At 42.6% G+C, this 65,166-nt stretch overlaps 1 protein-coding gene across 1 annotated transcript; it reads right to left on the reverse strand.

The window, feature by feature from the left end:
- Positions 1–26,601: 26,601 nt before the first annotated feature.
- LOC147880520 (uncharacterized) lies at positions 26,602–43,413 on the reverse strand. The gene is made up of 14 exons (XM_087371349.1): positions 43,290–43,413; positions 42,239–42,340; positions 42,089–42,145; positions 41,882–41,974; positions 41,652–41,721; positions 41,413–41,541; positions 41,166–41,305; positions 40,798–40,968; positions 40,598–40,654; positions 40,393–40,471; positions 40,161–40,232; positions 39,098–40,059; positions 38,589–38,982; positions 26,602–27,686 (listed from the first exon to the last, which is right to left on the reverse strand). The coding sequence occupies exons 1-14, from the start codon at positions 43,338–43,340 to the stop codon at positions 26,674–26,676; spliced, it is 3,390 nt and encodes a 1,129-aa protein (XP_087227475.1). The 5' UTR covers positions 43,341–43,413; the 3' UTR covers positions 26,602–26,673.
- Between the last annotated feature and the right edge of the window lie 21,753 nt (positions 43,414–65,166).

Raw genomic sequence — 65,166 nt, forward strand, 5'->3', positions numbered from 1 at the left:
GATTTTATCTCAATATATATAACTGTTGTTGTAGCTAATTGAATTTGTCTTTTGTGATGTAGATAGATATACATTCAAATCAAGCTTGAGTAGGTACATACCAGAACGAGATCCATTTGAACCACCAAAGTTACCTGTCCCTATCAACGAAGTGTTCTAGATAAAAAATGTGGCTTTCGAGGTGCATGAGTCAACCATTACAGGTGCTGGGCTTGGGCTTGTTTGTGCATGGCTCCATCAAGAGAGGGACGACTATTCTCCATTATGGAGGTGACAAGTACTCCTACAGAGAGTGGAAGGAATTATGTAGAGTTCATCCAAGGCTAAAGAAGTACTCTATCCAAGAGGACCCTACTGTCCCTATGAAGGATATGGTGCATATTGTTGGTGATGTTCAATATGGCAATGTGGCAAGATTTATTAACAGCAATAGAAATACCAATGTAAAGCCAAATGTTTGTTATGTATTTTCCCCTGATGTTCCACCTTGGTATGACCCCATGATGAACATAGATATTGCAGAATATGGTCACATTTGTATTGAATCCATAGATGATATACATGCAGGAGAGGAGCTATTTGCAGACTGTGAGTTTTGAATAACAACATTGTATTTCTTTATACAATCATTACTTATGGGAATTACTACTTTCTTGCCAACTATGTAAATTGGTGCGTAATTGTTGTGTGTGAATAATATGCAAACATGTTCATAACTACATTCATAATGTATTTAGAAGGAGTGTCTCTTGTGCTATTCTTTCCGGTGCCATTCTCTTTGGGGCTAGAAATTGAGAGTTTCTTTGGAATCATGATTTATTTCAGGGATTTCAATGGTGTATCAACAAGTTGTTATGTTTTCATCCTAAAGTGTACTTTTTTACTTTGCAATGAGTAATCAACATGACATGTAAAGTTATCGTGTTACAATAATGCTAGTCAGTCCAAACATTGAAAGTGCACAATAAATGATTGTCATTGCCACCTAAATTACATCAAATGCTTGTCATTGCCCATTGATTTTCCATCAACTACATATCTTGCATTCATTCTCCTCAACTACATATCTTGATTTTCCATCAACTACATATCTTACTAAGTTAAAGAGCCTGTGCGTTTTCATTGCAATACTCATGGTTATTAATTACACTCTACATTTTTTAAATGGTGTTTTGGAGATTTTCAAATGAGAATGCTCACAACAAATGCGAGTCTCAATATCAATGGAAATTCCAGAGACTCGCTATTATGAAGGTGTTTTTGAACATCACTATGGCTCACGAGATGAATCTAACTCAAATGGGTTTCAAAGTTTATTATTTTTTTGATGATAACGTAGTTTAGACACTGATATTCTATTTATTATTTGAGAATGTAGTTGATATTTCACACTTCATGAATGGCTATCTAGTCTATTTTCACATATTTCTCCTGTTTTTTCATTGAGGGAAGCTACAATTTCTTCCAAAACTGCCATTCTGGGAATTGGGTTTTTCCCGAATTATCTAATACGGTCTTAAATGCCATCAATTATATATATGAAATTATGCTTAAGTACATGTATCAATGGATCTTTAAAAACGAAAGCTTTGATTAATTAAATCATTAGTATGCACTTGCTCACAATGCTCGAGAAGAACAAAAGTATCACTTTCATTGGTCCAATGTTTGGTGGAGTCTATTGAAAGGAAACCGCTACTGTCTTTTCTCACTGTCGCATGGGGAGCGTTGTAAATAGTTCTAAACCATTTTACATCAAGAATGAAAATACTAAATCGTCTAAAATCAATTTCATAGATTTCGCGTATGGTTCCACAATAATCCAACTGTGAGGAGAGAAGATTGGTATCCGAAGCACTTGCTCAGCTATCTTTTGTGAAGTTAGCCATGACTCCACAATCATACATGACTCTCTTTGAATCGATGCATTCCACGTGAAAATGTCATCCATGTGACCATAATGCACTGTACTTTTTATATTACAAAAGAGCATCATTTAAACAATGAAGATGCATCTATTTTATAGCGTATATTGCAACAAATAATTACTTAATTACATCAAGAGGTAAGAAACTTACATGCATCATACTATCTAGATGATAACTCTCACTCGTGCTCGTTTATTGTCTCTCCATCGCATTCGGCTTTATATAGAGCCAATTGTAGCCAATTAAGTGACAAGTGAGTGGGGAGAAGGGCGAGATCCTGTGGATATGGTTGCGATCGCCTGTAAATTACTTTGAATCTCTTCCTTGCAACTATTCTTTCTGCTTTAGCCGCTTCATGTCTCTCAATCCACTTCTACATCTCCTTGCTATTGAGGATACAAAACTTATTGAATTTCTCCATTTGCCCTTCGCTCATCTTTCTTTCAATCCCTTTTCCTTGGGGAACCTCGCCAACAATGCGATCATCATCCTTGTTATGCCAAGCTTGCGGCATATTAGGATCTGTGGATGCAAGAAACTCCATGATATATACTAATGACTCTTGCACAAGCCATTCCTCTGCCATGCTTGGCTTCCGGTCTTGCTCTTTGTCTTACAAATCCCTTCAAATTTTTCATAAACCACTTGAGAAAAAACATCCACTGACTATGAACGGTACCTGCAATGGCCACCTCATCAACTATGTGCACAAGCAAGTGCACTTGAGTTGTCATAATGCTCGATGGAAAGTGCTTCTCAAGCAAGCATACGACTTCGATGGAGTCCACCCTAGCCTTCTTGATGCTCGATATGGAGATCTCTTTTTGAGATATCCACCTATTTCACATGCCCATGTAAGATATATTCATAATCAGTCTTCAGATTATTCAGCTTAAATTGAAGAAAATGCAATCAATGCGATTTGATAGTAGCATACCTGACAATACCACTAATCTTGAATATAGCATTTCTAACATCTTCTTGTAAGCACCCTTTTACTGTAGTTGGAAGGATGAACTATCAAAGCAACAAAGAAGTCATGTCAATAATATAACATAATCATAATTACACTAACGCATTACGATTATTAGTACACTAATCCTACAGCTTAGAATACCTGTAAGACCTTGTGCCAATCATGGGACTTGAGCACACTAAGCTTATTGTCCTTTAAAAATGCTCCTTTTAAGCAACGCATGTACCCTGTGGGTGTTTGAAAAGAGGCAATGTCCGCCTTGACCGCCGCTGCCTCCTCTCTCATGCAGAGGATCCATGTTGCTGTCGAGAGGATAACTTTTCTCGAAGCACGCACTTGCGGCCACAAATGAGACATCCTATTCATAGCACGCAAGTCTTCTCACTCCTCTCGAGTCTTTGGAACCAACCAAGTGTGCCCAAATAGTAACCCCCACATTCTTGAAGATATGCATGGGATCCAAGAGATGATTGATTTGTAACTAACCCCAATAAGGAAGCTCATGAAAGATCGATTGCCTCTTTATACCATGAGGAGGTTCCTCTCCATTCACCCTCCAAGCCTGAATCCAGTCACTTGCCTTCAAATATGGTGGTGGTGGATCAAGCTGACCTCCACGCGCGAGATGGTCTAGCGGAAGGTATCGAGCATGACCTTCATAAACATTTTTCCTCATATGTTTGGAGTATCGTGCAAGCGATTTCAAACCCGGTCCACAAATAGACAATCATGGTACCCACTTGTAACAAGTCTTGCATGCGTGCATGAATGTGTTAGTATAAGACGTGTGTGCGAAAGAGAGTCATAAAAGCACAATCCTATATTATACATGTAAAGACACAATCACGTACCTGTGCACTCTCCATATCCTGGGTAGTCATGCATGGTCCACATCAAGATACCCCTAACCAAAATATCATTGGTATGTCAAGGAGCTCTAGAAATATCAAAGACCTGCACTCCTCTCCATAAGATCTATAACTCCTATATCAAAGGTGCAATGTACACGTCCATATTTTTGGCCTTGTACTTCCCTGGCACAAGTAGTGCAAGCATGAGGTGTCCCTTCTTTATTGTTAGCCATGGTGGGATATTGTAATTCACCAAGACTATGGGCCATGTCAAGCGTAACCCAAAAGGATTCACGCCATCCATGGCAAACCCAAGATGTAAGTTGTGTGGCTCCCTCGCAAAGTCCGACCACTGATTGTCTATGTGCTTCCAAGCTGTGCTTCCAAGCTGCACAATTTGCGAGAATCCTCAATGTGTCATCAGTGGACCGATGTAATGCATGCCAAGTCATCAACTCAAGACGAGGTCACTCCTCCAACCTATTTGCATGTATACGCAATGTTTTCATGGTGCTAGTTGGTCCCTTATTTTTGAAAATTTGGTTGAGGATCACATTGTGCAAGCTTTTGAACAAGGGGTTATGCATAATAAGTTGGTCTTGGTATACTAAAGGCTATGTGAACACTTGTTTGGATCTTTCTTGGGATGTTATTTGGATCTTGGTGCTTCCTTTTTGTGTTTCATCATGGTGATGATTCCAGTGTTTCGAGGGACCCAAGGGGAAGACCCGGAGCCTTATCTTCAAGATTTTGTTTAAGGATGCCAGCTTTTTGGATGGTCCATGAAGGATTAGGCAGAGATTTTGCCTGATTTTCTTGAAGGTGTAGCCTTGAGTTGGCATGAGACCTTGCTGGACTCTACTAAGGAGGACTAGGACCAAGTTGTGAGGCTACAATGAAGCAGAGATTTTGGGTAGTGGAGTCGCCAAATGCTTTGATGTTGTAGTTGGAATGGTTCTATCAAGGAGAGGGTGAGATAGTCTCTGCATTGGCAATCTGATATGAAGCTTTATGGACAAAGTATGAAAGGGCAGTTCTACAAGCTGACATCTGCATCATCAACCCCTCAAAGTCTCTCAGGGATGGAGCACTTAAAGATGAGCATGGCTTTTGAGCCTCCACTTTGCTCAAAAGTAATGAGTAAAGATCCAACAACATATATGGAGGCACTCCGCATTGCGATCAAGAAGGAAGCTTCTCTACATATCAAATCCTCTTTTGTGTCTTCACCAGCTTCACAACTTTTAAGGTGGAGGTAATGGGAACTCTTCAGGTGGAGGTAATGGGAACTTCTAAGGTGGTGGTATTGGGAACTCCTCAGGTACCAAAGTCCTCTGAGTTAGATCATAATATCTCCCAATTGATGCTTTTGCTGATTTGAAATTACATTTGGTTAATGCATGACAACAGAGAGCACCCAAGAGTGAGGATAGGCCTTGAGATAAGAGTGAGGTAATTTGCTATGAATGTAATGAAAAAGTTCACTATCACCTTAAGTGTCTTGGATTGAGAAATAAATAAGAAGGTGTTAAACTGACTAAGATAGGGTGATGGAGAAGGAGGATGATGGTGATAGTGATAGAGATGAAGCTTTCAAGGGTAACGTCCAGATTGGCCACCCTCATTCAGCATCTCCTATCAACCCCCTCGATATCTCTTTCAATGTCCCTCGCCATCTGCATGTGTCACCTGAATTCCTATGTGAGTTCTCTCGCACCTTTGTGGATCATGCTCCTTTTCATCTATCAAAAGGTTTAGATATTGCTGATGAACTGTGTTTCCCTGCTTTGTTGCCAAGCTTCTTAGAAGAACGTGCTATACCTCCATCGAGATATGGAGATTATCCCATAGAGGAGGAACAAGAGGAGGCGATGTACGCCCCTCTTATGTGCATGCAGCTTAGAAGCCACAGGGGGGATTCTTTAGCTTCCCCCCAGGGTCACGTTTTTCTCCTAGCCCTTTTGGTTCAGATGGGCCCGTGGCCTCTAGAGAGAGACACAAAGCTACCGCATCTCCTCCTCCCTAGCATTGGAGGAAGCTACAAAAATTGACCTCCCTCAAGAGCCATTGGTGGAACAGCTACTTTGCATGCAGCCACTACAAGCAGTGAAGGAGGAAGCAAATGTGGTGATAAAGACAGAGTCCATGAGCAGATGCATTTAGAACCGAGCTGCCTTCAGCCAGCGGAAATACCTCAAACAGAAATGAAAGAACATATCGAGTCCCAAAATAGGCCACCGACCATACGATAGAACCGATGCGCAAAATAGAGCAACTGACCTACAGACACCGTTTGGCCCAGAGCCATCCAGGATCATCTGAGGCTCCAAATGGGCCCCACAACCTGAGAGTGGGTTGCCTTGAGAAATGCTCCGTCTACCCTCAGTGCGGTCAGTCAAGAGGTGCCTTCCCACACTTACATATAGCCTAGTTGGTGGTGTGCCAACTCTATCTCAAGCCGTCCAACCATCAGGCCACACATGGCCCCCATCTGGTGTCCAAACCAGGACCTATCAGATAACCGAGCTACTCAAATGCCTTTTCCTCATATGGGGGGCTTACAAGTAGAGTTAGCTGGTTCCTGCATAGTTACACGAGAGTGGAGCATTGATATCTAACACCCCCCCTCAATGTCCACCTACAAGTGAACTTACTTTTTCAGTCCCAATGCCAAGTCGATGAAGATGCCTCTCCAGTAAGTCTCTTACAAGAGCCTTTGCAAAGATGTCCGCAGCATTCTCTGTAGTCAGACAATACACCAAGTTGACCTCTCGATCCATGAGGAGCTCACGTACAAAGTGATATTGAATCTCTATGTGTTTTGTGCAAGCGTGGAACACTGAGTTCTTTGCAATCACCATGCAACTCTGATTGTCACATGATAACTACGTAGGCTTGTTCTGCACTGCACCCATGTCCCCCAAAATCCTCCTCAACCACACTGCCTTGCAAGAAGCAAAGCATGTAGATTTGTACTCAGCCTCGATAGAAGAAACAGCAACTGTGGGTTGCTGCTTGCTGACCCATGACACAACTCCAGGTCCAAGTGAGAAATAGTACCCTGTCACTGATCTCCTGCTATCCACGTCTCCTGCCCAATCCGAGTCACAGAATCCAGTCAAGATGTTGCCTTTGGTATAGGTGATGCCATAATCAAGTGTGCCTTTGATGTATTTCAACACCCACATCCCTGCCCTCCAATGGTTCTCTCGGGGCTTATTGGAAAACCTGCTTAGTACACCAGTCGCAAAACTGATGTGCGGCCATGTGTTGCACAAGTAAATCAAGCTATGCACAAGCCTTCTGTACTTCCTTCATCCACCAGTGGTGATGAATCCTCGTTTGAGAGCTTCGTGTCAACCTCCATAGGGGTATCAACTGTCTTGCACATAGCCATGCCAAATGCCCTCAGTATCTCCCCAGCATACTTCAGCTGTGAAATGAAGATCTGTTTCGGCTCCTGCCAAACTTCATTTCAGTCCCCAAATAGAAATGCATCAGACCGAGGTTTGTCATTTCAAACTCCGATTCCCTGTTATGACAAGGTCGCCCACATAAAGGACCATGATCATACACCTACCTCCTTCTTTGAAGATATACAAATTTGCATCAGATGGGCTCCTCCTGAACACGTTTTGCAGAAAGTAGGCATCAATTCACTGGTACCATGCTCGTGGGGCCTGTTTCAGCCCGTAAAGTGCCTTCTTTAGTTTGCAGACTTTACCTTCTGAACTGGGGATCTCAAAACCTGGTGGTTGTTCCACGTATACCTCCTTCTTGAGATCTCGATTTAGAAAGGCGGATTTCACATCCATCTGAAACATGGGCCAACTTCCCTGGGTAGCTAAAGTCAAAACACTGCGAATTGTGGTTAGTTGAGCTGTGGGAGCAAAAGTATCTTGATAATCAAAACCATGTACCTGTGCAAATCCTTTTGCCATGAGCCGAGCCTTGTACTTATCCAATGTGCCGTCAGACTTGTACTTGGTCTTGTACACCCACTTGGTTCCGATTACCTTGCATTTTGGTGGTCGATCCACAAGGTCCCAACTGTTGTTCTTCATTATGGAGCCATACTCCGACTACATAGCCTCCATCCACCTATCATCGCCCTGTGCCTCTTCAAGACACTTGGATTCATCAACACGGATCATTTCTGTCATCAAAGTATAGTTGACCAAGTGTTCCTACGCCCTTCTTTGCTCCTCTAATCTCTTGGACCGCCGGTGGTGTTCGGATGGTTCCTCCTCAATGGCTGGAGGTTCTCTGCCGTCCAAAAGCTGCTTTACCCACTTCGAGAATGGCCGTTGCCGTTGTGGCTCTACAGGCTCTTCTTCATCTTCTTTGTCTTGAATCCTCCCAAGCATCATTGGGGGAGTTCGATCTGCTATTGGTGGCAGTACTAGATGGATATCCTGGTCCTAGTTGTCTAGGAAGGAAGTATCCTCCTCCAATTGATGTGGCTATTCTAAGAAGACCACATCGTGACTTACAATTACCTTCTTGGTAACAGGGTTATAGAGACGGTAACCCTTCGCCTCTTCACTGTAGCCCAAGAAAATACACTTTTGACTCTTCAGTTCCCATTTGAACCTGGTAGCATCAGGGACATGCACAAAACAGTCACATCCAAAAACTTTGAAATGTGCAGCTGAAGGTTTCTTACCAGAAAAGGCTTGCAGTGGAGTCATCCCGTTCACAACCTTCGTGTAGCTACGATTCAGGATGTAAACTGCAGTGTTACATGCTTCAGCCCAGAAAGCCTTTGGCAAATCTTTCCCTTTCATCATACTCCGGCCCATTTCACAGATGACGTGCATCTTGCGTTCTGCTACTCCATTTTGCTATGATGTATGTGGCGGGGGTTTCTGCCTCTTGATTCTGTGACTTTTGCAGTAACTTTCGAATTCAGTTGATGTGAACTCTCCACCTCTGTCTGATCTCAACTTCTTCACCTTCCTCCCTGTTTCTTTCTCGACCATTACATGCCATTCCTTGAACTTACTAAAAGCCTCATCTTTAGTCTTCAGGAAGTATATCCATATCCTTCTACTATAGTCGTCGATCAGCATCATGAAGTAGTAGGAACCACCCAAAGCTTCCATCTCCATCTTTCCGCAGAGGTCCATGTGAATGAGCTCTAGAGGAGCCTTTGCCCTGCTGGCCTCTTTAGGAAAGGGATGCTGATGCTACTTGCCCATCATGCAAGCTTCACATACATCGGGCAGATCTGAAATTTCTGGTAGGTCTGCAATCATTCCACTTTTATGCATCTCCTTCAAAGAACTAAGGTTTAGATGACCAAACCTCTCATGCCACAGCTTAGTGTTCTTCACATCTACTCGAGCACTGAAAGCTGAGAGTTCGTAAATGTTGTTGCGCCGTGTACCTTTACCAATGACCTTCCCTTGAAGATCCAAAATCTGTGCACCATTCTTATCGAATTGAACTTTGAGGTCCCGATCCATGATCGCGGAAATGGACAACAAGTTCCTCTTGATATCTGGCACATAAAGGACATCGGACAACTATTTTACAACTCCATTTGACTTGAGAGCAATCATACCTCTTCCTTTTGCTAGACATTTTGCATCATTGCCGACTACTACCAGGATGTCATTCCCTACCGGCTGTAGAGAGGTATACCAATCCTTCTGACTGGTCATGTGGTGCGATGCACCACTGTCAATGATCCACGGTTCATCCGCAGGTACATGAACTGCCTCCATGCAAATCTCCTCAATTGCGACGAACAGCTCTACTGGTACTGCTTGCGTGCTATTGCTGGACTCTTTCTTTACTCCGTTCTTCTCATCTGCAATCTTCTTTCAGCACTCATTCTGCTTGTGCCTTGCCTTGTTGCAATAGAAGCACTTGATCTTCTTCTTTCTCTTTTTATCATCAGAAGAAGATGGGTTACCAGAGTCCTTATCCTTACCTTTCCCAGTCCAGAAAGCCGAATCTTCTCTAGTCCTCATCTTTTGACGCATCTCCTCCTCCAGAAGCATCACGCTAAAATCCTCAAAGTTGAGGGGCAGATTTTTGTTCTGCGTATTCAGCGTCATAACAATACCGTCGTACTTTGGTGGGAGAATCCATATGCACCTTCGTGCTAGATTCTCGCTGGTGATGGTGATGCCAATTACAGTCATCTGATCGCGCAGATTCTTCACCCTGGTGCTGAACTTCTCTGCCGCTTCAGACTCAGACAACTCATTCGCGAGTTGAGTCTCCAGATTCTGAAACCACGTCTAATTCATGGTCTCGTACTGATTTTTCAAGACCGTCCATGCCTCCTCTGCTGTGGTGACATGTTGAATTAATGCCATGATGGAATCACTAACACTCTAGACAATAGAACACAGTGCATCTGCATTTCTTCTTGTCCACGCAAGAATCTCATCTGCAGTTGGTACTATCTGTTGTCCTGCATTGGTTGGATCTGCCGGTCTCGCAACCGGCCTCATGTCCACCCTAGTAGCAGTGTCCCAAAGCTCATATGCGCTTAGGATGGTCTTTATCTTGAACTTCCAGAGTGGATACTTAGAGCCGTCCAACTTTCCGCTTTCGTCGAACTGACTCTTGAAGCTCTGTGACCCTACCAAAATCCCTCCTACTCCAATCCATGCATAAAATTAAAAGCAATATAAGGCAGTCTTGTGGGCTGGGCCATCGCTCACAATTTGCTCGCAAACAGAAATGCACTACCAAATCTTCTTGCTAGAGTCCAAGCTCTGATACCATGTAAGAAAATAATATAATGACTGTGCTCAACACATAACAGGATCTCGTACACAAGAGAGAAAACAAGATAGTATAGAGAATCAAAAATTTGATTACTGTAGAACTGATACAATAGATGGTGCTGCCTCCCAACCGTGCGCTCCTGTGAAAGAAGCTTCGATGGCATGCTGGAAATAGTAGAAGATGGAGGCTGGATGCTAAGGAATCAGGGTTGTTGTAGCCAATGATGAAATGGGCTTCACGGGCTTGCTCTTATATAGCCACCAGTCATAGTCAGTTAGGCTCAATTGGGTGACCGACCCAGTCCACCCAAAACGGTCGACTGGGGGTCGATCCCAAAATAGGCCACGGACCATACGATAGAACCGGTGTGCAAAATAGAGCAACTGACCTACGGACATCATTCAGCCCAGAGCCATCCGGAGGCTCCAAACGGGCCCTGCAACCTGAGAGTGGGCTGCCCCAGAAAATGCTCCATCTACCCTCAGTGTGGTCAGTCAAGGGATGCCTTCCCACACTTGCATATAGCCTAGTTGGCGATGTGCCAACTCTATCTGAAGCCGTCCAGCCATCAGGCCACCCATGGCCCCCATCTGGTGTCCAAACCAGGACCTACCGGATAACTGAGCTACTCAAATGCCTTCTCCTCATATGGGGGGCTTACAAGTAGAGTTAGTTGGTTCCCACGTAGTTACACGAGAGTGGAGCATTGATATCTAACAAAGGCATGGAGGCAGACTACCATGCCAAGGGGAAGTTATGAGTGTAAGGATAGATGAGGAGGACTGTTTCTCATCATTGCCAAAGACAATTGATTCATTAATATTATTCTTTTAGAGGTGGTAAAGCTTTTTTGAGTGACAACATTGTGGAACCAAGAAAAAAGGGTAGATCTTTGCAATCTCTTAATCACATTACTTAAGGACTGAATGTGTTTGGAGATATGTTTTTTAGGATATGATCACTAGTGGAAGTTATATATTATATTTAAGCATTGAAAGGGCAATGGCTATCTCTTGTAAAGGGATCAATATTGTGGTTAGTTGAGATTGTTGTGTGAATCAATTTGAGTATAGAACTTGAAGATCATATAAAGGATTCTGAAAGAAATGATGCAATTGCATGCGATAAGACTATTGTTGCTCTGCTACCACATGAATCCAATGTGGTGGGATATAATAGAGAAATATAGTGCCATTAAGAGGAGCACAAAATGGTAATTTCCCTCTAACTCTTATCCTTATAAAGGACATCCCCTACTACTTTCCCCATGAAACTACCTCAGAGATAGCCCTTCTATCTCTTACATCAACCTCTCTCCAAAGGGCCTCCCACCCTACTTTCTCTAGCTAAAGTGCCGAGGAAGAGGCCTCCCTGCTTACTTTCTCTAGCAAAAGTACCTAGGAAGTGTCCTCCTTGTATATTGTAAGCCCATGTTAGAGATCCTCTCCTAATGTAGAGGAGATAATTCTCAAATACTTAGAATGCTAACCTAAGTTATGGAAATATGAAAAAGTTGTCCCAAGTAATTTTGCTAGCGAAATACCTAGGAAGGGGCCTCCTGTCATACTTTCCCTAGAGAAAGTACCTGGGAAGAGGGAATCCTCCCCTACTTTCCTTGAAAAAAGTACCTAGGAAGGCTCTCTGTCCCCCTAGCAAAAGTATATGGGAAGTGACCTCCTACCTCAACTTTTCCATGTAAAAGTACTTGGGAAGGAGTCTAATATGCACATTTTCTTGGTCGCAGAGGAAAGCATGGTCCTTTGACTACTCAAGAACCATTTACTTCCATACTTTATTGGATAAATATATGGATTAACAAGTGTAAAAACACTTAGCTCGGACTTTTTGGCTTGGGCATTTTAGCTCGATAAATTTGCATACCCAACCAATACATGGGTAAGCCTCTAGGATAGAGCACTAGACCACCACCTCCAGCATGGAGTTATCCACATCACACAATTGATGATACACCAGTCATGACTTTGAATGAGATCCATGAGAGGAACGAGGACCTTCTTTGACCAATTATTGCCATAGGATATGTACCAGTTTATGACACGGACTTGAGCCTCATTGTCGTCAGAGATTAGATGTAGATGTTTCAGATGTCAGCATAGATCAACCTTCACATTTTGATCATGCACATTTCTCGGTAAGCCCTAAGCATGAGGCATATTTGATAATAACCCCTCAGCACAAGGCAGTCTCATCCACATTAGCACATTTTGATTCTTATGATGCACAGCTATCATCTTCATGCATGGATCCGACTCCATTTACTATCACACCAGATGATGCACATACTCATCATAAGTTAACCATTGATCATGTAGTTATTTAGCAGGTACTCAATCAGTATGAGGTGCTCACATCTCTAGGTAGCATGCAGAGATACATGCCATAATGCATTCAGCTCTTCATGTGATTCCATTCTAGCATTCATCACTCACTGATGCTTTCACCTTAGACATAGAGATTCATGCCACATCACATTCAACTTTTCAAGTGATTCCATTCTAGCATCCATCACTGATGCTTTCACCTTAGACATTGAGCATACCTTGGAAATATTTTCCATGAACAATATAGACCAGCAGATCAGTTTTTAGGACATTACAACATTGGCTCAATCATGCAGCATTGCATCACCCTTGGATCCAATTTTCACCACCACCTCCAATCAATAGATCATTCCTCAGCATGAGGATATTTATGCATTAGTGTGGTCCTATCCTAGTGTAGTGGAATTATTAGGTTTAGCCATAGCACAACTTGGGGAGAATCAATGTTTCATCATGCACTTATGGCTATCGCATACAGTTCATACTTGATGTAGATTAGTGGTTGTGGATCCAGGACTACAGATTAGTCCCTACATCACCATTCGGCACCTCATATGCCTCAGGGATATCTTATGCATTTTCAGTTGTATTTCAAGCTTCTAGTCTTTTTTACTGTCAACTCCACCTTGAGCCTATTATAGATGCTACATCCCATGCTGATGTTTAGGCATGCACACATTAGATGACCTTCAGCTCATGATAGTTGAGCATACAGGTTTGATAGGTTGCCATACCTTGTCATTTGTATGGGCCTCTGCTTCAGCAAAGTAGCATATCATGCATGCACCTTTGGTCCCACATTTTCAGCCCCTAGATCACTCTATCCACACCCACTATGTCGGCTTCTATAACCCTACATCATATGATAGAGATTAATCTACTGCACCATACCTCCGCCATTGCTATCAATACCTTTGGTTTAGTGACATCTTGTTTGTAACAACCTACCGGATCACATCTCCATTGCTAGATTGACTAACCTCACATTCGGTTGCCTCTTTTATAGAGCAGCTGCATTGTCCACGATGACTTATGACATGTTTAGCATGCATCCATACACAGGCCATACACACAATCATCTTTTGATCGATCAGTCTTTGATCTAGGTGGACTTTACTTTCTACACATTTCCTTTCTCTTCCCTTTGGTCTATCTTATGGGTTTTATTCCCAAAGGAGAAGGATGACCCACAACTCAAGAGGGTAAAATGCACGTTTTGCATAGGATTTAGTAAGTTGTACTCATTGTACATGCTTTTGCTATGTAGTCACTATGCTCTCACACACACATACTAGTTTAATTCTGTCTAGTTTTATTTTTCAGTTTTGGAGGCTATCATATGCACCAAATGAAACAAAAAAAGATCTTGTACATGCACTCTCTACTTACCCACAGTGCAATTTAAGAGGGGGTGTTGAGGATGGTGTAAATTACACCATACCTCTAGGACATTAGGGGCAAACCCTAATCCTAACTCTAACCCTAAGGGGTTCATATGTATATCTTCATGTTCATGTTCAATACAACATAGTGTACAAGTAGCTATATTGTGTGCACTCCTCTCTCTCTCTCCCTCTCTCTCTTTTGCTATCAACAATGCAACAAAGCTTCCTAGCAAGGCTCGAGTCTACAATTCTTCTTGTAATTCTTTTTCTTTACTTATAATTCTTTTTCAATTAGTTTCTTGTTAGAGTTTTTGAGTTCTATTTCAATTAATTTCTTATTGAAATTTGTGTTCTAAATTTGAAAAGAGAGATAGAGAGAAAGAGAGAGCTAGAGAGAGAGAGGAGACAGAGAGAGAGTGTGAGAGAGAGAGCAGGAGATTAAGAGAGAAAAGAAAGGAGGGAGAGAAAGTAGGAGAGAGAGAGAGAGTGAGTGAGAGAGAGAGACAGAGAGAGAGAGAGAGAGAGAGAGAAAGAGAAGGAAGAGAGGGAGGGAGGCAGAGAGATTAAGAGAGAGAAGAGGGGCAAAGGGAGAGAGAGAGAATGAAAACTCAAAGAGTAAAAGAGAGAGAATGAAAACTCCTGGCGGGCGTGGCAGTGAGAGGAGGGGGTTTTTTTAGTAGGCATTACAATTCTTTTTAAATTAGTTTCTTATTTGAGTTTTTGAGTTCTATTTCAATTAGTTTCTTATTGAAATGAGTTTGTAAATTTGAAAAGAGAGAAAGCCAGAGAGGCAGAGAGAGAGAGAGAGAGAGAGAGAGAGAGAGAGAAGAGGAGAGGGGAGGTAGAGAAGGAGAGAGAGGGAGGGAGGTTAGGAGAGAGGGAGGGAGAGAGAGAGAAAGAGAGAGAAAGACAGAAAGAAAGAAAGAAAGAGACGGAGGGAGAGAGAGTGATTAAGAGAGAGATGAGGGGAGGAAGAGAAATTGTGAAAGAGAGTAGGGAGAGAGAGATATTAAGAGATAGAAGAGGGAGGGAGGAGAGAAAGAGAGAGAATGAAAAGTCTTGCCACTAAAGGAGAGAGTAGAGAGTAGGGAGGGAGCTCCTAGACAACAGAGAGTAGGAAGGGAGCTCCTAAGGAGGGGAGAGAGAGAGAGATATAGAGAATGAGAAATGAGAGAGAGAGAGAGAGAGAGAGAGAGAGAGAAAATGAGAAATGAGAGAGAATAGGGAGGGAGATAAAGAGAGAGGAGAGAGGGAAAGAGAGAAATTAAGAGAGAGAAGAGGGGCTCTTGGCGACCGTGGCCGCCAAAGGGAGAGAGTAGAGAGTAGGGAGGGGAGAGAGAGATAGAGAGATAGAGAATGAGAAATGAGAGAGAGAATGAGAAATGAGAGAGAAGAGTAGGGAGGGAGAGAAAGAGAGATAGGAGAGAGGGAGAGAGAGAGAGAGAGAGATTCATAGAGAGAAGAGGGGCTCCTTAAATGAGAGAGAAGAGTAGGGAGGGAAAGAAAGAGAGAGAGGAGAGAGGGAGAGAGAGATTAGAGAAAGAAGAGGGTCTCCTGGCAGCCGTGGCTGCCAGAGGGAGGGAGAGAGTAGGGAGGGAGAGGGAGAGAGAGAGAGAGAGAAAAATGAGAGAGAAGAGAGGAGGGAGAGAGAGGGAGAGAGAGAAAGAGAGAGAGGGAGAGAGAGGGAGAGAGAGAGAAAGAGAGAGAGGGAGAGAGAGGGAGAGATAGAGAATGAAACTTCTAGCGGTCGTGGCTGCCAGAGGGAGGGAGAGAGTAGGGAAGGGGGGGGGAGAGAGAGAGAGAGAGAGAGAGAGAGAGAGAGAGAGATGAGACAGAAGAGAGGAGGGAGACTGAGGGAGAGAGAGAGGGATAGAGAGAGAAAGAGAGAGAGCCCGAGAGAGAGAGAATGAAACTTCTGGCGGCCGTGGCCGCCAAGGGAGGGAGGGAGAGAGAGAGAGAGAGAGAGAGACCGTTTGCTGCCAAGGGAGAGAGAGAGAGAGAGAGAGAGAGAGAGAGAATGAGAAATGAGAGAGAGGGAGAGAGAGAGAATGAAACTTCTGGCGGCTGTGGCCACCAAGGGAGGGAGGGAGGGAGAGAGAGAGAGAGAGAGAGAGAGAGAATGAGAAATGAGAGAGAAGAGAGGAGGGAGAGAAAGAGAGATTAAGAGTGAGAAGAGGGACAGAGGAGAGAGAGAAAGGGAGAGAGGGAGGGAGAGATTAAGAGAGAGAATTGAGAGAGAGAGAGAGAGAGAGGGGGGGGGGGGAAAGAATGACAAATTCTAGCGGCCAAGAGGATAGAGGGAGGGAGGTAGAGAGGGTAAGAGAGAGAGAGAGAGAGAGAGAGAGAGAGAGCGAGAGAGAGAGAGTGTGTGTGTGTGTGTGTGTGTGTGTGAATTACAAATCCTAGGGAGAGAGAGAGAGAGAGAGATGAAGAGAGAGAATAATAAATCCTAGGTAGAGAGAGAAGAGGAGAGAGAGAATAATAAATCGAGAGAGAGAGAGGTGGAGAGAGAGAGATAATTACAAATCCTAGGGAGAGAGAGAGAGAGAGAGATGAAGAGAGAGATCCTAGCGGCCATGGGAGGGAGAGAAAGAGAGACTTGAGATAAACTAAGAGAGAGTATGAGTGGGATGTGAAGAGAGAGGGAAAGACATAAGAGTTGAGAGAGAGAGAGAGAGAGAGAGATTAAGAGAGAGAATAAGGTGTCTTGACTATGGCTACAGAGAGAATTAGGAGTCGAGAGAGAGAGAGCGAGAGAGAGAGAGAGAGAGAGAGAGAGAAAGTTCAGAGGAAAGAGACAAAGATTTATATATTTACATGTTTTATATTATACTTTTAAAAATTTATAAAAGAGTGAATTTATGGTTTGTTTTGAAGGTGAGATAATATTTTTATATATATTCATCTTTTAAATTGAAAAAGGGGCTTGTAGGGCATCCTTTCTACTTTCTCCTAGAGCATTTTGTTGAAAGAGTTGTTGCTGGAATTTGCTTTGACATGCTTTCCTTGAGCTTATGAATTTCATTCTTGGCACTTTGTAATTTGGTTTGGAATGATGGGAGTATCTGCCTTTCCACTTCTCTTTCCTACTCATCTGATGCCATGGTAGTAAATGATTGTGACAATTGTTGTCACTATTGACTCTGATGCTATATGATCTGGAATGTGCTATGGCCTTCCTTGTATTGGACATACAGCTAACTCCCATGTGCCCATGTGTAATTTTGATCTATCTCTTGAACAACAGTCAATTGTATGGTACCAGTAGAGACATTTCGGGGTTGTGACTCTAGAGTTGTGGAGTCGTCAACATTGGTGACTTGTGATTCTTGAAGAGGCATGCTATTTGGCTCACTTGCAAAGTCATTGTGTGGCATGTTCTCCTCTTGGATTTCCACGCTCGAGTCCTTCTGTTGTGGTAGCAATATTGAACTGAGTTGCAGGTTTCTTTGACAAAGTTCCACATTGTCATTCTCTAGAATCTATTCGGATTGTTGTCCATCCATGTTATCAGCACTGAGAGTAGGTGGAGGCTCTAATTCCCATTTTAGCAATAATATCAATGTTTCAAAGTCCTCTATATCTTGTGTTGAGAAAGGTGTAGAGTCTTCCTCTTGCTCTATTGCAATTCCAAGTATAATGGCCAATAAATGGGCAATGTAGCTTTTGCCATTATGTGTAGTGGATACATAATTGGTTAGCAACTAGGATATGTGTTGAGCCTAGTCTTGTAGTTTTGCTCTACAAAGGAGTGTAAGATTTTTTACTGACATGTAATTTTTTCTCACTCTTGTATGATTGAAAATGTCAGCCAAAAACTTAGCTTCCTCTTCGCATGTGGGATCCAGAATCATATCATGGCGTATTGCTCGGCTTTGTGACTTTCAGTTAGGCGGGAATAAATCTTGGATCTCAAAGAATCTTGCATCCAAATGTTTCTTTGTATATCTTCTTGTGCCTCTATGAATGAGAAAGCTTCTTGCATAATGGACCTACTGAGGTATATCTATAAGGGCTTTTCATTATATGTTATTGTGTCATACTTATGTTTCTCCAACTGTCTTCTTTTATATGATGTTATGAATTGACAAATGTATTATATCATAGTAGGTGTTGGTAAGAAGGATTTTAGCTTCTCAAAAAGACTTTCTAGACCCTTTGACTACAAAAAGTTGTATGCCCCGGGTGACATGATGAACGTTGAGACTCATGGCCATACAAGCTGTATTGTTTCATCTATTGCTAGCTCTTTGTTGGTTTGGCCATCAAGGTGTTTTACACCTACATCCGGCATAGTCAAGTGCTCTGCCTCGATTTCTCCTAACTCTAGGGTCTTTAGGTTCTGTGGCATATCTCCTTGGCATGTTGCATTTATTTGCTCATCAGTATCAGTGTCCAGAACCACTAGCCGTGATCATTTTGGTGCTACCTATGGTGATTCTGGATTCTGTCCTTCTTCAGGTTGGTCATTTGAGGCTGGTTGTTGAGGTTGAGGTTTGAACAATTTGGCGTGGTGTTGCTTTGTTGATGGCATTGTAGGCCTTTTTCCCATCTAATTGGATTGTCTTCACCCTGGCATTTCACACATGAATTAGGTCCTAGTTTGACAGTGCCAATATAGTGCCATGTGTTAAGAGTGCATTAGGAAAAAAGGGAGCTCATTTTGGGGCCTTGTAAGAAATTCACTATTTTCTCTTTTCTCTCTCTACAAAAGCAAGAAAATATGGATACTTGCGTGAGAAATGTCAGTGTGAAAAGGAATAAATATATTCTTTCACATGCTTTACATTCAATGTTCATATAAGAGCAACACTTTTCTGTGCAGAATTTGGCAATTTTGACACTGCAGACGCGTCCGGAACGGCCCAAAACCCCAAGAATGGCACTGGAAACACTGGAATCGGACATCCGGAGGCCCGGAAACGTCCAAAAAAGGCCGAAAAGTGGGATTTACAGCAAAACGCGATTTGGGTACCTTTGAATCTGTGCGATTTTCAAAGGTACCCAAATCGCGTTTTGCTGCAAATCCCACTTTTCGGCCTTTTTTGGACGTTTCCGGGCCTCCGGATGTCCGATTCCAGTGTTTCCAATGCCGTTCTTGGAATTTTGGGCCGTTCCGGACGCATCTGCGGTGTCAGAATCGCCAAATTCTGCACAGAAAATAAATTTTTTAAAGATTCAAATTAGATCACCTCATTAATGTGACATGCTTCTACGAACATATAGTACTATTTCTTTTTCTTATTTTCATCTTCTTTTGTTGAATTTTCAACATTACATTGGCCCATTCCTGATTGGTTGAGAGCCTATTTTCTCTCTCTTCTAAAAGGCCCCAAAATGAGCTCCCTTTTTTCATAATGCCTGTTTTTTTTGTGAGTGGCTAATGCATTTTACTCTTTTAGTGATGAGGGTGCCATGTGTGTGGATCAAAGCAAGTATCTCTTGGAGCTTTTATTTGTGCAATTTATTCATGGTGCTCAAAATGTGTGGGTACGCTATGCATGACTAGTGAGGTGGGCATTCCTCCTATATGCTTAATTTGCTAAGGGAATCATAGGGCAGCTAGGACTCAGTCATCACCTCTGAGCCCTAGGTTGAATGCGGTTAAAACTACCTGTATGTACAAAGTCATACATATGCTAGTGATTGCTCATGATACAATCTAGTCCAAACTATGGAAGACTTGGGGCCTCCCAAATCTCCATTATTGTCAGGGATGGATTGCATGTTCATGTAGTAGCGCTTCAACTAGCTCCCGTTTATTATTGTTGTGAGCTAGACTCCATCCAATGTTTCTAGTAGCATAGCTCCAATGGGGTTCATTTTTTTGACTCTATAAGGTCCTTGACCTAGAAATTTGAGTTTGCCCTTGTGGACTTTGGTATTGTACAGCAAAACTAGGTCACCTTCCTTGATGTCTTTGTCTTTGAGGTTTTGGTCAAACCATGCCTTCCTTTTGCATTTTTCTATTGTCATGGCATGGTAGGCAACTAATCTGGTCTCTATATGCTTCTCTAATTAGTAGAGTCTTTCTTTCAGGGATGCATGATCTCCCATACGTTCTTGTCCTGCTATGCATAGGCTAGGTATTACAAATTCCAGTGGAACCACAGCTTCAAGGCCATACACCAATTGAAAAGGTGTATTTCTTGTACTGACCTTGAGTGTGGTTCGGTATGCCCATAAGGCTGCATTTAGTTTCTCTGCCCAATCAGAGTGCTTTGGTTCTACTACCTTTGTGAGGATAATGCATAATATTTTGTTGGTGGATTCGGCTTGTCCATTCCCTTGGGGATAGTAAGGTGTGCTCTTTCTATGGATCACCATAAAGCTAGATAAGAGTTCTTGGATGACCTCATTGACAAAATGTGTGCCTCTGTCTGACACAATTTCAATGGGACATCTGAATTGGGTGATCACATTCTCGTACAAGAACCTTCCTGTACTTCTGGCATCTGCCTTTTTGACTACTTTAGCTTCAGCCCATTTGGTAAAGTAATTAGTGGGCACAATGATGTAGCATGCTTGTGTTCCCTTTTCTGCTAGATGGATGGGACCCACAAAATTAATCCCCTTGTTTTCAAGTGGTTTTTGTGCAACGACTATTGCTAGGGGATTGAAGTCCTTGTGTTGTGGTTTAGTGGTCCATTGGCGTACATCACAGCTTTTAACCTATTCATAGGCATGTACCCAAAGTATTGGCCATTGGTATCTTGCGAGAAGGACTTTTCTTTATGTTGCTTCCCCTTGGAAATGTCCACTCGCGCAATGAGTTGATAGGGTGCAACTTTTAGAATTAATTTTCTGGCATCCACTGCTTTCATTTCAGGAGGTGGTCTTCTTGCCATTAAGTACCCAATGATGTCTACACACTAGTCAAGCACAACGTGTATTTGAAATAATGTGACATCGGATAGGTCATCTTCTATGCCTTCTGGCTCTTCTCCTGTCCTTAATCATGACATGTGATCGGCAATGAAATGTTGAGAGATTGCCCCAATGGCAAATTGGAACCATCATCTCAAGTCAATATGGTTGTCGTAGTAGTCGTGGGAGAGAGCGACAACCCCCATTAGATTGATGCAGTGTTAGGAGCTGTGAGAAGCTCACAAAGAAAAGATGAACATTGCAAGGACTACTTAGTATCAGCACCATAGGCCTCATCACCAACCATTACCAACCCAATCACTAGAAGTGCAAGTCATCCTCTCCCTCCAGATAAACACTGGCCCAAAGAATACATCACACTTGTCCTCTCCTGTTAGTCCTGGATGGTGGTGTAGCCGTGAACATCACACAAGGGCGTGAACATCACACAGGTACACTACAACAACTAGGTTGGAAGTTGACAAGTGACATCCATTTTCCTGTCCACATGTTGATCAAGTCCATATGGATGATCGACATAGAGTGAAGCCTATGGGAGTAGTCAAAGGTATTAGCATGAAGATTGGTGGCCCTGACATTCTTGTCCAACTTTGTCGTCTTGGATATGACCGAAGATGAACAAACATATCATCTACTTCTTGGTAGATCATGGTTGAGGTCAGTAAAGGCCATTCAAGATTGGTCAACTGATGAAGTTCGGTTGCCCTTAGGCTTGGAAATAGATATGGTTAGTGGAAAGGCTCAGCACCAACCAATAGATCTAGGGGAAGAGGATTTTTAAGAGGAAGTATGTGGAGAAGAGGAGCGTTGGGCACTTGGGGATTGGCCCATTGGAGATAACCATGATGACAATGATGAGGCACAAGCCATGGAGGGTGTTGAAAGCTTGACCTACTTTTTGGATCAGGCTATCCAAATGAAGATGAAGCTGTCATATGGGAGCCTTGGGCTCCTTATCTATCAACATGGTGGAAATATGTTCTCCAGAGTCTGACAATGATCTCCATAGTGGGCTGGTACAAGAAGAAACTCATGAGACATCTCCTTCACCTGGTCTAGGTGAACTTGCTTATGACACTATGCCTTTTGGTATCTGCAATATTCCCCACATGTATCGGGAGTAACTACAAGTATCAGACAAGGTGGTGGTGAGGTTAGTTAGGTGACTCAAGGACAGGGATAGCTCAAACCGAGGAAGAGGACACTGATGGTACTCTAGAGTACATTGACGGTAGTGCATACAATACTAGCGGTACTGACGGTACTTTGAGGGTACTACACCACCCCTTTTTCCACCCTTTGGCACCCCCTTGTCACCCCTTTGTCCACCCTCCATCACCCCTTGTTCACCCCTTGTCACGTCCTTGTCCACCCTCTATTACCCCCCTTTACACCCTTTGTGGCCCCCTATCAACCTTTGTTCAGCCCCTTGGTCCACCCTCTGTCACCCCTTATTCACCTTCTTGTCACCCCATTGTTACAGCTTGGTCACCTCCTTGACCACCCTTTGTCACCCCCTCTTATCTGACCTCCTTGACCACCCTCTCTCATCCCTTATTCACCCCTTGGTCACCTCTCCACCACCCTTGTGCACCCCTTGTTCATCCCTTATTCACCTCTTGTTTACCTCTTTATCACCCCTTGTTCATGCAATCTTCATCCCTTGTTCACCCCTCTGTCACCCCTTGTTCACTTCTTGTTCACCCCCTCTGTCATTCCTTGTTCACCCCTTCTTTACCCCTCTGTCACCTCTCTCTCACTCTTGTTCACCCCTTGTTCACGCCTCTTTCACCCCTTGTTCACCCCTTGTTCACCCCTTGTTCACACCTCTGTCACCTCTTGTTCACCTCCCTGTCACCCCTTGTTCACTCGTCGTTTTCCCCTTGTTCACCCCTCTGACACCTCTTTGTCACCCCTTGTTCACCCCCCTTGTTCACTCCTTGTTCACCCCTTTGTCACCTCTGTCACCCCTTGTTCAACCCTTTGTCATCCCTTGGTCACCCCTTGTCATCCCTTGTTCACCCCTTGTTCACCCGTATGTTATCCCTTGTTCACCCCTGTGTCATCTCTTGTTCACCTCTCTATCACCCCTTGTTCATTCCCTGTTCACCCCTCGTTCACCCTTTGTTGCCACTTGTCCACCCTCTTGTCATCCCTTGGTGCCCTTGCCACCCCTTGTCACTCCTTTGTTCCCCCCTTGTCACCCCTTGTCACCCCTTCGTCAACCCTTTATCATCCCCTTGTAACCCCTTGCTAATTTTGACCACCCTTGCTATTTTTGGCCATCCCCTTGCTATTTTCAATCACCCCGGTATTTTTGGCCACCCTTGCTATTTTTGGTGACTCTCACTATCTTTGGCCATCCCCTTGCTATTTTTGGCCACCCTTGCTATTTTTGGCCCACCAAGCCCCTTTCTCTTTCGTGTTGGCCATTGGATTGCAGCCCACGTGCCTTCTTTTTGGTGGTGGCCTTGCACCCCTCACCTGCGCCTGTTCCCCTCGTCCTTCCCATCGCAATTTGTGTCCTCTCCTTGTAGCGTATCAGTCCCCCTGCCCCTCGTTGCGCACCACCTCCTTGCAGCCCCCTTTACTGTGCAACACCTCCTCATAGCCCCCTCTTGCGGCACATTGGCCCCCTCATCCCTTCGTTGTTGTGCAACACCCAATATCCTTGCGGATCAAACCCCCTCGGTCTCTCCTTGTTGCGCACCATATCCTACAGCCCGCCCTTTGCTGCACCTAAGCCTCGCCTTGCTGGGCACCTCCTCCCGGGAATCCTCCCTTGTTGTACATCATCTCTGCAGACCCTCCCTTACTTCACCTCATCTCTCCTCAACCCTCACTGCACCTCAGCCCTTCGCCTCAACTCTTGCTTCCCCTCAAGCCCTGCTATGCCATCAACTATGCATCATCATCTCCTCCTTCATCCCTCCTTACTGACCCTCTCCTACACATTCCCCGTCCCAAATCTATCCTCTTATGTGCAACCTCACTTGCCATCTCCAATGTACTGCTTGTTTTGCTCCTCATCTGGGATCCCTTCCCCCTCACCTTCTCTTTCTAAGCTGCCTCCCCTTCTGTCAATTTTCCCTTGACTGATTCTCCCCAAATTGCATCTCCACCGGCTCGTCCTATTCTCACTCACTTGGGTTCCCTATTCATTGGGACGGTTAATGATAGTGGCGGGGGAAACTGCTGTACCCACACTTCATAGACCTTGGTCACACTTTGGTCAGCAGGCCTCGGTCACACCTTGCTCACACGTTGTGCACATCTTGGTCACTGGAGCAACATGTCAAGGATGGACAAGACCTCGGTCACACCTTGGTCGAACTTTGTGCACATCTTTGTCACTAGAGAAACATGTCAAGGATGGACAGACATTGGTTACACCTTGGTGAGACTTTGGTCACACTTTGGTCACACCTAAGTCAGACCTCGGTCACCCCTTGGTCACACCTCGGTCCACCTGGGTCACACTTTGTTTACATCTTGTTCATTGAAGCAACATGTCAAGGATGGACAGACGTTGGTCACACCTTGGCCACACCTTGGTCATGGGATAGATAGACCTTGGTCACAGGTGCACATGGAGTAGTACATGTAGCAGTGCACCTCGAGATAGGGTAACAACATGTCAAGATGGATTGGAGCAGTCACAGATACATGGTTGCTATCCACAGGAGCACATGATGTTGCACATGGAATGTTGTGTCACCAGTCCAGCTCGTCACCAACTAGTGCCAGATGCAAATGTAGAAGACAGAGAATACACTTGGAGTATATGATGGAACTAAAAACCTAGCCTTCCTGGGCTTGTGTTCATCTTGAGGAGTAGGGACTGGATGGTTTAATCATTTGTATGCATCCAATTTGCAATTGGTGTAACGAAATTGTACTACTCTCAAGAAATAAAGAGGAATCTTTTATTATTGAAGTCGGTCAAAGAAATTTGAAGAAAGCTCTAGAGAGCCCATCCTCACCTGGGCATTTCTGCCCATCAATATTGCTCACAGCATCCTACATCTCTGACACGGTGAACGGGGCGAGAAGGACCTCACTCATGCTAGGCTGCACGAACGTCGGCGTATACCTCCACACCTCCTCCCTGCAACGGCGAGCACGAGGGTCTGGGGGCTCCTGCTGGAACAAGGATCTATAGAAATCTGTCGCCAAGTCTTTGACCTCGTCTGGATCTGTCCTGACACTACCATCTTGCGCCCTAAGAGATCGGAGCTGTTCCCCTGCAAACCTCTGGCCATGAGTCGTGAAGAACTCTCTGCACATCCTGTCGCCTTTCCTAGCCCAAAAGGACTTGGCAGCGTGGAACGAGAACTCTAAGCGTCTCTGGGTGATCTCCTCTAACATGGCTCGGGCTCTAACCTCCTGTCGTCTGAGCTCCTCGGAGCCTGGGGAAGACTGCTACATCCGCTGTATCGAGGCAAGGTCTCGCCTGAGGCCCCTCTCCTTCGCCCACCACTGCTGCCTGACCAGAGTCACCTCCTGCTGACATATGAGGCTAGACTCGGCGAGAACCTGAGCTACCTGAGCTGCCATATCCCCCATGGGGTCCCAATCCTACTCCCATAGGTCCACTATCCTGCTGCGAACCGCTGCTCTGGAGTAGATGGAGTCTGGGATTCGGCACGAGCAGGGAGGTAAGGAATGAGAGGCTGAGTCCAGGACTAGGATGACTGGGGCATGGTCAGAGAGGGTCGTCCCTGGAACCACCCCTAACTCTCCACCTCTGCCTATCGCCCAATCACTGACATAGAAACGGTCCAACTGCTCCAAAAGTCTGCCTCCCTCCCTCCTGTAACCCCAAGAGAAGTCCAATCGGATATGGCTTACCCTTGTAAGTGGTTATTTTCTCAACTTTTTGGATCTTGGGATTCAGCTACCCCCATATCGTCCTGAAAGTACCCTCTCTTTGTCAGTATCTTTATGTTATCCCCAAATTTTTCCAGTCTTTCCAAATATCTGCAGTGCATCTTCGCTAATGCACACAAGTTTTTCTGTGGCTGGAAACTTCCCTCCCCACTGATACATTGAACCACTTCGCACATTCCCACTTGGAAATCAAATATTCTCGTGTTACACCAATGCATTTTGTAATATAAAAGGCTCACAAAATCTTGAAATAGTTTTCTTTAGAAAAAGGATAAGACCTATGGATATGAACAAAACTTATGCTTACAAAATATACCACTGCATTTTGTAATATAAAAGGCTCACAAAATCTTGAAATAGTTTTCTTTAGAAAAAGGGTAAGACCTATGGATGTGAACAAAACTTACGCTTACAAAGTGAAGAATGAATGCCAGGAGACAATTGACGACGGAGTATTCACTTGCACTTTTCAATAGACCAGAAAACAGCGTTTTATTTTAACTTGAAACATCATTTCTACAGTTTGCTTTCCTCCCAAAAGGCATTAGCATAACCAGAGACGGTGAATACCAGTGTCAAAGAAATATGGCTTGTGCAATCTGAGGATACACCCCCTTGAGAAATGTTGGAAAACCTTCTAAAAGCCTAAGTTTTATTGGCCCATCGTTAAACATCATGTTTCAACAATTCCCATAGACTGCTGGAGACATCACAGTGCTTGAAGCTCTCAATAGCCTTCTCATATTCCTCTATAGAACTGTAGGCGCTTTCTGTCTTCAAAGATGATGCTTGACTTTTTCTCTTCCTAGTAACTTTGGTCTGCAACTGTTCAAGGAGTCTGCCTACAATTTCCTTGTCAGGTGCATCGGCTTTCTGTCTTTTGTAATTTTTAACAAACTGAGCTAAGTATTCAGTAGCTTCAGAGTTTCCCCTTAGATTTATTTTAGGAGGGCAGCTATTCAGATAAGAATGTAGGATCTGAAGAACTTTATAAGAAGGGTGCAGGAAACTAGCCAAGAAGGACACATCTTTCTGACCAAGAGTTAAAATTTGCAGAGCTGAAGATGCTAGCTCATCACTTTGGAGGTCAGTAGCATCCAGAATATTCTCTACAAGAACTAGCACCAATCTTTGAAGCACTTCAGGGCTTGTACAATGGTTGCAGAGGCTTATGACAAGTTTGTGCTTTGACTTGCCAGCTTCACAGACAAGTTTTTTCAGAAGAAATATTGCAGTGCCTCTGATATTCTCATTCTCATCACATAAACTGTCACAAACAGGTCCTAATAGCACATCCAACTTGAATTTCTTCTCCAACAATAGGTTTGCATATATACTGAATGCTGCATCCTTAACCATGCCATCCTTGAGCAACTCTAGAACCAGGGTAAGAACTGAAGAATAGTCATTTGGAAAAGCCAAAATAAGCTTTTCGGCTAAATACAAGGCAGCATGTTTTATGTGTTGCTCATGACTCTGAAGTAGTACTTCAATCGTGCTCTTGTATTTCTCTGCTAGATTATTGCTAGCCATCATATATTGTCCCATGCTTTGGATTGCTGTTACTCTCAAAGAATTTGGCACAATATCACTTAATGCAAGTTTTTCAAGAAAAGGAACGTAACATCCAGGCACCGAGTCGCCATCAAGTAACATACCAGAAAACCTAAGAACTGCATCTGTACCACCAAAGGGAAAGAATATCAGCGGTTATAAGAAGCATATAAACTGAATATTCAGAGCAAAGACTAGATGGAAAAAGCAGAGCCTTATCCAGAATGCATGTGATGAGGATGGAGAGTAACAGAAAATAGTACACAATATGGCCTTTGATGGGGCATGATGCAGGCATGAATGAATTTGTGCTATAGAATTATCCATGTGAGAAAGAAAGAAAGAAAGAAAGCTCTATGAACATCCGTGGAAGGCCAACAAGATCTAGGGGGGGGAGAGAGAGAGAGAGAGAGAGAGAGAGAGAGAGAGGTGATGATGATGGATTTTTATCGTGCAGTAAAGACCAAATATTTTTCCCTAAAAAACAACATACACGATGCTTGCCACTAGGTGTACCGTGTCAATACAAAAACTTATCATGTGACATCAGTTGAAGGCTGAGAGCCTTCTCTTTGCTTCTGCCTTTCTGAATTCCTGTATGACAGCTCATCATTCCCTGTAGGCCACCCAATTACTGGCTTCCACTAACTTTCTCTAATTCATTTGATATATGTTAGAGAGAGGGAAAAAACGAGGTCTACAGCATGAACTGAAATATATTGGAGCTGTAAACAGCTTCTCGGGTCACTAATTAAATACAAGTTTTCATACTATAGGTCAAAATAAAGAAAAACAGAACAAGAAAAATACGACCTCAAAATTTTCAAAGCTCTGACATTCTAAAACATTCTTCAACTTCAACCCCTCCCATAAACAGATTCAAAAAGATTAGGCAGTTGCTTAAATAGTTTGTAGAGAGACAGCAGAAATGCAAGTGAAACTTCTTTGTGGCACTTACATTCCGTTGGATCACTTTGGTCGAACCCCCATTAGGAGCTGCTGCTCCCCATTCCTTCTGCCACCATCCCCATCGCTCTCCTCCTCTATGGTGCCCCTCTACTCCATTGGACACCCTTCTCCTCTATCGCCCCCTCCTGTTGGTGTTCTTAACAATGCTCCTCAAGTCCCCCCTCCTGTTGCTGATTGAAAGAGCTGATTGAGGCACGTTTTTGCTCATGTTTTGCTGCATCGTTTGCTACTGGTTGGGGACCTGCTCCAAGAGCTGATACATAGGTGCCTCCTGCTGCTCGTCTGGGCACGCTTTTTGCTGCTCATAGGCTCACACACAGAGGCAAACTTTGCTGCTGAGTTGGGCCTGTCTTTTCCTGCTTGAAGGTGCTGATTCAAGGCATGTTTTGGCTGCTCAAAGACGCTGCTTCAAAGGTGCAATTTGCTGATTTTTTGAGCACATATTTTGCTGCTCGAGCTGCTGACCCAGAGATCTTATTCACCATTAGTAGCTGTGTTGGCTGGTTGCTTTGCACTTTGTGCCACTGCTTCTCCTTCTTGCATGCACTTTCCTCGGGCAAAGGCACTCATTTCCAGCGAGTTACAGGTCGATTTCATGCTGAGACTGTGCGCCATTGCTGCCCCTCCTGCATACATCTTTTCCAGTGCACTGAGGGTCCACTTTTTTGCACCCTTCTACTTGTGGGCTGCAAGCTTGTGAGTCTAGACAGGTGACAGTGCGATGAGGAGCAGTTGATTGTAGGATGAGGCTCATTGTTCTCAACTACCACCCACCAGTACGAGTGAGGACTTCGTCTCACTCTTAGCTTTAATGTATTTTTGGTCTTTTTTCATCCGCAATCTCTCATTCCCACCAGCAGCTCCTCATACTCCGGTCGATGACAAATATGTTTCAGCTCACTACGTAGTTACTTGCATTCATCATCATACTATTTCTTGTGGGGCAGCCCTTTATGTCTCTTCTTTCTGTCCTGAGAAATTTCTCCAAAAACCTGCGTTGCAGTATCAATGACAGCTTTTCTGAGGGCTTCCCATGTGGGTGTGATTGCCATTGCATTCAGTTTTGCATCTAGCATGATGGCATAGTCTTTCTGCTTGTCTTGATCTATACGGGAGCCTCTTGAAGTGGCTGCAAATTTCTGCACTTCTCTTTCAGTTGGAATACCAAGAGTCAACCATAGTGGGAGATGGTCTGACTCAGGGTACTTCTCTCCTATCCTGAAAGTTTCTATATCATGTAGAGCATTGATATGGGCCAGGGCCCAGGACATAATCAAGGACACACTGTCCCCCGCTGGCAGAGAAGCATGTCATTTTATTGGTCCTTGGAAAGCGTTGCTCCCATTCAAAATTGGCATATGCAGCCCATTCATCATACACCTGAGTGCTCTTCCTTGCGCATTTACAGTGTCATCTTCACATGTCCTGTGCCACAAGGCATCTATTTCAATTGCAGCTTCTTTATCCAATTCATCGTGCATAATAGGTTGGAATTGCGACTGTCCAATCCTAGCATTGAGGTCTCCCATGACTATTACCTTGCCAATGTCTTTCAGTTCTGCAATGTCTAGGCATAGTGATTCAAATGCATCACTTAAATCTATTCCATTCCGAGCATAGAAAGGGGACTCATGGTGAGGTATATAACATCCTGCCAAGAAGAGAGGGTAGTCACCAAATTCCAGTTTCAGCCATATAAACCTCTTGTGCTTATCAGCTCTGTACATGCTGATTTTGTCTGCTAAGTGTTCCTGGATCATGCATGCCACTCCTCCTTGGCCTCTCTTTCCAATTTGTTTTTGGTAGACTGTATGTACCACATATCCCAGTATTTCTAGGATTCTGCAAAGCTCGCTTTCCCAAGTTTCCCCCAGGAAAACTATATCTGCTCCCTGTATGAATGCATTAATACTGACTCCCTTATTTCAAGAGAAACCTCTACAATTCCAAAACATCACTTGTAACAACATGTATGTCCCATGGGTCTCGTACCCCATGAGTGTACACCAACATGGTGACATTGGGTGTTATAGTCAATATGTTCAAGCTGCTTGGCAGAGGTTATTTCTCATTTGGTTTGCAGACTGCTAAGTAGGTACTTGGAGTTCTTGCTAGTACACTGTTAGTGTACTAGGGTAGGGTCATCCACCTTCGGTCGTGGTAGAAACGCTTCCTCACGGCCACCTAGGGCTCCCTGATCAGATCAGTTCGTGCTGCAGGGCAATGTAGCACTGGCTAGTTTGGCAAGTACGGTGATTCCTTCTGTAGGTGCAAGATTGTCTTATCCTCAGACTCGTCTCAGGAGGATAGGAGCCACCAGGGTGAGACTCAGTTTGGAGTTTCCATTGCCACAACCCTTGCCTACATTGATCTCATACTCCATTGGCAATAGATCTTAGGTACAAAAGGGGGGTTACATATGAGGGCCTTTTAGACCAGTGTCTCTTCTTTTGGAGAAGAGGGAACTTCATCAGGGATTGTTCAAGAAGACACCCATGCACCCACAATAGGACAAAGATAGGAGGTTACTTCTACTGGCCATCCTCTTGATGGTCGTGTACACAATCCTCTAGAGCGTCCTATGCCTCCTGAGCCCCCCACAATACATCTTGTGCTTCCTAAGCCTGCATAGCCTCCTCTTCCCCTTGTACCTCCCATTCCTCTTATACATCTAGTGCCTTCTAAGCCTCTTGTGGTCCCACGGCCTCCACAGGCCACAACAGTTGTTAGTAAGCCATTGGGGTCACCAAAGGCTATAACTGTCACTCATTAGGGGGAGCATCGAGCCAGGAGACAGAGATCGAGACAAAGACAAAGATGGTAGAGATGTATGCCTATTACAGAGACACGGTCTCCTACAAGTACATGGTTGGCCACTACTCAACGAGAGTTAAAGATTGGAGGATCACATCTTTTCTTGAGTCTTAGAAGGCTTCATTCACGACTTCACCATGCAAAGTCTTCATTGTGGCCTTCTTTCTTCACATTGAGAGCCAGAGATCAGAAATGCTCCTCCCATGTCGCAATCTCAGAAGGTCCCAGTTCCACCATTACCACAAGATGGGCTTCTTTCCCAAGTAGTAGGTGATTCAGATCAGATGACCCGAGCCATATCTCATGTGCCTCAGCTACTTCGAGGGATACTTAGGGGAGCAGCTGAGGATCTCATCCCTTGCTGCTATTCGGATAGACTCTTCACTATATCTCGGTTTTCGTACTATGAGGAGCGCCTTGCATGACTCACTCGCAAGTTTGTCGCGTACACCCAAGCCTCAATTGCCTAGCCAATCAGCACATGTGGTCTCATGTCGTACTTATTCAAGAACATAAGCTGTCTTGTAGGCCAGGATTGGTGGGTGCAGATCACCTATCATGGATCAGAGTAGGACTATTTGGAGTCCAGCATATGGCATTAGAGGTGGGATTTGCATATTCGTTTCTGCCAAATGGGTTAAAAACGTCATTCAAGAGGGAACATTAGTAGTGAGCAAGGAAATTTTCGTCATCATTCAAGATGAGAATACTACGATTGATGTTCTCAACGTGCATGCTCTGAGCATACCAAGGTAGAGACGTGTCTTCAGTTTACATAGATCCATAGGCTGACGCTTGGATTGTTGGAGGAGATTTCAACATGGTTGAATTCTCTAAGAAGATAAGATTGGTCACAGTGAGCGAGGACCATCAAACAGAGAGAGGATAGAGTAGGACTGGGTCTCCCATGGCTCATTCTCCTTGGCTAGATTAGATAGATTCTATGTCAATTAGTGAGGCAGGCTAGAGGGGAATTAAGTAATCTGCCAGGTTTTGTTCCCTCGGACCATGACCCAATGTTGCTTCAGGCTATGTTGACATCTCGGCTCACATCCGATATCACTCTCTCCATCCAGAGATCTATGAGCGTGATGATCGTGACTTTGCATTTTAAGTTTTACATGAGCTTGATGTACTTGGGTACTCTGCCCTAGGTAGTCTCCCAAAAATTGATGTAATAATCTCCTTGAGTCATTGAGTCAATAAATGTTCTCAACCTTGGACTATCCTCCTCAAATAATGTATTCTTTCCTTTATGAGTGGTGTGTGGCTTCCTACCATGTCCTATTATGAAGCCATGGGGAGGATGTATTGTGGGAGCCTTTCTGTTGGCTTTGATGGGTATCTTATCAGGCCTAGCCGAGTTCCAAGATGTTGGTGCATTCCCTAGACCGATGTGTTGGTCAGGTAGCCATGCTTCAATCAAGCCTTTGAGCTACTTGGGGTACACAGAGCAGTAGACTCCACCATTGTCATGTTCTGTTTTTGGTTCCATTCCAGTAGTCCCTCACATTTCTTTCATGAGGGGGTCATGGGTGTTGGAACATGAAGTCGAAGTGAGTGTTCTAGGTGTGTTTTTATAGTCTATTGAGTCCTAGGTATGCCACGTGTCATATTGGGAGTTATCCCATATATACTTTCGCTTTCTAGAGTCTAAAGTCACACTATATAGTGTTGTACTTGTCTAGTGTCACATCGGAGTGGTCTACATCAAGCTTTTCTATCATGTGAGTATTTTGGTTATCATTGCTTTGTACTTTCCATTTCCTTTTAGTGGTTTCTAGTTCTTCCATTTCTTTTTCATTTTGTTCCTCCTACCATGTGCCTTCGATCCCGAAAGGGGGAGACCACACAATTTGGAGACCCATTACAATTCTTGGAACTGGCTACAAGATCTTGGCTAAGACTTTGGCTTTGTCCCTTAGACCCCTTCTTCCTCACATCATCAGAGCCACTCAAAAAGGCTTTGTCCACGATTGTTGCATCTTGGAGAATGTGTTCATTTTTGGGAGGCCACACAATGGACACAGTGCCATCCTCCACAACCTCACAAGGAGAATGGAACTTAAGTGAGTCAACATAATATTTCAGTCCTGCTTATTGATTTTGAGAAGGCATATGATAGAGTTGATTGGAGTTTCCAAGAAGGCACCATCAAGAGACTTGGTTTTAGTGACAGATGGATCTCATGGTATCCTCCTTATACTCAGAATCAGTCAGTAGGATGGTGTTATATGGAGGACAAGGCCCTGCATTCCAGCTATCTAGATCAACTAGATAGGGATGCCCCCCTGCTCCATATCTTTTACTCTTTGTAGCTGCGGCTACGGGCTATTTCTTACAGGCTACCAGTTGAGGGACATTGGGGCTATTTCTTCCGATTAGGCATGAGCAAACTGAGTTTGCAGATGACACGCCAATCACAGTCAAGGGAGATCAACACATCGTGACATCCACTACCACATCCATTGACTTGTTAATTGGAATAAAGGTGCTGTGCAGGATACTCCAAATTGGGGTTGGTTTTGCTTGGGTTCCCAGATGCACTTCCACTAGATGGCTGGGCTTTCAGGTCCAGGTTAATGTGTCTCCGGCTTAACAGTTTGTACCTTTTCTGGAGAGTATACGAAGGAAGCTTGCATATTGGAGCATTGCTAGAGTTTCCTTGGCTGGTAGAGCACTCGTGCTCAACCAGGAACTTCTAGCTACCATGTGATACGTGGCCTCTTTGGTGTTTCCAAGCAAACAAATTAGATAGGTGGAGAGGCTGCTCATGAATTTCATACAGAGTGGAGGGGATGGCTCATGAATATGCTACAGAGTGGAGGGGATGGCTCAGCGGACACCGAAGCCAGAATATCCTCGGAAACTATCACTCATCCTACACCACAGTGTGGACTGGGGATTCTTGATCTAGAGTTTCATAGTAGGGTACTGCTTATTAGAGGTTTGACTGCAAGGGACAAGCCATATGGTATTCTTTAGTACACACCAAGCAGCTAGGCAGTGATCAGCGAGTGCCAGCTGGATTTTCATGGTGGACCATCATTATCGTCCACTACTCCAATCATGAGGAGAGTTGTCTAGATTTGGATCATTTCCTGGTACTATATTCCAGAACATGAGAGCCATTCCACAGGCTTGGAGATAGATCCTTATTGATCCTCACTACCTCAATGGAGTTCAGATGGTGTGGGTGTTTCAGCAAGCAAGGCACATGTTTAGGAGTGAGAGGAAGACCAGCACCTTTCTCATACCTCTCACAAACTCATGCTTCCGCAGCCGTTGGATCAGGAGGTTCTACATTGGCAGAGGTCAGAATTATAGGATGCTTAGATCCATTTCATGCTACAGTTGCAACTAAGCCCAGGTGGAGGCTTTGGATATTTCAGGGAAGACCTCTTAAGGATCCAAAGGAGTGATCTTGGCCAGCTTCCACTGCTCTAGATTCTCCTATTCCATTTGATGAGGATTGGATACACAATTCAACAGGGAGCCACCCATCATCTACCCATAGCTGTTCAATGCTCACAGGCATAGGGGATTTCAGAGCATCATTTGTCAACAAGAAAGTCTGATACTTTCTTTGGCCAAATATTCATAGAGGAATTCTAGTTGGCTCTTGGCTTCAGCAGATGGGAAGGCCCTCCTTATGTGTGAGATGCCTACTTGCAGAGGAAGTAGCAAACATTGTTTGTGAAATTGCCATATTGCCAGGGTAGTTTGGACAAGGGTTTTCAGATTATTCTCATACATAACCTCTCCGTTCCTCACTTCGATGTGGAGACTTGGGAGTCTCTCTTTGGGGCAGAGGGTTTGGTGCCTTTGCCCTATATGAGTCATAAGTAGGTGACCAGGCCTTCTTCATAAAACAACAATATGGACGTGGACCTTTAGACTTGAACACCATGGAACCTCAGGATTTGTCTTACTTCCCATCCCGGCTCAAGACCCATTGCCTTCTTCACAGGCGGGCTCGTCGGCTTGGGAGGTGGTTTCCAGCATTACTTTATGGCACTGCTGTGTGCAGTTAGTGGGAGAGGTTGATAGCATTCATGAGGACCTCAGTTTGTTCCTTATGTTACTCCACTTGGGATGATGTGGCATTATAGAGCACCACAATGGTTGTTCATTCATATTGTAGATGACAGGGATAGAGTTCTCACTTTCCCACCTTAGGTTTAATTTATTTTGAATGGAATAAATTACTTCTTACTGTAAAAGTTCACTTCTTTGTGAGGCTTCAGAAGCACAAAAGCGTCATCCCTCAACAATTGTCTTATCAGCTCCTCTCTCTTACTCGCATTGTACCATCTCCCTGTTTCCAGTTAAAAGTTATGAGAGCAGAAATTGATTGAGATTCTGCCTTTTAGAGAGCATTTTTTGTTCATATTTAAGCATCAGGCCAAATTCCTTCCTAAAGAAGGCCATCTTCTGCTTTGCGATTGTTCAAATCCTGTTAGTCATTTTCATATTTCGCCTCTCTTTTAAGGAAAATACCCTTCTGATTATCTTTCTTTGGTTGCCATATCTGGAGCATGGTTTGTATCAGTGCAGAAAAGATTTGTAATAGAGGAGGTAGGATTTAAAACCATATGCAAAATTTCTGGTAGAAGCAGATGTGCTTCTTCTGCAAGAAGAATACATGAAAGTAAGAAAGGTGAGTTGGAATATGCTTCCATGATGGGCTTTGAAAGCTACAAGAAAAAGAGGACTATAGATGCATGAGGCTTTTCTATCGCCTCGTCAGGTTGCTCTGGTCAATTAAGATGGGATTTTCCTAGCCCTACCCTCATGCATGGCTGCTATAAAAAAAACTTACTAAACTCATAAGAACTGCTCCATTTCCTCATTCCAAATACATCCTTTCTTGCATTTGCACCTTACAAAGTGCAATCAGCCCATTAAGATCTTCTTTCCATCCACATTTATTTATAGTTCCCAGAAATATATAAATATAAATACATATAGGTATGACTTGAACTGAACGTCAAACTCTACCATTAGAAGACGTCTAGATTTTGATTTCTGGTTGCTTCAAACTTTGTGAACTTGCAGACTCTTTGTACATTCAAACGCTGTCATATCTTCACATTAATACCACACCCTGTGCATAGAGAAGTTATCAAAGCTTATCTTGCCACTTTGACAAATCCTGCTGCATACTACTCAACAAACTTTCAAGTACATCTTTTAGGTTGGGAGAGGGAAGCTCTGCTTCTCTTCAGCATTACACTGTAGAGGTTCCTTATTATCTTGCCCTAATGTGAGGAAAGAGAAATTAATTAAAAGAAACATAAATGGTTTACAACTATCGACTGGAGACCCACCAACATCTAGGGGGATTCCGATATTGGATACACTTACAATTTACGATCACTAACATACATATTTTCATTTATCTTTCCTCAGTCACTAATACTGAACTAAATATAGCTAAACTGTTTTGTGTTTTCCCAGTAAACTTGTCCTACGAAATTCCAAGCTGCTAGGCTGACTGCTCAAAAGATAAAACTGAACTAAATATAACTAAGCTGTTTTGCATTTTCCCAGTAAACTTTTCCTACGAAATTCCAAGCTACTAGACTGACTGCTTCAAAGCTCGTGAAGTTTGCCAATAGCAATTTGTCAACCATACTATTTCAGACAGACAATGCATTCGAAGTTGGGCAAGAACAGGGAGACTGCTGAGCCATTGAATAATCTTAAGAGAACACATGAAGTCACTCGTCAGCAAGATAGGAGAGATAAGACTAATTATTCTAGAAATTATAACACAGGTGGGAATTGTACATAGATGACAATTCCTTCCTTTTTGGGTTTTCTGAACCAAATATTCCCCGAATTATTACTGGAAGGCCTTAACACTACTAACTCAACCAAATTCTTATCTTTCTTACATTCAAACCTGCCAAAGAAAGTTTTACCTTCAAAATTTAAAAATGACTCACGCCTATGATTCACAATGGTTTCATTGCACTAGCTCAAGCCACATATGGGTCCAAATGTACAAGTTTTCACTTAGGTACCACATATAGTAAGTAAGGTCACATTGACAGCATGTCAGAAAACCTAGCTGCTGAAAAGCATCATGAACTGATTCCTCAGATAATTTAAAATGGTGAATAGGATTGATGTCTTTACAGCTCCTCAATGGACAGCCATCACTGGTACACTTTGATTTTGGTCACAGCTTCTGTAATAAAGTACGAAGTTAGGTTATATTAGTAGGCTTAACTCTTGGGGGTAATTTTGGGTTAGAGAGATGAAGGAGGTACCCTCCCGCACTTATGTTGTAAGTTTTCAAATTATTGAAATTATATCTACTCTTTCCCGATTTTCTCTTTTCCCTTCTAACTACATACCACCTGTAAATCAGTTCTCCATCTCCATTACAGTGAGATTGTGAATCGAGGGCCCATATGATGCCAGTGGGAGAGTATTCATAGATAATTCTTTGATAAGGGTATAAAGGAACACTGTCAATTCTGAAGGGCAGTAGCAATGATGAAAATCATTGTGTGTTTTGACTTAAGGATATGGAATTGCCACTATAAAGATGATGCCGGTTTGGATCTCAAGCTCCACTTGTGGTGGTATTTACAGTTGCGAAAGCCAGTGATCTTATGGGGATGGAGAAAAAAGAGAACATGAGCACATTGTATGAGTAATTAAAAAAGGCGATCTTCTTCGGCCAGAACAGGAATCGTCGAAATTTGCAGGATCACTCAGCAAATATCTTTCCTACTATATCAGATTTTGTACATCGCCTCTAGCACTAGTAGTGGCCTCGAAGATTAAAACTTAAATTTGCAAAACAATTCTATATCTCAGTAGCTGAATCTGTGGGACACAATATAAACATTTATCCCATGAATGCAAGGTAACTCGTCATAGAATTTTCTCTCAAGCAGGGCATAACTTAGGACCCTCAAAGCATGAACTACTCTTTATTTGTAAGGCTGAATTTGCTAAGCAAATGACTATGGCAATGGCAAAGACACATTGGAGACCAATTATAGTCAAGTTCATACTATTTGTGACTTGGTCCTGGGGTTTTGTGGGTTGCTCTGATGACCAGTCATGACTCATAGAAAAGATGTCAAACCTCTATATAAGAAGAAAAGGTTCCCTAAGACTTATTACCAGTCTCTCCATGGCATAAACAAAAAAATATATTACTGGCAACAAGAGTGCGTGACACTAATGTACTTAGCATGTATTGCAATAGTTATACTTCAGACCTTCTTCTTGTGCCTTCTGTTCTTCTTGCTGCAAGTAATCGAATTCTGAAAAATCGCCATCAGAACTCAGTGATCCAGACATTTGTTTTTGTGCTTCCCTGAGGCACTTAATGAAGGCATGGCAAGCAAAATCATAACTTCTTGATAGATCTCCAATGAACAGAATGTATCCTCGTAAAAGTTTCAACGGCTGGGGTGTATCCAGAACATGGTATTCATCTTCGTACATTCTCAAAATATTCTTGGTCAGAGCATAAGGATTTTTCATGCTGTATATGCACTCGAGACAGCCTTCGATTCCTTCACTATAGAAATATGTAACTTTATGCTCCAAAAATTCTCTCATCTCCCGGGTAGAAAATTTCTCATTATCCTTACCAATGGCAGCCAGGATCTGTAAAAGGAATTAGTTGAGCACGGTTTAAATATGGTAATAATGGCAGAAATATCAGACAATAGCAAAAACTTGTGTAGAATGAAGCACTCAATAAAGGCCCAGGATTAGCAACCTTGAAAACCCACTTGATGATGCATTTTCCAGTATGTCTGTCAGCTGCATCTTGGATGCTAACATCCTTGATATGTCTATCCACAACAGCAACAAGAGCCCTATGTTTTCTTTCAAAGTTAGAAACTGCAAAGATATTAAGTGATGTCACCACACCAATCAGTCTGAGTGAGCCCAAGAGCATTGTATTATTTGATTCTTGCATTGCCTGACTTTCAAGTCCCAAATATGCTTCATTCACCATATCATGAATTTTTTCACAGAGTGATTTCTGCTCATCAAGTATTGCAAGCAAGAAATTTTGTAGCTTGTAGACAGATGCTTCTGATCTGGTTGCAAGAAAGTGAATCCACTGCTTGTATCCACAAAGATGAGAATGCAAAATCTTAGACATGGTTGGAAGGCTGACAGAACTATATTCTGAACCTATAAGTGCATCTAGAGTGTCGAACATGGCAGGTCCCCTTAGACATGCTGAACAGAGCACGATTCCAGCAGCTTCAATGGTATCTTTGCAAAAGTATGAAGAATCTGAAGAGATTAACAAAAGCTTTGAAATTTTGGACACCAACTCTGATTCTACATGACTTGGTAAATATGGACCTGCCCATTCTCCTGAGGCTGGAAGAGGCAAATTCAAAAGGAGTGCTCCTAAGCTCTGAAGAGCTTTCAGCCTGACAACTTTGCTTTTATCTGCAACTCGTTTTAGTATGAGAAAGATAATGGAGTAAAATATTTTTGCATCTTTAAAGCCATCTCCTTTCAAATTCGTGCCTATATATGTCAATGCCTTCAATCTGCAGTTTGCATCTCGATCACACAGAAGAAATGATTGCAAGGTAACCAATGCCTCTTGATCTTTAGAGCAAAGACGATGATACTGGCCAAGGCACCCTCCAACAAGGTCAAAGAAATATTTACGAATAGCTGCACGATCACTGCACAGAACAGGAAGCAGGTGCCCTGCACAAAAATCATCGCTCAGTACTTTGCATCTGCCAATCATTGCCTGAAATCTGACCAAATGATAAGACAGACCTGTGGGTTAATAAAACAAAATGTACCTAAGTACAGGCCTGTGATTACCACAGCATCTTTTCTGACAGCAAAATCTGCAAGAATTGCCATTGCCAATTCTGCTATACACAAATTGTTTGTGATCAAAATGCAGGAAATTGTAACGCTTCACCAAGGATTGATACATCCAGCTTTTTGTCACAGACCAGCCTCAAATAATGTCACATAGGAAACATTATCGTGGAAGATGAGAAAGTATATATTGTTCAAAAAACTTACCCACTTCATCACATATCTGCACTGCCTTTCCCCCTCCTGCAAGATTGAGGCTATCTGTGATGCCCTGTACAAGTCGTGACTGCACTTACGACAACAGAAAAGGGCTCTGAGGGTTGCGTTGGACTGTCAAGTATAACGATGATACTTCCCAGATTTCTTTTCCGAAACACAAACCTTTATTCTAAGGATGCCAGCATATTCCTACCAGGAAAGATATTCCCACGGACCGATCCAGGGCCATCATATCCGCAATCATATCAACCTAAAAAAATCAAGAGATAATAACTGCTCACTGAACAGACATTCTCCCTTAAATGTATGCTAATTGACTGGGTAAAACACAGAATTGCAATTTGCTGTAATGACCCAATAACGAAGCAAATTAACAACAAATACTACAATTACCAAGAAGGCAATCAGATGCCTGTGCTCTGCACAAAGGCTGAATAATAAAGAGAACGTTTGTTGATTGACTTCTGGTGCAAAACATAGAGGATGAAGAAATGGATCGCATAAGATGCCTATGAGCGCTCTCTTCAGGTTTTGCAAAGTTCTCAAAGGTGCTCCTCGCTCTCCCTAAAAATCCAGCAATACAGCTTACATAAATGCAGATCACATGACCTCATGCTTGTCCTTAATAAAGATGTACAATGGCTATAGGGGTTTGCTCTTATAATCATCTCCACTGACAAAATAGAAATGCTAACAGCATATTTTCACTTTCAGTTGTAGGTTGGTATGATGGCTTGAATAAACGCTTCTAATGTACGCACCCATTTCTGATGAACCAAACTTGCAACGGCTGCTGCCCTTATAAGTGCTCCAGCTACCTTGACTTCTTTGTGAGAATCAAATCCAGACGCTACAAGCTGAAGTATATGCCAGAGAAGCAAGGCTACTGCAGCCTTCAATTCTTTACATACCACACAACGTCAAACATGTCAGATGTACTGATGGAATGACAACGAAATCAATATGGCATGATATGCAGTTTCTGCAAATCAGGTCCGAAATACTGACCAAGCCATCTCACGCCGTCAGGATTTACAGCAACTTTTGATCCTTGGGTTGTTTGTTTTGAAGCTCCCCGCAAATTGCCCTCGGTGATGCAGATGCAGTGGCAAAGGTAAAACAGGCAGACGCGAAGGTCTGCACGCATAGAATTGTAGCTGATCAACAAGAACCCTTACTTTATAAAGAGCACTCGGCATATGCGCTTCCAAGGAACAATTGCTTGGTTCGATATAGCAAAAACATACTGTTCTGACTTCTTCTTCTTAAATCAATGGATGATGAACTTTCTTCCAAGCTCTTGATAGACGCTCTAGCCTGGTACACATATGGTATGCAAATTACTCCAATGGCAGTGGTTCTCTTTAGGCACGGGACAAATTTTCCCTCCGAGGTAGCTCAAATGCAACACCATGTTCACGCGTTTGCCGTACTAGGAAGTATATCTTTCTTTATTCCATCGCTAGGGAGGACTCACGATGTTTTGCATGGCTTTAAGAAAGGCGGAAAGAACGTCCATACTCAAAGCTTTGCGCTCAATCTTGGACCACCTCAGGGCGACATATGCTCCCTAAGTGTTAGGAATAAATTTATCAGAGCCTCGAGTCAAAGAGGAAACCTGTATGTTAGTTTCTCTCAGGCATTGCTTTTCAAACGCGAACCAAAGGAGCGAAAGGAGTTGCACCTCGATGAAAGTATATCCTTGGCACAGCTTTTGACATCCAAGATCCAAAACCTCTTCCTATAGAGATTGCAACACCAACGCTGAGCTCTTGGAAACTAGACAATTGCTTTGAATAAAAGTGGAAAGCACTTAAGCACTCGAGTATCCAACCTCGTTCTGCAGAAATGAACGCAACACAGAAGTAGCGCTTTCTGGGAGCGCACGTTTCGACAGATTGATTGAAAATGCATCAGGTCTTTCCTGCTCCAACTCCTGCTTTCGCACAAATCCATGAGCAAGCAAAGCGCGAAAAGGTCAAATTTTTCGTGCAGTTGTTTGCAGAACTTAGGTACGTCCTGCTTTCGCACAAATTCATCATGAGCATGCAAAGCGCGAAAAGGTCAAATTTTTCGTGCATAAGTTCTATAGACCTTTTGAACGAGCGAAATCAACAAGTATCAGAACGCCAATGGTGGGTGCAAACTGCCGTGCATTGACACGAAAGAAACGGAAGTTGCAAAATCGAAACTTTCAACTGCTGATGAGAGCCGAGCTCTACGATCAGGTTTAATAGCTTAAAAGCTATTTTCGTACGCTCCTGAAGTTCTTTCTATCTATCTCACGAGTCACGGCTAATCGGGACTACAGTAACACAGTTGTCAATTTGGAGTCCTCGACGCTTATCGTCTACAATCGCAAAGGATCGCATTTGAACTTTCGCTCGCATCATTGTTCAAAGAAAGTTTACAGTCTCAACTGCAGCTTACAAATTTTTTGGTGTATGCGAAAAGACGAGACGAAGATGGTGGACTATGCTTGCACGCATTGTAAAAAGAGATGGACGATGCCGCATCATCAGAAATTTCTTTCCTTCATCCTCCTCCTCAGAAATCCGGAACTATTTCTTCCTACCATTCTACGGCCGCATCGTCCATCTCTTTTTTGCTTATATAATCTGAAACTCATTTAAACGTTTGCTCATATAGAAAACGGTGGACTAAGCTTGCACGCATCGATCGACTGCAAAAAGAGATGGACGATGCCGCATCGTCAGAAATTTCTCTCCTGCATCGTACGTATAGTATACTGCTCGCATCATGATCAGAAATCCGGAACCATTTCATCCGAACAGTATTATTCTATACGACAACTTTTTACTGATAAATATGAAACTGATGTAAAAGATTGCACATGGAATGCAAAAGAGATGGAAGGTGCGAACCTCGAAAACCGGAAGCAATGGAAAGTAGGAAGCAGAGAGCGAGACGATCATGGTTGTCGAAGGTTGCTCGTTGCTTACAAGACGAAGCTCCTCGCGAGCCAATGTCAAGTAGCTGTCTTAGAGAACTAGAATACTTGTTTTAACACAAGTTCATTGCCTTGTATCTTTTATTTCAATTAGACTCGTTACACACGTGCCCAAATATTGCCCCACGTGTGGGCACCCCTAAAGAGTGATGGCCCCCATCTAAGCCGCCCCCCATTAACTGGTACACCAGAGGTGCGTCCTTCCCGGTCCTCTCGTACTAGGGAAAGGTCCTCTCAATGCTCTAACGCCCGCACCGGATATGGACCGAACTGTCTCACGACGTTCTGAACCCATTACACACCAGGCGCCCTAGTTTGGACGGTTTCACACCACCCGCCCGGACGTCTGCCAAAAAGAAATGAAAGGGGCGTAATCTCTCGTGGACGAATAGGGATCCTGGGCTCGGATAAATAGACCACAAAAAGTTGTACGGCCTAGTTAGGCCACCCAAGCTCAAAAGAAAATCGCGCGAATGATTATTACTAGGTCTTGAACCCACGACACATGGTCCACAGATTTGTCCTCAACCATCGAGCTAGTGAGAGCTGATTGGAAGTGAATGCACTCACGCTACTGGTGTGAACCATTACACCTGGCAAACAAGTCCTTTCCATTTTTCACACCACCCTGTCCGGGCAGGTGGTGTGAACCTAGCCTTCCCCGTTCTTTCCCAGAGTCTTGTTGTCTTCTCCTTCTTCACATAGGCAAGCTCATCCTCCTCTATCTATTCTTCCACCCTCCCCGTTGTCCCTCCTCAACATAAGGTTACACACAAGGCTAGACACTTCTTACTCCACTTCATAATTGCTTCATCAAGAGTTGCACACTCCTTCAGTCTCCTAGTCTCATCGAAACTCGCAGGGGGATTTGCCAAGCGCTTTAAATAAAATTGAATGGATTAGAGTCCATGAGGAGCTACTTCCTCTTCCTTCGTGTTGCTATTGTAGTCCTTTTAGTACAAGGACAAGTACATTCAGGGTCCTCATAAAACCACCCAACATTGCTGCTTTGTTTGCCTCCCGACAAGTAAAATGACCACCTCGCAGTCATAAACTCACATTTATGACAGTACACCAAACATCCATACTCCACCACTACATTGCTTTGCTCAAATAAGACACGAATCTTATAGCATGTCAGATCTCAAAGCATCACATGAACGTAAGTGCTGTTACCCCCATCAACTCATATCCAGACATTGAAGCAGACAACATAGACAAACAAAGAACTCAAGGAATAGTGAGTTCCAAGAGAGTGGGGAGTTGAACCCCATCACCATATAAAAATATGGCTACACTGACCTCTCCTTGGGGGGGGGGGGGGGGGAAGAGGGAAAGACCACCCATCCCCTCCCCCCAATCAACCAAAAGAAAAAGTGCATCAGTATGGAAATGAAAAGAATACCACCATAAGAATACCACCAAATTAAAATAATACACCATCAGTATGAAAATGAAATGAATACTACCATATAATGCAAAGAATGCCAAAAGTAACCTACATGTATATTGAGGTAACCTGCATACATCTTCTACATTGCATACAACATAGTAAACTGAAAGTTTTAAAGACACCACAAACATTTAAAACTTTTATGTATCTATTTCACTACTGTCACTCTCATCACCTGAGTCCTGATCATTAAATACAATTGCCACATTTCTCCTCTCTCTCTCATTGAACATAACTTTTGCAAGATTATCTCGCCTACGTGCACCACCAACTTGGAATGATTCAAGTGGCACAGTTTTCGCGCATATGCTACTCCACAGACATGTCAGGTTGCAAAACAAAGATGTAACCTCCGCAAGTCCAACTTGAAGCCCATTGTGAATGACAGGATCCAAACATTGTTTGCCCTTTCCAACTCTAGTTAGGCCTCTCTAACCCAACCATCATCAAATGAATCCCCATGCATGATACACATGTTATGAAGGACCAAACACATGCTGACCATCTTCGGCACATTCTGCAATAGCATGTCACACCTCTTGAGTATAATCCTAAAGCGACCTTCTAGCATTCCAAAAGCTCGCTCCACGGGCATCTTGGAACTAGATTGAATTGGTTCCAGAAGTAATGCTCGTGGGATAATCCGTCTTTACTTCCTTTAAAGGGAGGAAGCGTCCAAAACCTGGCAGGGTAAGCATAGTCACCAAGGAAACAATAATTTCCTAGCATGTTTGATTCGCACCTTTGTCCTAGATCACTTCATTGGAACACATTCTAGTCATGCATAGAGCTTGCCCAACTAATGTCGTAATCCCAAACTGAACAATTAGCAACAACCGTCATTTGCAAAATTATTGAATGAAATCCTTTTTGGTTAAAGTAGTCCTCATGGTGCTCACGAGGGGCAATAATAGGAATATGGCTACCGTCTACTGCACCAATGACAAATGGAATGCATTGTATTGCCTTGAATCCACCAGCCAAAAGACTCATCCTTTCTGAGGAAGGCCATTTAATATAAAGGTCATCGAGTCCTGACGTGGAGATGGCGTCATAGAACTCCATGACTACCTTTCGGCACGAGGCTGTGGAGATCCCATACAAATTTGCAATTACTTGTAAGTTGGATCCCATAGCTAGATGGTGCAGAGCTACACATACTACTTTTTCCGTTAGCCCACCCCCTCCATCTTCATCTCTACCTCCCATCATCTTCCTCCCCACCACCTCCAATTTTTTTCTATCCATCCCCCATTTCCCCAACTCAAGATAATCATCCTTTCCCCCTCCACCTCCACTCTACCATCTCTCTAGCTCTCTCTACACCACCATCACCCTCCACTCCACCTCTCTCTACACCACCATCACCCTCCACTCAACCATCTCTCTACACCCCCATCTTCTTACACTCCCTATCCCCTTTTTCCCCTTCCCCTACCCTTCCCCCCCCCACCTCCACCTCCACTCCCCCCACCCACTTCCACCCCCCCCCTGCACACCCTCTCCACATCCACCCCCCTCCACCTCCCCTCTCCACCCCCCCTCCCACCCCCCCCCCCTCCATCTCCACCTCCCCCCTCCACCCGCTCCCCCTCCACCTCAACCTCCCCCCTCCACCCCCTCCACCTCCACCTCTACCCTTCCCCCAACCCCCCCTCCCTACACCTTAACCCAACCCCCCCTCCTCCACCCACCTTGTGCGCCATGAGGGCCCCCCGCACCGTGCTGGCCTTCGAGTGTTGCCCATTGTCGAGCATCGTACTGCACACGCGGGAGCCACACTAGGTGCGACAGTGCCATCGAGTACCGCATTGCATGTGTGGGTGTCGCGCCACCCGGCGTCACGCATCGCTAGTCTACTACCACCACCATAAAAGCTAGTCACATTGCACCATCGCCACATCATCACACTCCGTCGATGCACAGCACAAAGAGAGAGAGAGAGAGAGAGAGAGAGAGAGGGGGGGGGGGGGATAGAAGAGAGAGACTAGCCATCCCTTAAGTTAGTCAAGCTAACCGTAGGAAATTAGGTCACGGTAGGCCCAAAAAAATAAGAAAAATAAAAAAAAAGAGGGAGGAACAAACTCATAATTAATTAGGGACAGTAGTTTAGGTTAGGTTATGCAATCCTCCCTCTTAAACACACACCCCCACCTCACCTATTTATTTATTTTTATTTTTTAAAACAAGTAAGGTCTCTTAAAAGTGCGCATTTTTGTCCCTTCTTTGGGGGCCCGTATTTTGGCCATTTGAAGGCCAAGTTGCATCCCAGCTGAACGCAAATTTCACGAATGCAAAGACTTATATCAAACAAAAAATTTCAAGCCTTTTTACTATCATTTTGAGTCTCGATAGTTGCCATCACATAGGCACTAATTTTGATCCATCGATTGCATAGTTTTTGCCATTTTTGGGCTATGAAGATCGAAATCAATTGTGAATTTTAAACTCAAAAGCACTCACTTTAAAGATACAACTAGGCATTGTGTATGCACCTAAGATTTAGACGAAGACTAGCACCTGCATACTTTCACGAACTTTCTTCTGCCTTCAACGCTCTCCAAGAACTCAACCTCTCACCATCGACAAGTAGCATGGAGGACCTAAGGGTTGAAGAAGAGATAGATAACAATGATTTGCATCCTGCAAATTACTTTGGTCAACAATGCAACCACAACAACAACAACAATAGCAAAAGGCACTTTGAAATTTTTAAGAATGCCAAAGTACAATGGACGAGGGGATCCCGTCAGATTCCTTTTTACTGAGAAATTGCCTACACTGCGGGAGAGTTTCAAGGAATAGATAGAATCTTCACAATACTTCCCCCCACCTAAAGATGAGGAAAAGGTTATCTCAGTAAAATTTAGTGCTAGGGATGACATAAAAGATGTAGCCATCCCGTTGAAGCATAAAGCCTTTGGCCAATACCCTGCAATAGTGGACGGCAGAGCTGGAGTAAACATTTTAGAAAAATATCTTTATGAAGAATGGGGCCTACCTCTGATGCAAAAGGCCACTTTCAACATCTGCCTACCCAACCACAATAAAAGGAAACCATTGGGTATCGTTGACAATGTGTGAACAAAAATTTTTGGAGTCAAGTTCACTCTCTAGTTTACTATCTTGGATCTTCCCAAGGGCGTTGTGGATGGTGTTAATGCTTGAGGCATTTGGCTCTTATTGGCATTATATCTTCCATTATTTTGTCATTGTTGCAGGTTGACATTTTCTTTTGGGCCAGATTTGCTCATATGGATGCATAGTATATGCACGAGTCAAATGCATTTTTGATGCTTTGAGCCTTGAGTTTTGGTGACACTATCGTTCATTAACACAGACATATTGGGTGCACCTAGTATTTGGTGTGATTTCTCTCTTATAGGTACTAGCATTTGGGATTTTGTTTCATTTGCATCATGGCATCCTCTTCCATGTCTGAAAAGAAGTTTTTTAGCATTAAAAAGTTTGATGGGACAAACTTTTCTTTGTGCAAAGAACAGATAAGGGATGTGCTTATTCAAAAGAAGCAAATTAAACCCTTGGCAGGGGTTGAAGCTAAGCCTGCAGATATGTTTGAGGATGATTGGAATGAGTTGGATGCATTAGCAAAGTCTACTATTAAACTTCATCTTGCAGAGTTGGAGCCATAGCATACCAGATATTGTTGGGAAAGATGGCTTTGGGAAGCTTCAGTACTCCATGATTGGGGCACTGATAGAATCACAATCCAAAATAGAGAAATTGCTATCAAGATAAATTTGGGAACAGGGGAAATCAAACCCACTATTCCTAAAAATGTTGGACACTTCCTCCACTATAGCCACCAGTCCTGCATCCCCTATACCTACAAATGTACTAAAACCCATAGAAGGGGATACACAAAGTGACACTTCCTCCACTATAGCCACCAGTCCTGCATCGCTTGTACCAACAAATGTACTAAAACCCATAGAAGGGGATACACAAAGTGACATCAATAATTGGATATAGGCATTGGCTACAATAGATTACTATAAAACAATGCATCCAATGTTGCTAGATGTGGATGCCCAAATGAAGCACCAATCTGGAATGACAAACCAGAAGAGGTGGAAATCCAAGTCTTCATGGCAAGCATTGAGTGGGATAGAGAAGGTTACAATGCAGTTTTTGATTGAGATCTACAAACAAAAGCTTATAATGCCACCTTGAAAGGCCTAGTGTTTGACAATGACTTAGCAATCCTGTAAGCACTCATGGCCCTTAGGCCTTCATGGCACTTTGAGGTGCTTGCTTGGCTGCTAGCTCCATTGGATGTGGTGGAAGATGTTTGGTCCAATTCATCTGTGCTCTCTTGCTCTTATTTTTTGTTAGTATTCACCATTTCACTCTTCATTCTCACATTGGGTTTGAACTTTCAAAGTTTTTTGCTTTGTGAGACTAGTGATGGATTTTTAGTAGGAGTCTCACTCCCAAGGAGCGGTTATTCAGCCATACAGACACCTTCAAGCCCTTTAGGATCCCATTCAAAAATTGGGGACTCAGGTGGTTTTGTGGGCTTAGTCAAATACAATTCCACCACTCTGGTCTGCATTCTTTCTAATTCATTGAATTGCTCTATCTTGGCCTTTTGGGTGTTGCACACCCTCCTTCCTGGACCAATTGCTATTGGCTAGTGCTGGAGGGTCTTTCTTGGGGGAAGTTCCCGATTACTTCAAAAACCACACTAGGGGAGAAGCAACAATAGTGCAAGGAAGCATGGACACTTGAGACAATTGCTTGGAATACCAAAGTAGAACTCAACACAATGCCCCAAAGAGTGTCCCAAGGAAGGCTCAAGCACTTGACTCTTGAACCTTTGAAATGTAGCTGGTGCATTAGTCAACCCAAAAGGCATTACTCTATAAGCAAAAACTCCCCAAGGTGTGACAAATGATGTCTTCTTTTGATCTTCCTCCTGAATGAAAATTTGAAAGTATCCAGATTACCCATCACATACATAATATATCTCATGCCCTGCTACTTGGTCTAGTATTTCATCTTGGAATGGCAAAGGAAAATGATCCCTCTTAGTGCATGCATTTAAAGAACGAAAGTCCACACACACCCGCCACTTATTTCCTTTCTTCAGTGTGACAACTACAGGAGATATCCAACTTAGGGCTTAGAGCAAGTTCCCATGCCACTTAAGGCTAGGGCTACTATTGGGAATTTGTTAGTGTCTGCATGTTCAACTATTCATGGATTTGAAATCCATTGCAAGTTTTGATGTGACCTAAAGGCTTGGTGGAGAGAAAGAAAGCTAACTCATTGGCTAAGAATATAGAGGACTTCTCTTGCCAAAGAAATAGGTGTGCATTTCAGTGGGAGCTACTTGCATCAATTGATTTTGGTTCGTCCAAGAATATCCAACCTATATTTCATTAAATTTGGAATTTTCTCCTCAGTTTTGGGTAGCTAAAAAATCCTTCTCAAATGAAAAATTATTTTTAAGACACCTTAATTAAGGCTTTAAGAGAAGAACCAACAATGCCCAAACAATAGTGGTTTGATGTCTTTAATTAGGATCACAAAAAGTATAAGTTATTGAAACTAGAATGACCAGAACCAAGAGCTAATATTTTACATATTAAACTCCCAAACATCTTGTAGTGCTTCAAAGCTTCACAAGGCCTTGCCTTATGCCTAAAAAGTCAAAACATTCATTAAATCCTCCTATTAAATTTTGCATTTACATTGAAACTTGAACATAAAAAACAATGCTCACAACAAACATAAAGTAGGAACTGTGAAGCCTCTTTCTTATTTTCAAGAGCCTTTTATTATAGATTACATGTCTAAAGACAGATTTAGGTCCTTTGCAGTATAAAATCCATGCTCAATCCATGTTTCTCAAGAAGTTACAACTATAGAGAAATTAGTGCATTGACTTTCTTTGCATACTTGTATTTTCACACATTGGATTTAAACACAATGCTGTTATGATAATTCTTCATCTGCACCATCTCCTTCTACTTTTGCCTTGGCAAGCATCCTTTAAATTTTCTTTTAGATTCCCTATATAGTATTCTAGTATTCTTATTTTCTGTTTGGCCACATGTTGCTTCATGTGTTTCTTGGTTTTCTCATTTTCTCTTTGGCCATATATTGCTTCATATTTTTCTTGATTTTCTTAGCCTTTGCTTACCAATGCACGCATGTGCACATGCGCGCGCACACACACACACACACATACACACACACACACACACATGTATTGCGAAGATAGTGGGAGAGACGGAAGGAGTCTCACTTGCGGCTTTCTCACATACACAATGGGGGAATACACACAAAGGTGGAGGCTGAAAATAGTTTTCCTCTTCTTAGTTGTGAAAGCCAAAAGAACTCTAGTATAAAGAAATAGAAGAACCCTATATGTGGGTCTCAAACCAAACTCAGCTAACTAAGGTGGCATACTAACTAAGCCATGAACTAGAGTACATAAGGATAGCTGTCATCCAGCTATTATTCATGGGCAGGTACCAACAGCATCTGCAGCTAATAAGTCAGTGACATAAATGCACAATGGTCACCTTGGCATATCACGAGTGGAGCTCGATATCTCAACACTCCCCCTCAAGCTCAAACCCAATTCCTGCACACCAAGCAGGTCTTTGAACTTGCGCAGCTTCTCTGTGCCCAATGCCTTCATGAATATGTCAGCTACCTGATCCTCTGTGTTGACATAAACTAGATCAATAAGATCTAGTAAAACCTTCTCCCACACATAGTGATAATGCACCTCAATGTGCTTTGTTCTAGCATGATAGATTGGGTTATTTGCCAAGTGTATACTGCTCATGTTGTCATAATAAATGACAACTGGCCCATCTGTAGACTAATGCGTATCATAAAGTAGCTTATGCAACCAAGCTACCTCACATGTAGCCATTGTTGCACCCCTATACTCAGCCTCTGTGCTCGACAAGGCAACTGTAGGCTATTTCTTACTGCTCCAAGTGACTGCAGCACTCCCAAAAGAGAACACATATACACTAGTAGATCGTGTATCAGAAATACTAGTAGCCCAATCAGCATCAGTGTATCCATGCAACTGTATCTGAACCCCAGTATCATAAAATAGTCCATACTGCAATGTGGACTTCACATACCTGAGTATACGTCTAGCTGCATCCAAATGCAGTTTCCTTGGAGCCAGCATAAACTGACTTACCAATCCAACAGCATAGCTCAAATCTGGCCTGGTAATAGTCATATAAATCAAACTTCCTATTATGCATCTGTACATAGTAGGGTCTTCCAGAAGCTCACCTGCATCTATGCTCAGCTTCACATTCTGCTCCAAAGGAATTGAAATAGGCTTACAGCCTCTCATCCCATATTTGGACAGCATGTCCAATCCATACTGCCTCTGCAAGAGCCGTATCCCACTTGGTGATCTAATCACCTCAATGCCCAAGGAATAACACAGCTCTCCCAAATCCTTCATCTCAAAATTCTGCTTCAATAGCATTTTCACATGAAGGATATCTTCATCACTATCACCTATGATGATCAAATCATCAAATAAATGACAAGCAGCATAATACCTTTCTCTGTTTTTCTCACATAAAGTGAGAAATTTGCCTTGGAAATCTGAAAGCCAATAGTGACAAGATACTGTCCTATCTTGTCAGACCATGCTCTAGGTGCTTCAAGCCATACAAGGCTTTCTTTAACCTACAAACAAACTCAGGATGAATAGCATGAACATAATCTGGTGGCTGCTCCATAAAGACCTCTTCTTGCAAATCACCATGCAAGAAGGCATTCTTTACATCCATCTGATGTAAAGACCATCCCTTTGATGCAGCCATAGTAATGACTGCTCTTACAGTTGCCATCCTTGCAACCGGACTAAATGTTTCTTTATAATCAATGCCATATATCGGTGCATACCCCTTGACAACTAATCTTGCCTTGTATCTGTTCATAGAACCATCTGCATTGTGCTTCATCTTATAAACCCACTTACAGCTAATTGCATTCTTGTCTTTAGGCAAAGGCACTAATTCCCATGTAGCATTTGCTTCCAAGGCATCCATTTCTTCATCCATGGCTTTCTCCCATTTTTCTTTTCCCATGGCTTGCTCAAAAGAAGTGGGTTCTGGTTCCTGTATCACTTTGACCATATAGGCATAGTGAATGGCTGTAAATTCATTATATTTCAGCCTATCCACAGGATACCTAGCTCTGGTAGACCTGTGCAAAATAGGCTCACTTCCAGGTGCTCTCAAAACACCCCTGGTCTTCCTTACTCCAAGTGTAACAACAAAAGGAATACCCAACTCATCATCAATGCTCTGTTCTGAGCCACTGGATTCACCATCCACATAAGAGTGACCTACATTCACATCAAACATGGGCTGATCTACCTTCTCTTTTCCTTTTTATGATACCTGCATACCACTATCTGCATTGCTTTGAGGAGATTCTCTTGATCTCAATCTGCCTTGTCCATGGCGAAGTATGTGTACCACTACTAGAGGACACTGTAGGTCCATTAATATTTTGTGATTGCTGCTGGTTATAGCATCTATACCCTTTCTGCTGCAGAGAATAACCAATAAAGATGCACTTTTCAACTTTTGGATCCAACTTGGACCTCAACTCATCTGGCACATGAACATAGGCAATGCAACCAAAAATTTTCAAATGAGAAATATCTGGTTTCCTACCAGCATACATCTCCTCTGGCGTCATGCCATGTATTGTTGCAGTGGGAGTCCTGTTCATTATATAAATTGTTGTAGCAACTGCTTTAGCCTAATAATAATATGATAGGCCTTTTTCATTTAGCATGGCCTGAGAAACCTCTCCAATATGCCTGTTTTTCCTTTCTGCAAGTCCATTTTGCTGTGGGGTATGACTGCATGAATATTGCTGCTTTATGCCATGCTCCTACAGGAACCTTGCAAACTCATTTGAGAGGTACTCTCCCCTTCCATCTGACCTTAGGCATTTTATTTACAGGCCTGTTTCTTTTTCAACCATAGCTTTAAAAGCTTTGAAATGCCCAAACACTTCACTTTTCTTTTTTATAAAATACACCCAAACTTTTCTGCTGTAGTCATCAATAAAAGTAACAAAATAATGATAGCCTCCATTAGATGCAACTTTAGTAGTCCACACATCAGAGTGGATTAATTCCAATGGCTTCTTACTCTCTTGAACATGTCTAGGAAATGGTTTCCTTGCCTATTTTCCAAATTGACAGGCTTCACATACCTTATGCATTTCTGCAACCTTGAATTTAGGCAATCCTGCAACAATATTTTGGGCTTACATTAATTTAAGTCATTGTACATTAACATGACCAATGCATTTATGCCAGATATCAATATCTGTAACTACACCGGTCCCATGTACAAACATTGCTGCACTCAATTCAGGCATGTCTACATCCAATGTAAACATCCTGCCCTTCTTCTTTCCTTTTGCTATCAAGCGACCGTTATTTCTCATATCCTCAACAAAGCATCCATGAGAATTAAATCTGACCTGCAAGCCCTGCTCAACATTTGACCAATAGAAACTAGGTTTTTGGTGATATTCGGGACATGAAATACATCAAATAGGTATTTCTTTTTCCCATCCTGCATAGACAAAGGAATTTTACCAATCTACACACTAGGATGTGTAGTATCATCACCAGTCTCCACAAATCCCAGTCTTTCCATTTTCCTTGCATCTTGCATCCATTCTGCATGACCTATTATGTGGTTTGACGCACCTGAGTCAACATACCACACCATTGCTTTCTTTTGCACTTGTCACAGAATTGGTCATGTGCTGCACCATAAACAGATGCTCATTTCTGTCATCACCCTGTCTACTAGAAGATGCATAATTCCCTACATCGTTCTTATCTGTAACCTAGGCATAGGGCCACTAGAGAATTTGACCTCCCATCTCATTGATCCATAGCACAGAAACATCGTTGATGTAATCATTCCCCAAAACATTTGGTTAAATCCATTCTATTAAATTCACACAAGTCCCATCTCCTTAAACATACAAGCACAACTGGTGATGCTTTTTATCAATGGGATTCCTGCAAATCACATATCAAGCACTTCATGGATTCTCAATGGATGGTAGATGTACGAGTGTGTTGCTTAAAAAAACCAAAGGGGAGGGAATCTCAATTGGTGGAGGAAAGTGATCTACCCCATGCCTATGTCCCCATCATTATGTCTTTATTTTTATGTCTGTACATTGTGATGTGCATGTTTTGTTGTTATCAGCATGGGGCCACTAACTTAGGCATAGGGCCACTAGTGAATTCGACCTCCCATCTCATTCATCCATAGAACCGAAATAACATCGATGCAATCATCCCCAAAACATTCTATGAAATCCATTCTATAACATCCACATGAGTCCCACCTTCCAACTAAAAAATAAAAGCACAACTGTGATGATTCTTATAAATGGGATTCATGCACTTCTGGAAATCACATATCAAGAACTCCATAGATTATAGAAGCTCCTAACCTTGGGTTCAAACATCTTTCTACAAAAGAAAGAGAAGGGGAGGGAATCTCAATTGGGAGGCAAGGATTGTGGCTTGCCACAGGTTTCGTACAAATTCAGGAAGCACAAAACTTCATTTGCTCATGGTTACTGAATCACATGTTTCCCCAATCCAATATGTGTATCATGCACCCCACAACAAATGGATCATGTTGAAGTGTTGTATGAAGGAGATTATCTCAGTCATTTCTCTCTATGCCCGTAACTAAGTCATTTCTCTCTATGGGAATCTTTGCAATCTAGAAATGGTAATTATAACATAATGGGGGATTTCAATATGGTGGAATGCAAGGCAGATAGATGGCTTGGAAAGGGAACATGCATCAGAGGCACTGAATTACTGTCTTGGGAAGAATGCAAGGATCACTGGCAGTTGGTGGATGTGGGATCAACCAGGGATTTCACTTGGTGCAATAGTCAAATTTGGGACAATAAAAGGGAGGCCAAATTGGATAGGTTCTATGTCTCTCAGGGGTAACTGAATAGTCACCTTTCCTTAAAAGTAGAAACTTTCTCTTCTTTAAGTTTATCATACCATAAACCTATCTCACTTAGATGTGAATTTGGTTCTAGTGAGAGAAGCACTTCTTGGTTTAAAGCTAACCCTAAACTCTTCTTGTTGAAGAGTGTTGAAACCTTAATTGGTAAGGCTTGGCATAATGCTTTCTCTAAGCACACTTCAGCCTCAGAAGCTTGGGCATTGGCTATTCATGATACTCAAATCATCTTAAAAATAGCTAGAAAGAAAAGAGCTAAGATTAGGGCTTAGAGAATGGATAGAATTCAAAGTAATATTAGTGTTCTAGAACAAAAAGGCCAGAGCTGGAGATGTGGATGCCCAATTAGAACTGCTAAGTGCTAAAAAGGACCTCAGGATGCAAGAACAAATCATATTAAATGATTCCAAAATATACTTCAGGGACTGGTGGGCAGGGAAGATTGATAAACCCACTAAGGAAACTTTCAGTATAATCAGAAAGAAAGAGATTGCAGGAGGAGATTCCCCTTCTTAAAAGAGCAAATGGCTCCTCCTCTATAACTATAGGAGAGAATCTTAATTTTATTCAGCAACATTTTTAGAACTTACTTTCTAGCACCATCACCCCAAATGAGGACATCCAGAGAGCTAGACAGCTATGTCAAATTACAAGGGAGAAAGTTGTCAAACGGTTTGATCTACCCTATTTAGAGAGACCCTTTACTTTAGAAGAGTTGAAGGAAACTGTGTCAGTTATGGTGGATGGTAAGACACCTGGGGAAGATGGACTACCTATTGAGTTCTATAAGTCTTTTTGGGAACTAGTTGGCCCCTATCTTTTATTGCTATGGCAAGAAATCTTGGTGAAAGGTGCTCTCCCCCTTCATATTAGTGGGGGCATCATCAAATTAATCCCTAAAGAGGGCCTCAAAGATGAGCTCAATAATTGGAGACCCTTAACAATGCTAAACTATAGTTATAAAATTTTTGCAAAAGCTCTAGCTTTTAGGGTACAAGGCAAGATGAAAGAGTGGATTCTATCTAAGCAGGCAAAAGGGGTTTATTAAAGGAAGTCACCTTCTTGAAGCCATCATTAATATCTGGGAAGGGTGTAAGTATGCTAAAGAAACTAAACTGGAATGGGATTTCATAATCCAATCTTTACAGGACATAGCTCTGGGTCCTTCTTTTGTGTCAAATGTCAAGCTTCTTCTCACTAATGCCACAGTCAAGGTCAATGTCAATGGGAAGATGAGTGAGCCCTTTTTTTTGAAAAGGTCAATCAGACAAGGCTACGCCTTAGCTCCTCTTTTGTTTGCTATAGTCGCAAATTCTCTGCTTCTCAAAAGTCAAATCCAAACAACTGTTCTGTCCAGCAGTAGTCTTGTGGGGAGGCAATAATAAAATATCTATGGTAAGGTGGAGCTACTGTATCAAGCCCAAGGAAGAGGGGGGGCTAGGTGTGATAAATATCTCAGATGCTGCCAAAAAATTTCTACTACTTGGATTATCAAATCTCTATTACATCTAGATGATGATTGGGCTCAACTTCTAATGAGAAACATGAGACACATTAGACCCTACAAAGCTCCCAATTGGAAGAATTATCCTATTGCCTTTGCTACTTTTAACCCTAAACCCTACAAGACCAAGGGTAGCCTCCTTTAGAAGTCTATCTGGGGTGCCTTTGAAGATACAAAAGCTTTTCTACAATTCTCTAATAAAGGGGCATTTATGGCCATAGACTCAGTGTGGGTGTCAACAATATTCAAAAGTTGCACATTGATAGATGAACAATTAACAGTGGCAGTTAGTCTTTTCAAGAAGGGAATTCAATGTCAGGGACAGTTGTGGAACAAAGAACTCTTCAAATGGAAGACATGTTAGGAAATCAAAAGGGAATTTCCCTCACTAACCAAAATTAGGGGCTGGTCATGGGTAGGTTGGACTTATGGAACAGAGAAATTGTTGGAAAGGAGGTTCTGTCCTTTGCTTACATAAAGAATTCAATTGGGTACCCTCCTTACTGCCAATACCAACACCTACTACTACTGACATGGATGATCTCTTTAGAACCCTCAATGCGAGATGAAATCTGAGGGATGATAGAGCTATGTGGTATGCCACATTCCACAGAATATGGATTAGAATTGTGCCTGAGAAAATGTCTTACCTTACTTGGCTTATTCTTCATAAAGTAGTTTGGACTAATGCTAGAGGACTCATAATTGGTAAGGGATATGGCAAATGTCTGACATGCCTGGACTCTATGGAGGATGTTTTTCACTTATTTGTTGCTTGCCCTCAGGCCGAAAGAGTATGGAAATTTCTTGAAAAGAAAAAGAGTATGGAAGTTAATTCAGATTGAGTGTGGAGAACTTGTGAATTGGAAAGTTATTTTACTAGGTGATGCATGCAAAGTAAGGCATGAGCCTTGGTTCCAAATAAGGGCTCATGCTCTCTGGGTCATATGGATCTCTAGAAATAATTTTCAGTTTAACCATAAAGATTTATGTACTGATGCTCTATTTGCTTCGGTGGGACAAGAGAAAAGATGTCTTGACTTCTTCATTAGTGCCTACAATCTTGAACACCAAAGATTGAATGCATGCATTTCAAGACATAAGTACCATTGTTTTATTTAGATGAATACTCCTGTTACAGATACATAGAGCCCCTTTGTTGTTGGTACCAGTACACAGAGCCCCTTTGTTCCCTCATCAACCTCTATTGCTACTACTTACACACAGTTTCCCTTAGTTGTTATTGGTCCCTCTCTGTATTCTCATGTGGTTGGCCTCTTCCATCAATCCCCATCTATGGATGTTGACACATCAACTCAATTACCTTTTTCTTCTTCTGGTTCCTGCACTCAAGTTCCCTATGCTGGCCTCTCCACTCAGCTACCTTCTGCCCTCTCCTATCAGAATCAGGGACTTGTTGTGGTGTTACCTACCCAAGGACAAGAGTTGGATGAGATGTCTATTGACCCTTCTCAAGGAGTTGCTGCTGATCCTGATCACTCTTTTGATACTACTGCTGTTGTTGCTATAGATTCAGTACACACTAGTGACTCTAAGGAGGAAGCTTCTAGCTTCTCCTTCCATTTCTGAGAAGCTCCTCTCAATATTTTTTAAGGAATCTACTCTCTTTGTTTTTTGTCTCTCTTGTTGTAAGAGAGGAAGTGCATATGTGAACAAAACTTTTGTTTTTGTTGATCTCTGATGATGTACAAAAATGCTTTAAATTAATATAATCACTTTTTTTTCCAAAAATTTAAGAAAAGCAAGTATCCTTGATAGAAGCTTCTTCAGGGCATGAGGAAAGAGAGATAATGATGGCTAAACAGTGGTAAAGCAATAGAAGAAGAAGAGATGAGGAACATCAAGAAGAGGAATGTTGTAGTAAGAAAAAGAAGGCATCTAGAAGGAGAATTAGCCAGTCAGACTTTCCATTAGGACAAGACATTGGAAACTCTGCCATTGTTGTCCGACCTTAAAGAAAAGGAAGCTCATATCACCTTTGGTCATTCATTTTCTTTGTCTCCAAAACTACAAAAAGAATGGGGAAAGCTAGCAAGCACAAGGGTGTTAAAGAAGAAAAATAAGAAAAGTGTCATTCCTATTATTCAAAAGGTAGATATAGATGTTGGTGATGATGTACCTATGGTTGATGTGATCATCAATGGTGGTCAAGTGATTTATAATGTTTACATTGATGAAGGTGCATCAATTAATGTCATGAGTGAGAAGACCATGATAGATGTTGATTTAAAATACTCTAGTACTACATCTCCCTATCGCATCAAATTTGTTGACAACTCTAGGGTAAAGACCTTGGGAGTTGTGAAGAAGCTAGAAGTGGATGTATGTGGAATTTTCGTGCCGATTACTTTTCAAGTAATACCTACCAAGCTAGATGCATGTGCCTATCCATTGATTTTGGGAAGGCCTTGGCTATGCAAGGTGAAATCTATTCAAAAGTAGGATACTAGGGAATTGATTTTATAGGGAAATGATAAGAAGGTGCACTACAACATCAGAAGCCGCAAAAAGGAAGTTGTCAACAAGGAGTCTTCAACATCAGAGATTTTTAGCTTTGACTTAATCTATGAAGAAGAAGAGATAGGGTATAGCTTCGAGGAGTCCAACTCAGAGGGTGAGGTGGAAGGAGCGGCCTTTGGTCTTTGTCTTGGTGCTGATTGAGAGGAGTCAGGAGGGAACAAGGTGGTGGTACAAGAAGATCCTATAGAGACACTTCATGTGGAGGATGTGAACATACTGAATGATGCCAACACAATGAAAAGCTTCTTGGTGATTCTCTATCGGTAGTGAGAAGCTCCAGTACTTGGATATGTTAAATGATTTCCCATCTCTTTTTGTAGCAAGCTATTCACACAGGTTCGACCAGTGTCTCTTATGGAGCACAAGATTTAGTTGAAGCCGGAAAGCAAGCCAGTTGTACAATGCTTATGGTGATTAGGGATGATCCAAGTTGAGGCACTAAAGAAAGAGGCAACACAATTACTTGAGGCTAGATTCATCTTTCCCGTTGATGATTCAGAATTCCCAAGGGATAGGTGCATGGTGAAGTCAATGGAGAATGGATGCAGCAGCTAAGAAACAACATAAGCATGTGAAGATAGTGGGAGAGAGGGAAGGAGTCTCACTTGCGGCATTCTCACATACACAATGGGGGACTACACGCAAAGGTGGAGGCTAAATACAGTTTTCCTCTTCTTAGTTGTGAAAGCCAAAAGAACTCTAGTACAAAGAAATAGAAGAACCCTATATGTGGGTCTCAAACCAAACTCAGCTAACTAAGGTGGCATACTAACTGAGCCACGAACTATAGTAGATAAGGATAGCTATCATCCAGCTATTATTCATGGGCGGTGTACTAACCGCATCTGCAGCTAACAAGTCGGTGACATAAATGCACAATGATCACCTTGGCATATCACAAGTAGAGCTCGATATCTCAACACTCCCCCTCAAGCTCAATCCCAATTCCTGCACACCAAGTAGGTCTCTGAACTTGCACAGCTTCTCTGTACCCAATGCCTTCGTGAATATGTCAGCTACCTAATCCTCTGTGCTGACATAAATTAGATTAATAAGACCTAGTAAAACCTTCTCCCGCACATAGTGATAATGCATCTCAATGTGCTTTGTTCTAGCATGATAGACTGGGTTATTTGCCAAGTGTATACTGCTCATGTTATCACAATAAATGACAACTGGCCCATCTGCTAATGCATATCATAAAGTAGCTTATGCAACCAAGCTACCTCACATGTAGCCATTGCTGCACCGCTGTACTCAGCCTCTGTGCTTGACAAGGCAACTGTAGGCTATTTCTTGCTACTCCAAGAGACTGTAGCACTCCCAAAAGAGAACACATATCCACTGGTAGATCGTCTATCAGAAATACTACCAGCCCAATCAACATCAGTGTATCCATGCAACTGTATCTAAATCCCAGCCTCATAAAATAGTCCATACTACAATGTGGACTTCACATACCTGAGTATGCATCTAGTTGCATCCAAATGCGATTTCCTTGTAAACTGACTTACCAATCCAATAGCATAGCTTAAATCTGGCCTGGTAATAGTCATATAAATCAAGCTTCCTACTATGCGTCTGTACATAGTAGGGTCTTCCAAAAGCTCACCTGCATTTGTGCTTAGCTTCACATTCTGCTCCAAAGGAGCTGAAATAGGCTTACAACCTGTCATCCCATATTTGGACAGCATGTCCAATCCATACTACCTCTGCAAGAGCTGTATCCCACTTGGTGATCTAATCACCTCAATGCCCAAGAAATAATGCAGCTCTCCCAAATCCTTCATCTCAAAATTTTGCTTCAATAGCATTTTCACATGAAGGATATCATCATCACTATCACTTGTGATGATCAAATCATCAAATAAATGACAAGCAGCATAAATACCTTTCTTTGTTTTTCTCACATAAAGTGAGAAATCTGCCTTGGAAATCTGAAAGCCAATAGTGACAAGATACTGTCCTATCTTGTCAGACCATGCTTTAGGTGCTTGCTTCAAGCCATATAAGGCTTTCTTTAACCTGCAAACAAACTCAGGATGAACAGATGAACATAACCTGGTGGCTGCTTTATAAAGACCTCTTCTTGCAAATCACCATGGAAGAAGGCATTCTTTACATCAATCTGATGTAAAGACCATCCCCTTAATGCGGCCATAGCAATGACTACTCTTATGGTTGCCATCCTTGCAATTGGACTGAATGTTTCTTCATAATCAATGCCATATATACGTGCATACCCCTTGACAACTAATCTTGCCTTGTATCTGTTCATAGAACCATCTACATTGTGCTTGACCTTATAAACCCACTTACAACCAATTGCATTCTTGTCTTTAGGCAAAGGCACCAATTCGCATGTAGCATTTGCTTCCAAGGCATCCATTTCTTCATCCATGGCTTTCTCCCATTTTTCTTTTCCCATGGCTTGCTCAAAAGAAGTGGGTTCTGGTTCCTATATCACTTTGACCATATAGGCATAGTGAATGGTTGTAAATCCATCATATTTCAACCTATCCACAGGATACTTGACTCTGGTAAACCTGTGCAAAATAGGCTCACTTCCAGGTGCTCTCAAAACATCCCTAGTCTTCCTTACTCCAGGTGTAACAATAGAAGGAATACCCAACTCATCATCAATGCTTTATTCTTAGCCACGAGATTCACCATCCACATAAGAGTGACCTGCATTCACATCAAACATGGACTGATCTACCTTCTCTTTTCCTTTTCGTGATACCTGCATACCACTATCTGCATTGCTTTGAGAAGATTCTCCTGATCTCAATCTGCCTATCCATGGTGAAGTATGTGAACCACTGCTAGATGATACTATAGGTCCATTAATATTTTGTGATTGCTACTGTGAATTCTATGCAGCATTACCATTTTGTGCATCTACATCAATCATCACATTTACTGGTTTATACTAGCTGCTCATCTCATAAAAAACAACATCTCTGCTCACTGTAAACTTACGAGTAGAAGGGTTATAGCATCTATACCCTTTCTGCTACAGAGAATAACCAATAAAGATGCACTTTTTAGCTTTTGGATCCAACTTGGATCTCAACTCATCTGGCACATGAACATAGGCAATGCAACCAAAATTTTTCAAATGAGAAATATATGGTTTCCTACTAGTATACATCTCCTCTGGCGTCATGCCATGTATTGCTGTAGTGGGATCCTGTTCATTATGTAAACTGCTATAGCAACTGCTTCAGTCCAATAATAATCTGGTAGGCCTTTTTCATTTAGCATGGCCCGAGATACCTCTCCAATATGTCTATTTTTCCTTTCTACAAGCCCATTTTGCTGTGGGATATGACTGCATGAATACTGCTGCTTTATGCCATGCTCCTGCAAGAGCCTTGCAAACTCATTTGAGAGGTACTCTCCCCCTCCATCTGACCTTAGGCATTTTATTTGCAGGCATGTTTCTTTTCAACCATAGCTTTAAAAGCTTTGAAATGCCCAAACACTTCACTTTTCTTTTTCATAAAATGCACCCAAACTTTTCTACTGTAGTCATCAATAAAAGTGACAAAGTAATGACAGCCTCCAATAGATGCAGCTTTAGTAGTCCACACATCAGAGTGGATTAATTCCAATGGCTTCTTACTTTCTTGAACATGTCTAGGAAATGGTTTCCTTGCCTGTTTTCCAAATTGACAGGCTTCATATACCTTATGCATTTATGCAACCTTAAATTTAGGCAATCCTGCAATAATATTTTGGGCCTGCATTGATTTAAGTCATTGTACATTAACATGACCAATGCGTTTATGCCAAATATCAATATCTGCAACTAGACCGGTCCCATGTGCAAACATTGCTGCACTCAATTCAGGCATGTCCGCATCTAATGTAAACATCCTGCCTACCCTTCTTCTTTCCTTTTGCTATCAAGCAACCATTATTTTTCATATCCTCAACAAAGCATCCATGAGGATTAAATCTGACCTACAAGCCCTGCTCAACCATTTGACCAACAGAAACCAGGTTCTTGGTGATGTTCAGGACATGAAATACATTAGACAAGTATTTCTTTTTCCCATCCTGCATAGACAAAGAAATTTTACCAATCTGCACAATAGGATGTGCATCACCAGTCTCCACAAATTCTGATCTTTCGATTTTCCTTGCATCCTGCATCCATTTTGCATGACCTGTCATGTGGTTTGACGCACCTGAGTCAACATACCACACATCATTACTTTCTTCTGCACTTGTCACAGAATTGGTCATGTGTTGCACCATAAATAGATGCCCATTTCTATCATCACCATGTCTACTAGAAGATGCATAATTGCCTTGCTGCAATTTTTCATTCATAATGTCATTCTGCTTTTTGTAGCAGTCTTTAGCCATTTTACCACAGTAGTAGCATTCAACATTCAACATTGCTGTTTGTATTTTGGCCTCTCTGCCATCCACCATGACCTCTTTGGCTCCCCCTGCCTCTAGAGTTACCACGTCCTCCTCCAAAGGATTGGTTCTCTTGAGTTTGTTGCATATTCTGATTTCTACCACGGCCTCCAAATCGGCCTCCTCTACCTCTGCCTCTACCTTTTCCAGCATTTGAGTAGAAGACAGTTTCTTTTGAGGTTCCTCCTAAAGAATATGCACCACCATTTCTCTGCTCTTCAGAAATTAGAAGAGCAAACAACTCCTCAAAATCAGGAAATTTTTCACGGACGGCAATGGATGTCCGAAAGTGTGCATAATCCTTTCCTAGACCATTCAAGGTCACAGAAACTAGATCATCATCTTCCACTGGCGACTCAATGGAAGCAAGTGCATCTGCAATTTTCTTTACCTTCATGTGGTAGTCATTGATGCTCATATTTTCTCTCTGCACATTGTGCAACTCCTGCTTGAGCTGCATTTTCCTGGCTTGCGTATTTGTGCTATGCATTTTTGCCAAAGTATCCCATGCCTCCTTTGGCGTACTTGCATCCTGAATATGCACAATCATAGAATCCGAAATACTGATAGACAGCCAGTACATAACTTTTCTGGCTCTCTCATGCCATCCTTTAAATGCTTGCATTTCCTATTGATTGGAAACATTAGGAAGAACTGGTTCTTCTTCATTTCCTGTAATGAACTCCTAATAGCCTTTTCCCATAAGGAAATTCGTCATTCTAAACTTCCATGCTTGGAAGTTGTTCTTGTCAAGCTTTTCAGTAACAATCTGTGAAAGAGAATCAGAAGCCATTGCAGAACACTG

This window comes from Dipteris shenzhenensis, chromosome 32, assembly GCF_047967505.1.
Source record: "Dipteris shenzhenensis isolate YYH24624 ecotype China chromosome 32, Dip_SZ_1.0, whole genome shotgun sequence".
In the NCBI taxonomy this organism is placed as follows: domain Eukaryota; kingdom Viridiplantae; phylum Streptophyta; class Polypodiopsida; order Gleicheniales; family Dipteridaceae; genus Dipteris; species Dipteris shenzhenensis.

Excerpts from the sequence above, each read along its gene's own strand:
- LOC147880520 (XM_087371349.1), bottom strand. The coding sequence starts at position 43,340 with ATGATCGTCTCGCTCTCTGCTTCCTACTTTCCATTGCTTCCGGTTTTC. Across the intron at positions 41,306-41,412 it reads TGACGGCGTGAGATGGCTTG|AATTGAAGGCTGCAGTAGCC; the intron begins GTCAGTATTTCG and ends TGGTATGTAAAG. Across the intron at positions 40,060-40,160 it reads AATCACAGGCCTGTACTTAG|GGCACCTGCTTCCTGTTCTG; the intron begins GTACATTTTGTT and ends ATTTTTGTGCAG.